This window comes from Salmo trutta, chromosome 3 (assembly GCF_901001165.1).
Source record: "Salmo trutta chromosome 3, fSalTru1.1, whole genome shotgun sequence".
NCBI lineage: Eukaryota > Metazoa > Chordata > Actinopteri > Salmoniformes > Salmonidae > Salmo > Salmo trutta.
In genome coordinates, this window is record NC_042959.1 from 49435947 (window position 1) to 49508035 (window position 72089).

The 72089-nt window shown below is 43.5% G+C and overlaps 3 protein-coding genes across 5 annotated transcripts; 1 reads left to right on the top strand and 2 right to left on the bottom strand.

The window, feature by feature from the left end:
* Positions 1 to 16110: 16110 nt before the first annotated feature.
* LOC115176992 (akirin-1) lies at positions 16111 to 34266 on the bottom strand. Of its 2 annotated transcripts, XM_029737422.1 has the most exons (6): positions 33903 to 34266; positions 19155 to 19298; positions 18145 to 18189; positions 17374 to 17502; positions 16717 to 16788; positions 16111 to 16534 (listed from the first exon to the last, which is right to left on the bottom strand). In XM_029737422.1, exons 1-6 carry the CDS (start codon positions 34105 to 34107, stop codon positions 16524 to 16526), a joined length of 606 nt encoding a protein of 201 aa, XP_029593282.1. In that variant the 5' UTR covers positions 34108 to 34266; the 3' UTR covers positions 16111 to 16523. The 2 variants fall into 2 exon arrangements, with proteins under 2 accessions (XP_029593282.1, XP_029593291.1); XM_029737431.1 differs by lacking the exon at positions 18145 to 18189.
* Positions 34267 to 42644: 8378 nt separating this feature from the next.
* LOC115177004 (cannabinoid receptor 2-like) lies at positions 42645 to 52518 on the bottom strand. Of its 2 annotated transcripts, none has more exons than XM_029737443.1 (3): positions 52248 to 52518; positions 44843 to 44957; positions 42645 to 44678 (listed from the first exon to the last, which is right to left on the bottom strand). In XM_029737443.1, exons 2-3 carry the CDS (start codon positions 44925 to 44927, stop codon positions 43579 to 43581), a joined length of 1185 nt encoding a protein of 394 aa, XP_029593303.1. In that variant the 5' UTR covers positions 44928 to 44957; positions 52248 to 52518; the 3' UTR covers positions 42645 to 43578. The 2 variants fall into 2 exon arrangements, with proteins under 2 accessions (XP_029593303.1, XP_029593313.1); XM_029737453.1 differs by having other exon boundaries at positions 44843 to 44960.
* A 9041-nt stretch (positions 52519 to 61559) lies between these two features.
* LOC115177017 (proline-rich nuclear receptor coactivator 2) lies at positions 61560 to 65995 on the top strand. Its single transcript, XM_029737463.1, has 3 exons — positions 61560 to 61710; positions 62338 to 62556; positions 62976 to 65995. The coding sequence occupies exon 3, from the start codon at positions 63002 to 63004 to the stop codon at positions 63470 to 63472; it is 471 nt and encodes a 156-aa protein (XP_029593323.1). The 5' UTR covers positions 61560 to 61710; positions 62338 to 62556; positions 62976 to 63001; the 3' UTR covers positions 63473 to 65995.
* Positions 65996 to 72089: the final 6094 nt, after the last annotated feature.

Below are 72089 nucleotides of genomic sequence, written 5' to 3' on the forward strand. Positions count from 1 at the left end.
GGCCATCCAATGCGGCCGTCCAATGCTCTCTTGGTAGATAGTGTGGTCTACAGCTTATCATGAGGTACTATACCTCAGGCGAGCAATACCTCGAGCCTTCTTTAATATTAGACTTTGCGCACCAGCTGTTATTGACAAATAGACACACACCCCCACCCTTTGTCTTATCAGATGTAGTTGTTCTTTCCTGCCGATGCACGGAAAACCCAGCCAGCTCTATATTCTCCATGTCATCGTTCAGCCAGGACTCGGTGAAACATAAGATATTACAGTATTTTAATGTCCCGTTGGTAGGATATTGTCAAACAGAGATCATCCAGTTTATTTTCCAGTGATTGCACGTTGGCCAATATAATGGATGGTAGAGGCGGGTTATCCACTCGTCTATGAATTCTCACAAGGCACACCAATCTCCGCCCCCTGTATATCCGTATTTTAATCAGTTCCATTTGAATGAGCTCTTAATAACATTACTTACTTAGCTAGCTAAGTAATGATGAAGATCTTCACATTGTTTTTGCTTATGCATGTACATCAATGTAGTCAAATCCATCTAACATGATGCTTTTATCTGACCACCATTGCAAGAAAAATAAACACAAAAGTCTTAATTAAGGTCATTAGGCTGGCTAGCTACATGCAAATGCTATTAGCATGTTACACTGTAATTAGCACATTATAGCATTTCAGTGGAGAAATGACGTTAACAAGTTAACTAATGTTCCATTGCTAGCTAGCCAGTCTTACCGATTGTACAGTCTTACCGATCAGCCATCATTTCCACTTGTAGTTCCGCCACCAGTTGCTGTGCTTTTTCTGGGTCCATGTCTGCGTTGTGCCGGCTCCAGACTGAGCTCGCTCCAAAATCGAACCGTCCAAACTATCACTCTCAGCGGCCAACAAACACACCTCGCCACCAGCTTATTTAACCTTCAGATTTGGAGGCATACACGTGTGTTGTTCCTGAAGGTACAAAAAATAACCAGTATGGACACCAGGGCCCAGTATTCACAAAACGTCTCAGAGTAGGCGTGCCCCTGTTATTCATTATGATTTAAAAGGCAAAACTGATCATAGATATGCACTTGTACTCTGAGACGCTGTCAATATGGGCCCTGAAATGTAACAAAAGAGTAGCTGCGTTTGCAGAGTCTCTAGTCTAGGGCTCATAAGGCTCTCTGCTGAAGAACAGTACAACAAAAACAACTAAATATCACAATCAACAAAGGTTTTTTCATAGCAAGACTCGCCCTCATTTTGTGAGTTAGTCTCATCATGCATAGAAATGGTAGCCTTTCTTCTCAAGAACACACTTAAGAATCTGTTGCAAATCATTTGTTTCCAATGAAGGACACACACATAGAAAGCTAGCCTTTATGTTGAAGAATTCACATATGCATTCTCCAATGACAACGTTGTATTCTTTTTTTTATGGACTCAAAATTAACACGTCCCTAAGAGTACACCATCCCACTTACCAGTCCGTTTCCTCTCCCATCACGTCTATCTCGTCTTCCTTGGTCAGTTCTGTGACTCCTTGCTCAAGCCCCGCCCCCCACACTCCTGGTTGCATGTCCGGTGACCACTCAAGAACGTCCACCTCCACTTCCTCTTGCTCCTCTGGCTCCCAGCTTCCTGTTACTCCTGTGGTGAACCCTTCGTGATGATGTGATCGTGGAAGGCTCTGCCTCCAGAGGGGTTGGGAGACTCATGTCGGCCATCTTGGTGGCAGCGGTCGCCATTTTGATTTTCTGAGGGATGTGGATGTGGTCGTGGGTGAGGCCTCTGAAGCTGGCCACGGCGGAACTCGCTTGGTCCACTTCTCTGGTGCCGGGAACCTCCTGCCAAGCTACAAAGAAAGAGGGCACACCCATAAACATTTAAAAGAGGTAAAATACTGAACACTATTTAAGCTCAAACTAGATTAAAATATGAAAAGAAACTGCAAGCAGCTATCTACTGCTACACTAAGTGTACAAAACATTAGGAACACCTGCTCTTTCCATGACAGACTGACCAGGTGAAAGCTATGATCCCTTATTGATGTCAATCTGTTAAATCCACTTCAATCAGTGTAGATGAAGGGGAGGATTTTTAAGCCTTGAGACATGGATTGTGTGTGTGTGCCATTCAGAGGGTGAATGGGCAAGACAAAATATTTAAGTGCCTTTGAACGGGGTATGGTAGTAGGTGTCAGGTGCACCGGTTCGAGTGTGTCAAGAACTGCAGCGTTGCTGAGTTTTTTATGCTCAACAGTTTCCCGTGTGTAATAAGAATGGGCAACCACCCAAAGGACATCCAGCCAAATTGACAACTGTGGGAAGCATTGGAGTCAATGCTTTGAGGTTATTCTGAGGGCAAAAGCGGGTGCAACTCAATATTAGGAAGGTGCTCCTAATGTTTTGTACACTGTACGTTTTGCTCAAAAGTGAATATTAAGGAAGGTTCAAACTGATTCAGGTTCAAATTTATTTACGTGCATCAGGATACATCTTTGGATGCATCTCCTCTAGATCCATCTCCTCCTCTTCCTCAGTCACGGCGTAGCCAAACGTCTGGTGGACCTCATCAACCACATCAAACTCTTGCTGGAGATCTCCATCTCCAAATACCCATCCTCCATTTTCTCCTTCACCTCTCAAACGAATAAACTTCTCCTATATGTCTTCACCATGTATCCTTTTCCTTCTTCGGTCTTCTTGTTTGTCTCTGTAGACAAGTCTGTTTCCCTCTCTCTGTTGTCCTTGGTAACCAGATATCTTCCTTTCTTGTTGCCTTTGTCGGTCCGTTGAGGATCCACCATTTTCTTTGTCCTTGTCATGGATAACATTGCTAAGGTAGCCAGCTCCTCACGGAGTTCGAAAAAGTCTCCTGACACATTCACGTTTTCTCCATCTTCAACGTTTTCTGTGTTCTCAAAATGTTCTCTGTCCTCAACGTTTTCTCTTTCAGTCTCTTGATGCTCCGTCTCCTGTCCACAAGTGCTTCTGTTGTGTCCTCCGTCTTTTTCCTCTGGATGGTTGCTCTCTGTTTGGTTTGTCTGATCATAAGTTTCAATGGTTGGTCTAATGGCTGACTTTCTTTCTAGAGACTGGGAAGAACTTTTGTTTTTATTCCAGTCTTGGTTCATTTTGACCGCTGTCACTTTCATTGGGTTTCAAAAACTTTCCTTCACTTTGTTTCTCTCCTTTAGTTTCACTTTCGGTTTCTTCCGACTCCTTGCTCTTGGCAGACTTTCTCGTCTTTTGGTGCCTGTGCTTCAGGAGCTCTTGGAACTTTTTGAGAGACGCAGTGGGTGCTAGAATGTTGGAGGGGGTCAGCTTGACAGCATGGGGGCTCACTTGGTCTCTGTCTGATTCAGTCTCTGCAGATCTTTCTGGACTGGAGTTCTGTGGCTGACCAGACAGCTGGGGTTCCAGAATGGTTCCGGTTCCAATCCCTGAACAGTGGGAAGGAACTTGCTGGGGGAAATTGTTAGCGAGCTAGGCTTCTGAGTAAATGTTTTAGATTTATACAGGATGAGTAGTCTCTGGAACAATTCTGCTCTCTCTCCTTCGCCATGTCCCTCCCTGAGCCTGACCCTTTTCCTGTACTTCTTTCACTTGTCATCCTTTCCCAGAGGTTCTCCTCCTTTTTCCTTTCCCTGTGGTTCTCCTCTTCCTTTTCACTTTCCCTGCGGTTCTCCTCCTCCTTTTTCCTTTCCCTGCGGTTATCCTCCTTTTTCCTTTCCCAGAGGTTCTCCTCCTTTTCCCTTTCTCAGAGGTTCTCCTCCTTTTTCCTTTCCCAGAGGTTCTCCTCCTTTTCCCTTTCTGAGGTTCTCCTCCTTTTTCCTTTCCCAGAGGTTCTCCTCCTTTTCCCTTTCTCAGAGGTTCTCCTCCTTTTTCCTTTCCCAGAGGTTCTCCTCCTTTCTCCTTTCCCAGAGGTTTTCCTCCTCCTTTTTCCTTTCCCTGCAGTTCTCCTCTTCCTTTTTCCTTTCCCTGCAGTTCTCCTCTTCCTTTTTCCTTTCCCTGCAGTTCTCCTCTTTCTTTTTCCTTTCCCTCTCGTTCTCATCTTCCTTTTTCCTTTCCCTGCAGTTCTCATATTCCTTTTTCCTTTCCCTGCAGTTCTCATATTCCTTTTTCCTTTCCCTGCAGTTCTCCTCTTCCTTTTTCCTTTCCCTGCAGTTCTCCTCTTCCTTTTTCCTTTCCCTCTCGTTCTCATCTTCCTTTTTCCTTTCCCTGCGGTTCTCATATTCCTTTTTCCTTTCCCTGTGGTTCTCCTCCATTTTCCTTTCCCTGCGGTTCTCCTCCTCCTTTTTACTTTCCATACATTTCTCCTCCTTTTTCTTTTTTGAGCTCAACAGATTCCCTGTCATGGATGCCCGGTGTCATGGCACTGGAGGGAACTGTGCCACCAGCCTGGGAAACCTAGGTGTATCTTTCGGGGTCTACCACGAAATCTGTTTCGGGCGTGGTGTTGGTGGGATTTAGAGCAGTCCAACTGCACTGGCCAGAGCTTGAAACCTGGAGAAGGAAGGACTGGGAGTTTCAGAAGACATGTTCGACTGCTTGTCTTCTTGGTGAAATTTTACTGTTGAGCAGCTCTTGGTTGCAGTCCAAATGTTAGGGGGAGAGAGCGAGAGAGAGAGCGAGAGAGAGAGAGCGAGAGAGAGAGTCGGGGGTGAGGCTGGTGCTATGTGTGGGTGCTAATATTGATTTATTGTAATGTGAGAAATATAATATAAATAATAATATATAAGAAACACTGTGAGAAATATAAGTGCAAGTAGTGCCGTGAGTAGCTGAGGAAGGGCAGGCATTTAAAATGTACATGACTTATCATACATTCATAGACTACGTCGGTGTTTCCCAACTCCGGTCCCCCACCAATATTTTTTGGTTGTGGCCCTAGACAAGCAGACCTGAATCTACTTGTCAACAATCATCAAGCCCTTGACAAGTTAAATCAGGTGTTTTTGTCCAGGGCTACAACACAAATGTGTGCTGTTGGGGTTACTGGAGGACCGGTGTTGGGCTGTTGGGGGTACTGGAGGACCGGTGTTGTGCTGTTGGGGGTACTGGAGCACCAGAGTTGGGAAACATTGACCTAAGTAGCTAGAAAGCCTTACAACACAGTTAACAAGGAGCCTGCCTCAAATTCAAGGCAGCAAGCGGCCTAGCGGTTAAGAGCATTGGGCCAGTAACCGAAAGGTCATTGGTTTGAATCCCCAAGCCGACTAGGTGAAAAATCTGTCGATGTGCCCTTGAGCAAGGCACTTCAGCCTAATTGCTCCTGTAAGTCTCTCTGGATAAGAACGTCTGCTAAATGACTCAAACGTAAATTTAAAGATGAAGCCTTATCTGATTTAGACACAACAGTAGAGAAAGATGGTCGAAACACGTAACAAAACATACCTGTTTCAGTCGACGACGCATTGTCACTTCCTGTCACGTAGCCATTGGAACACACGCAACGTGAAGCCGAGCCAACGGCACTGTTCATCCCACAATGCCTTGCGGCGGCGTGGATGGGGTGATGCAAGCAGGAGCAGGCCGACGGACTGTCGTGGCTTTGGAGATGGTGTTGCTGGTGCCGGTCGCAGTCCCTCTCCAGAACCCTAAGGGGCAATATGTTCAACCCATCAACCCATTCATGATGTTTCCAGCATCTTCTCGATCTGCTCGTTCGATTCCTCTACTTGCCGGCCAAAACAAGAGGAGCAGGGCGAGCTGGGGTTCATGTACTGGGTGTGGGGTCGGATGGTGGCTGGAGCTGCAGTGGTTGAGGGAGGTTGACTGGGCTTTGGTGGGAGTGGGATCGGGATCGGGGTGGGGAGATGGGGAGGTTTGGTGGAGGGGTGAGGAAAGCTGGGTTGAGGGGGAGAGCTGGGCACTGGGGTTGGTGAAAAGGCTGGTGTGGTAGTTGTCTTGTCCTCAGCATTCTGTTTTAAAACACACTTAAAATAGAAAAGCTGCACATGTGTTTCGACAGCTGTGCTGCCTTCATCAGGGTTTCATCTGAACAGGGTTTTGACTGTTGTGCTGCTGTTTTGCCAGCTCAGATTAACTTGAATAATGGACAGGGTATTCAAAAACCAATCAATGCAGCCCTCAAATTCATCTCTTACTTTGCTAAAAATAATCAGAGTTAGAATGGTGTTATTGTGCCACACCTTCTTCAGAGCAGCAAGGAACGACTGCCTCTGACCAGGTGAGATGGTTCTGTCCCTCTCCTGCCTCTGACCAGGTGAGATGGTTCTGTCCCTCTCCTGCCTCTGACCAGGTGAGATGGTTCCATCCCTCTCCTGCCTCTGACCAGGTGAGTAGGTTCCGTCCCTCTCCTGCCTCTGACCAGGTGAGATGGTTCCGTCCCTCTCCTGCCTCTGACCAGGTGAGTGGGTTCCGTCCCTCTCCTGCCTCTGACCAGGTGAGATGGTTCCGTCCCTCTCCTGCCTCTGACCAGGTGAGTAGGTTCCGTCCCTCTCCTGCCTCTGACCAGGTGAGATGGTTCCGTCCCTCTCCTGCCTCTGACCAGGTGAGATGGTTCCGTCCCTCTCCTGCCTCTGACCAGGTGAGATGGTTCCGTCCCTCTCCTGCCTCTGACCAGGTGAGATGGTTCCATTCCTCTCCTGCCTCTGACCATCTTCCACACCTGTCAAACAATCAATGAAATGTATTGATAAGCCCATTTAACATCAGCAGTTTTTAGATCAATAGAGTGAATAAGTGATTTTACAGTAACCCGGACTCCAGACAACAAGCAGAAACAGAGGCACACATTAGCAAGGAAAAACTCAACATCCAAAATGGCACCCTGTTCCCTACATAATTGACTACTTTTGACCAGGGCCCAGGTCAAAAGTAGTGCACTATTTAGGGAATCGGGTACCATTTTGAACGCACACCTACCTGCTTGACCTTGATGGAGATCTGAGTGTTCTCCAGCCTCTGTTCTGTCAGGCACTTCCTCCCAACCACACCTCAAAATCACATCACATCTTATTTACATTGCATTTAGAATTTGCAGAGACATGAAACAGATAAAAATAAACAAAATACGAAATATAAGAGATTTATAAAATAACTGTAAAAACAGAATGATGTCTAAAATAACAGTCAAATTGTAGATTCAAGGCCCCAGGGTTTGAAACATGATTTAAAAACCTAAATTGTGTCTTCCCTTCGTACCTCTCCTCGCCAAACACTCCCTTCTTCCTCCTCTTCTTCCTTCCTCTGCTCTCCAAATGTGTGGTTTCAGCTGCCGATGCTCCATCCTCCTCTTCGTCACGCTGTTCTCCGTCAACGGAGCATTCTGGGACGGCACTCTTCTCCCGGGGTGTCGTGGGGTGGTCCGAATCGTCACTCGTGAAAACCTGTCAGTTGTCATGCATAGGTAACCTGTTTGGGCTAGGGGGCAGTATTGAGAATTTTGGAAAAAAATATGTGCCCATTTTTAACTGCCTCCTACACCAACTCAGAAGCTAGAATATGCATATTATTGTTCAGGTTTGGATAGAAAACACTCTGAATTTTCTAAAACAGTTTGAATGGTGTCTGTAAGTATAACAAAACTCATATTGCAGGCAAAAACCTGTGAAAAATAGATTAAAAAAAATGTGAATTTTGTGACTGTACTATTTAGTGTCATTGTTTTATAGATACCATAGTGAGAAAGGATTCAGTTCGCATCTCCTACGGATTCCACTAGATGTCAACGATCTTTATAAAGTTGTTTGAAGCATCTGTGATGAATACAGACCGAATTAGAATGCTTGGAAGTTGACACGTCATCACTTCATTTTTTGCGCCTGCGCATAAATCTGAGAAGAGTGTCTTTGTCATAATCGTTTATTCTAGACACTTGATAGGTTGTGTGAAAATATTACTGATGTTTACTGATGTTTCACGTTAAAAATGGACCAAAAGATTAATGCTAAACAACGTTTGACATGTTTGAACAAACGTAAATAGATTATTTACTAGGTTTTTTTTAGCTTTTCGGCGTGACTTTACACCTACCAACTCATTTTGTGGGAGCCTACTGAACGCTAACTATTTGGTGTTATTTGGACATAAATTATGAACTTTGTCAAAAGAAACCACATTTGTTCTGGACCTGGGATCCCTGGCACTGCCTTCTGATGGAGATAATCAAAGGTAAGGGGATATTTACAATGTTATTTATCGATATTAGATGATGCTAACTGTATAGCTTAGCTTATAGCTTAGCTTATTGTTCTTAGCATAGTACCCAGTTTATTGCAAAATGTGATTTCCCAGTAAAGTTATTTTGAGATCTGGCCATTCGGTAGCAATTACGAGATGATAATATATTATTCTTTGAATGACAATATTATAATTTACCAATGTTTTCGAATAGTAATTCCGTGATTTGTAATGCTGGATTCACTGGGAGCATTCGAGCCGGAAAAAATTCTGAATTTCACCGCGACTGTAAATGCTGTTTTTGGATATAAATATGAACTTGATGGAACTAAAAATGCATGTATTGTATAACATAATGTCTTATGAGTGTCATCTGATGCAGATTGTCAAAGGTAAGTGCATAATTCTAGCTAGTTTTCTGTCTGTTGATGCCCTTCTTTGAATTGGCTAAACATTACACACAGCTATTGTCAATGTACTCTCCTAACATAACCTAACTTTATGCATTCTCCGTAAAGCCTCTGAAAATCGGACAGCGTGGTTAGATTTAGGAGATATATCTTTCAAATGGAGGAAAATAGTTGATTATTTGATTATTTGAAATGATTATTCTTGCAGTTTTGAATTCCCCGCCATGGTCACATGACAATGAATCCCAATACCGGGATAAGATCCTGCCCCCTGGCCTCATTCGTTTCATGACTAGAAGAAAAATTCTAAAGGCACACTCGCACATCTGACTACGCCGTATATGCCACTCCACAGAGGACTATCTAGAAAAACCAGCCGAGATGCGCAATAGGTTTCTAAGCAGAGGCTACTCTTCACAATGTGTGGATGAAGCTCTTGATTTGGCATTGGGGAAAACACGAGATGAATTGCTTCAACAAAGACCCACTAGAGCTACAGAACACTCTAATGTTCACCACCACATATACTTTGAACTCCCACAAAGTGGGAGATGCTGTCAAAGAACACTGGAATGTTTCATCATCGGACCAAGCTCTGCCAGCTGAATTTAAGAGCCCACCACTTATTGTATATAGGAGATGTCGCAATTTACGTGACAAATTGGTCCATGCCAACTGCCAGCCACAAAGGAAAATGAGCCATGACATTTTACGGCCTCTTCAGAATGATCGCTATAAATTCAGAGGTTGCGCATAGTGCAACAATATGATGTGTAAATATCTGCCACCCACATACAGGAAAACGGTTACAAATAAATGACATTATTACGCGCTCCACCACCCATGTTATCTATATTATTAAATGTCCATGTGGGCTGTGCTATGTAGGTAAAACCTCTAGTTCTCTCAAACAGAGAATTAGTGAGCATAAAAATTCAATCAGGAGGAATGACAGGGATTATCCAGTCGCAGTACATTTTAATGACCAAAAACACGACATTTCTACCTTTAGATGTTGTGGCATAGAGAAAGTCAAGATATCAAATGAAACTGTATTTGTCACATGCGCCGAATACAACAGGTGCAGAACTTACAGTGAAATGCTTACTTGCAATCCCTTAACCAACAATTAAGTTTTAAGTAAAATAAGTGTGAGGTAAAAAATAGATAAGTAAAAAATGGAAAAGAATTAAAGAGCAGCAGTAAAATAACAGTAGCTAGGCTATGTACAGGGGGTACCGGTACAGAGTCAGCATGGGGGGGCACCGGTTAGTCGAGGTAATATGTACATGTAGGTAGAGTAAAAGGGACTATGCATAGATAATAAACAGAGAGTAGCAGCAGCATGATGGGGGGGGGGGGGGGCAATGCAAATAGTCTGGGTAGCCATTTGATTAGCTGTTCAGGAGTCTTATGGACCTAGATTTGGCGCTCCAATACCGCTTGCTGTGCGATAGCAGAGAGAACAGTCAATGACTAGGGTGGCTGGAGTCTTTGACAATTTTTAGGGCCTTCCTCTGACACGGACTGGTATAGAGGTCCTGGATGGCAGGAGGTTTGGCCCCAGTGATGTACTGGGCTGTACGCAATACCCTCTGTAGTGCCTTGCGGTTGGAGGCCGAACAGTTGTCATTACCAGGCAGTGATGCAACCAGTCAGGATGCTCTCGATGGTGCAGCTGTAGAACTTTTTGAGGATCTGAGGACCCATGCCAAATCTTTTCAGTCTCCTGAGGGGGAATAGGCTTTGTTGTGCCCTCTTCACGACTGTCTTGGTGTGTTTGGACCATGACAGTTTGTTGGGGATGTGGACACCAAGGAACTTGAAGCTCTCAACCTGCTCCACTATAGCCCCGTCGATGAGAATAGGGGTGTGCTCAGTCCTCCTCTTCCTGTAGTCCACAATCATCTCCTTTGTCTTGATCACGTTGAGAGAGAGGTTGTTATCCTGGCACCACACGGCCAGGTCTCTGACCTCATCCCTATATCAGACATGGGATGTGATATAAATAATACTCTGATCAAAAGAGAATGTTTTAAAACCTCTTAAGGATACATTTTCTCCTAAAATGACATACCCAAATCAAACTGCCTGTAGCTCAGGACCTGAAGCAAGGATATGCATATTCTCGATACCATTTGAAAGGAAACACTTAAGTTTGTGGAAATGTTAAATTAATGTTGGTAGAATATAACACATTAGATCTGGTAAAAGATAATACAAAGAACATTTTTTGTTGTTGTTGTTGTATCATCTTTAAAATGCAAGAGAAAGGCCATAATGTTTTATTCCAGCATAGGCGCAATTGAGATATTGGCCACTAGATGGCAGCAGTGTATGTGCAAAGTTTTAGACTGATCCAATGAACCATTGCATTTCTATTCAAAATGTTATATCAAGACTGCCCAAATACGCCTAATTAGTTCATTAATACATTTTCAAGTTCATAACTGTGCACTCTCCTCAAACCATAGCATGGTATTCTTTCACTGTAATAGCTACTGTAAATTGGACAGTGCAGTTAGATTAACAAGAATTGAAGCTTTCTGCCCATATCAGATATGTCTATGTCCTGGGAAATTTCTTGTTACTTACAACCTCATGCTAAACACATTAGCGCACATTAGCTCAACTGTCCCTGAGTTATCAGGCTCCAAAACATCCACATTGTATTGTTTTCCTCTGGAATAGTGTTCAATACACAGAGTAGGTTGATATGTACAATAAATGTGGGTCAATTCACAGTGGTTTCAGAGTCCCGCAATAAGAGCTACGATGCTAATGTTCTCTGGGTGTCACTGAGTAGACTGATACCCCATGTCATTGATCCACAATCCATAGGTAAGGCTGTACAGTGAAATAAGTCCCCAATGCAAATCTGAAGTCTAATACATCCAGTATGATTTCAGAATTTTGTCAAATCAACAAATTATTGTATTTTATAGAATTTCTAAGAACATTCCATGGTTTAGCATGATATATTCCATTATGGCATAATTCCACTATTTGTATACATTTGTATCACTTTCATTGCGACTTATTTTGAAGGCGAACCACAAATTCCACTATTGTGGTATTCCTTATTGTGGCTAGCTTCACATGGGGGGGTCCGACCACCATTAATTAAATAACTGTTTTATAAATTAGGGGTATTTTAGATGACACCTAGCTAGCCAACTATTGCTAATGAAACAGATTGTTGTTTTGCTATGTGTTTGGGGAAGAACATTGTTTGCATCCATCAGATAGCTAACTTTTTTATGAATTGTGTCTGCGCTCGTGCGGCAAGTGAGCGAGACAACTTCACCAGTATCATAGCATATGTATTGGTGAATCGTTGTGACATATCAAAAACGAGTGATAAAACATTTTACGTAGTTATTGCACTATGAACATGTTAAATGATTATATGACGTGCAGTCACATTCAGGTCCTGATTGGGAAACAAGCTTATTTGACGGGTCAGTGTTTGACGTGCATCTTTGACACAAAAGACCCAAACAGCATTCAGACCCTTCACTTTTTCCAGTTACCTTACAGTCTTATTGTAAAATTGATTAAATTGGATGGGGAACGTTGCTGCACAGCTATTTTCAGGTCTCTCCAGAGATGTTTGATCAGGTTCAAGCCTGGGCGGCTCAAGAACATTCAGAGACTTGTCCCGAAGCCACTCCTGCGTTGTCTTGGCTGTGTGCTTTAGGGTCCTTGTCCTGTTGGAAGGTGAACCGTCACCCCAGTATGAGGTCCTGAGTGCAGTGGAGCAGGTTTTCATCAAGGATCTCTGTACAGTCGTGGCCAAAAGTTTTGAGAATGACACAAATACACTGCTCAAAAAAATAAAGGGAACACTTAAACAACACAATGTAACTCCAAGTCAATCACACTTCTGTGAAATCAAACTGTCCACTTAGGAAGCAACACTGATTGACAATAAATTTCACATGCTGTTGTGCAAATGGAATAGACAACAGGTGGAAATTATAGCCAATTAGCAAGACACCCCCAATAAATGAGTGGTTCTGCAGGTGGGGACCACAGACCACTTCTCAGTTCCTATGCTTCCTGGCTGATGTTTTGGTCACTTTTGAATGCTGGCGGTGCTTTCACTCTAGTGGTAGCATGAGACGGAGTCTACAACCCACACAAGTGGCTCAGGAAGTGCAGCTCATCCAGGATGGCACATCAATGCGAGCTGTGGCAAGAAGGTTTGCTGTGTCTGTCAGTGTAGTGTCCAGAGCATGGAGGCGCTACCAGGGGACAGGCCAGTACATCAGGAAACGTGGAGGAGGTCGTAGGAGGGCAATAACCCAGCAGCAGGACCGCTACCTCCGCCTTTGTGCAAGGAGGAGCACTGCCAGAGCCCTGCAAAATGACCTCCAGCAGGCCACAAATGTGCATGTGTCTGCTCAAACGGTCAGAAACAGACTCCATGAGGGTGGTATGAGGGCCCGACGTCCACAGGTGTGGGTTGTGCTTACAGCTCAACACCGTGCAGGACGTTTGGCATTTGCCAGAGAACACCAAGATTGGCAAATTCGCCACTGGCGCCTTGTGCTCTTCACAGATGAAAGCAGGTTCACACTGAGCACGTGACAGACGTGACAGAGTCTGGAGACGCCGTGGAGAACGTTCTGCTGCCTGCAACATCCTCCAGCATGACCGGTTTGGCGGTGGGTCAGTCATGGTGTGGGGTGGCATTTCTTTGGGGGGCCGCACAGCCCTCCATGTGCTCGCCAGAGGTAGCCTGACTACCATTAGGTACCGAGATGAGATCCTCAGACGCCTTGTGACACCATATGCTGGTGCGGTTGGCCCTGGGTTCCTCCTAATGCAAGACAATGCTAGACCTCATGTGGCTGGAGTGTGTCAGCAGTTCCTGCAAGAGGAAGGCATTGATGCTATGGACTGGCCCGCCCGTTCCCCAGACCTGAATCCAATTGAGCACATCTGGGACATCATGTCTCGCTCCATCCACCAACGCCACGTTGCACCACAGACTGTCCAGGAGTTGGCGGATGCTTTAGTCCAGGTCTGGGAAGAGATCCCTCAGGAGACCATCTGCCACCTCATCAGGAGCATGCCCAGGCGTTGTAGGGAAGTCATACAGGCACGTGGAGGCCACACACTACTGAGCCTCATTTTGACTTGTTTTAAGGACATTACATCAAAGTTGGATCAGCCTGTAGTGTGGTTTTCCACTTTAATTTTGAGTGTGACTCCAAATCCAGACCTCCATGGGTTGATAAATTGGATTTCCATTGATTATTTTTGTGTGATTTTGTTGTCAGCACATTCAACTATGTAAAGAAAAAAGTATTTAATAACATTATTTCTTTGATTCAGATCTAGAATGTGTTGTTTAAGTGTTCCCCTTTTTTTTGAGCAGTATATACATTTTCACAAAGTCTGCTGCCTCAGTTTGTATGATGGCAATTTGAATATACTCCAGAATGTTATGAAGAGTGATCAGATGAATTGCAATTAATTGCAAAGTCCCTCTTTGCCATGCAAATGAACTGAATCCTCCCCCAAAAAATTTTCACTGCATTTCAGCCACAAAAGGACCAGCTGACATCATGTCAGTGATTCTCTCGTTAACATAGGTTTGAGTGTTGACGAGGACCAGGCTGGAGATCACTCTGTCATGCTGATTGAGTTCGAATAACAGACTGGAAGCTTCAAAAGAAGGGTGGTGCTTGGAATCATTGTTCTTCCTCTGTCAACCATGGTTACCTACAAGGAAACACGTGCCGTCATCATTGCTTTGCACAAAAAGGGCTTCACAGGCAAGGATATTGCTGCCAGTAAGATTGTACCTAAATCAACCATTTATCGGATCATCAAGAACTTCAAGGAGACTGGTTCAATTGTTGTGAAGATATATTCTGCAAAAGGTACAGGGATTGGACTGCTGAGGACTGGGGTAGTCATTTTCTCTAATGAATCCCCTTTCCGATTGTTTGGGGCATCCGGAAAAAAGCTTGTCTGGAGAAGACAAGGTGAGCGCTACCATCAGTCCTGTGTCATGCCGATAGTAAAGCATCCTGAGACCATTCACGTGTGGGGTTGCTTCTCAGCCAAGGGAGTGGGCTCAATTTTGCCTAAGAACACAGCCATGAATAAAGAATGGTACCAACACATCCTCCGAGAGCAACTTCTCCCAACCATCCAGGAACAGTTTGGTGACGAACAATGCCTTTTCCAGCATGATGGAGCACCTTGCCATAAGGCAAAAGTGATAACTAAGTGGCTCGGGGAACAAAATATCGATATTTTGGGTCCATGGCCAGGAAACTCCTCAGTCCTTAATCCCATTGAGAACCTGTGGCCAATCCTCAAGAGGCGGGTGGACAAACAAAAACCCACAAATTCTGACAAACTCCAAGCATTGATTATGCAAGAATTGGCTGCCATCAGTCAGGATGTGGCCCAGAAGTTAATTGACAGCGTGCCAGGGCGGATTGCAGAGATTTTGAAAAAGGGTCAACGCTGCAAATATTGACTCTGCATGAACTTCTTGTAATTGTCAATAAAAGCCTTTGACACTTATGAAATGGTTGTAATTATACTTCAGTAATCCATAGTAACATCTGACAAAAATATCTAAAGACACTGAGGCAGCAGACTTTGTGAATATTCATATTTGTGTCACTCAAAACTTTTGGCCATGTCTGTACTGTACTCTGGTCATCTTTCCCTCGATCCTAATTAGTCTCCCAGTCCCTGCCACTTAAAAACATCCCCACAGCATGCTGCTGCCACCACGCTCCACCATAGAATGGTTTTGGTACTGCCGCACTTCCTCCAGACGTGACGCTTGGCATTCAGGCCAGAGCTGAATTTTGGTTTCATCAGACCAGAGAATCTTGTTTCTCATGGTCTGAGAGTCCTTCAACTGCCTTTTGGCAAACTCCAAGCGGGCTGTCATGTGCCTTAAAGGTTGTTTCCTTCTGGCCACTACCATAAAGGCCTGATTGGTGGAGTGCTGCATATATGGCGATCCTTCTGAAAGATCCGTGCCTCGACACAATCCTGTCTCGAAGCTCTACGGACAATTCCTTCAACCTCGTGGCTTGGTTTTTGCTCTGACATGCACTGTCAACAGTGGGACCTTATATATAGACAGGTGTGTGCGTGCATTTCCAAATCATGTTTGATCAAGTTTATTTACCACATGTGGATTCCAAGTTGTAGAAACATCAATGGAAACAGGATGCATCTGAGCTCAATATCAATTCTCATAGCAAAAGGTCTGAATACTTATATAAATAAGGTCTGTTTATCTTTAATAAATGTGTAAAAAAAAGTGGATGTATTTAACCAATTTTAGAATAAGGCTGTGTTGTAACAAAATGTGGAAAAAGTGAAGGGGTCTGAAATCTTTCCGAATGCACTGTAATGGTCTTCAATTGATTATGCAACCTTAAAATACATGCACTGGACAAATAAACCTTCCTTTGACAAAATACTAACTGTCTTTTTTTAAATTATAAAGTAAATAAATGACAAACAGTTTGTTCAACAATGCATAACAAAAAAGAAATTGGGGGAAACCATTTTAAATCACAGAAATTTTATTTTCAAAAGAATTCCACATCCTCAGGTAAAGAGTTGGAAAAGAAACTGGGTGGATGAGAGGCCAGGGGGCTTTAGTAATACAGCTTCTGCAGTGCTGGCAGGTTATAATACAGAAGGATCAGAAAAGCCACTACAGCACTGGGGAGAACGACAGATCTGCTTTAGTCAAAAATCCAGAGCAATAGCATCTCTCGAATCATTACATTTTCTTCCGATTCATTAGCGTTTTGGCCAGCAGCCAGTTTTGGATAAAAAAAAAAAAAAAAATGGATAAACCATGGCACCCAAAAAGCATGAAAAAAAGAAATAAAAATCACAAATCTAGTGGAGGAAGGGGCAGTAGAAGAGCAGCCATCTTGTGAGAAAAGCTGGTACCTCATCAATGGGGAATTCAAGAGACATCTGAAACAGAGGGATTGAATAATGGATGAAAACAGCATGAAGACAAATGAGATGACAAGATAATGCATTAGAATTCTGAACAGAGAAAAATGTACTTTGTGGCTGTAGGGATTGCTTTGTTTACTCTTCAGAAGCAAAATTGTGTACGGGTAGAATGTGAAGACTGAAACTCTGATACTTACAACTAGCAGGCCTTGTGCCGTATCTTCGCATGATCTGGTCTTGTGTGAATTTCACAAAAGATTCGTATTGTTCTGTAACAGAGGATCAAAATGGCTGTTGGATTAGTACAACATTGTGGAGGTGCAGATTCAAGTACCAGATATGTATCAACACATATTGGTGTCCTTCCTACATGTGATGCAAAAAAATAATACTTGGTGCTTCAGCCTTCACTAAACATCATCTAAATGGTTGATCATTCCAGTCAGAGCAGAATTATATTCTAGAAACATTAGCAGTCTTGGCTAGTAGTGTCTAGTCTATAAATCCATATCTGCCAAGAGCAGCCCTTAATTAAACAAAAACAATCAGCAGGACATTAGATGAAGGCATTAGATGTGTTCTGGGGGAGCAGGAATTAGGCCTCTCCTATTGCACACTGGGTGCCATAACATTTAAGATTTTTCATAAGACAGAAGGAACAAACTAAAGCCATTTTCACACTATCGTGCTGACCCGAACCACTGTGCTAGCTGACATTTTGGCATGGTTCCAGCATCTACAGTTGATGCGTAACCATGCCAGCTCAGCTCGTTTTGGCGCGGTTTGGCTCAGTAATGTGAAAAGCGCTTTTGACTGAGGTTTAAGGATGGTGATATGCAATGTGCCATCTGTACCTGCAAGTTTTGTGTTGAGGATCTGTTCATACTCCTCCCGGATCTTCTCCTCATGGTCTTTGAGCAAGCGCTCGCACAGGTAGCTCACCTGCCTCAGTGTGAACGACGGCTGGTCCTTCCTCGAGGCACCTGGGACACAGTGAGATTTTAAATAAGCTGACATTGTGAACTCTGGCCTGGGCAATGTCCTCTCTAGGAATAGATGTCTGCGCAACAATTTCTTGTTTGCCGTTTGTCGCCTTCGACTCAGCAGCAGCCTAGAGCAGTGGTTCCCAACCGGTGTGCTGCGTGACATGAACTCATGTGTTCAGCCATGGGTGAGCATAGGCCCACCCACTGGGGAGCCAGGACCTGCCAATCAGATTGAGTTTCTACCCACAATAGGGCTTTATTAGACAGAAATACTCCCCAGTTTCATCAGCTTTCCAGGTGGCTGGTCTCAAACATGAAAATGGCACATGGTTGCATCTGTATTTTGTTAAGTCTAGTGCGCTCGGGCTGTTACATTTGTATCACTTGAGGGGCACGCGTCACGAGCAAAGGAATTTGTATCATTTTACTTAGTCTGTGAAAACCATTAGCTCAGGCAAGTCTGATTAGGCTTTTATTTTTATATACATGGCTCTGGGTTAGCTATACCAGAGCCTCTGCTATAGAAACAAACGGAACATGACTTTGAAGGTGCAACCACGGACACAATGTAGAAAACAGCTTGACTGTACCCCCCCAAAAAACATAGTAAAAAATATATATATATTTTTTAAAACATACCAGAGCTTAATTTTCTTATTTCTTGCGCAGATTCTTGGGACGCTCCTAAGGGGTACAAACAACTTAACCATCATGAGTAAGGAACTATCAAAACTATGAAAATATTTCAAATAAAACCTATTTAACATTAAAAACATTTGTCACAGAAAATAGATGGTTTACAGAATGAATCAGATGAGATGGGAGGTCATTACCACTAAATAAATGAATATGGACATTTTAGGTGTGCCGCAGAATTTAATATCCCATCAAGGTGTGCCACGGTTCAAAAAAGGTTGGGAACCAGTGGCCTAGAGGGTCACATGGCACTAACGAGGCCCCGTCGCCAAAGTCTCCTGAGCTTGGAGCTGGATCCAGGGGAAGGCTGAATGATTCATGCCCTAGGCTTTTAAGTGTACTTTGACCCATTCCGAATTTCTGACCAAAGCTTTCAAAAGCTCAATTCCAGGCAATAGTCTCCGAACTAGGAGAGAAAACTATAATTACTAGAACAGTGACAGATATTCACATTCAAGTCAATGGTCTCCCGAGTGACGCAGCGATCTAAGGAGGAGTCACTACAGAGCCTGGTTCGATCCCGGGCTCTATCACAACTGGCCATGATCGGGAGTCCCATAGACCGGCGCACAATTGGCCCAGCGTCTTTCAAGTTAGGGGAGGGTTTGCCCGGGGTAGGCAGTCATCGTAAATAAGAATTTGTTCTTAACCGACTTACCTAGTTAAAGGTTAATAAAAAAACAAAATTAAGTAATTGCCTATGTGTTTGGAGACATCAAAAAGAAGAGGGCACTGACTAGCTATACTTGAGCCAATGGGATCTATAAAAACATATACCGACTCCAAGCATCATTATGTAACGTCTGTGGCTGAAATGTTTGGGGTTTGTATTACCGCTGCGTGCTCACACTGAACACCATGTAAGTGGTGATGGGGTTTGGCAGGGGACTCAGTTGTTGCCGCCCCCCCCGTGTGTACGTACACATGTGTCCCTCTCTCTCGCAGGGTCTCACCTGGCGGGGAGCTGGGGGCGGTGAGGGAGGAACTGGGGGCATCGGTGGAGCTACAGGCAGCCTCACTCTGGTTGAAGGCCCCCTCCAGCTGCCGTCGCCTCTGGTAGCGGCTGTACTCCTGACGGATGTTCTGGAAGATCTGCTCTGTAGAGGGGACAGAACACAGGGGACACGGTCTTAAACAGGGCCGGGAACAACCAGCACTCAGAGGACAAATAATGCCAGGAGCACCAATATGAAAATGGTGCCCGTCTAGTTGACTTTAGAAGACAAGCCAGCCTGCCTTGAAAGTCCAAACATAAAAAGGTGACCGGTTTATTTTTAGATGGTCTTTGATCATAGCAACCCAGCCATGTCAGATAGCTAAGAACATTCAGCTTCTGAGAATGTCAATGTGTTCCAAAATTGCATGTTGTTGATCACTACAAGCTACAATCATGCTATAGGCCTAGTGTTCAATGAGAGCAGAATGTTTTCCCACAAGCCTAAATGAAGGCCCACAGCTATGCACACATCCTGTGTGCTGCAATGTTCAGCTGATGTGGTTTTCAAAACAAAACGCACTAACAGGAAGGAGCGCTTTAAAGCTGGGCGAGACTAACATCCGCGACAAACACACCAGCTGTGTCAAACCCCACAGCACACTTGTGTGCACACGCATACACTTCCTCAAAAATAATCCACCCCTGAGATCCCGTGACTGGCAAGAAGGGGCAAAGGAGTCAGTTTCACTTCTTCCTTCAAATCTTTCAGGAATTGTGACAAATCCATAGCTGACTAGAAAACAGTCAGGCTTAACAGGTCTTCATGTCTGAGGGGCAAAATAAGCCAAGACAAAAATAGTAGACAGCTTGTCTTGTACCAGCATGTCCGGCAATAACACAGAAAGAAAACTACTCTAATATTTGACGCACAGGTCTACTTGACAGTGATGCTAAAGCAATACAGAGGGCGGGAAGGAGCATGAAACAGGGCACCGGCCTGCCATGCTACAGCCTCCTTTCCAGAGAAACTGGGTTGGGCTTCATCCTCCAAGGTCTTTTGGTCACTGCAGAGCTGGGCCTCAGCCAGGCTGCGTCCCTATGGCACCCTATTCTCCATGTAGGGCACTACGCTATGAAGGGATTAGTGCGCCATTTGGGATTAGGTAATCTAACGTAGCAGGCGTAAAGGAAAAACACCACAGCGGAGTTCACACATCCGGTTTTCAGCAGAAAAGATAGCTAGGTTGAATTAGCATTAGCCCTGAAAACCAGATGCATCCGGTTGTTGGCAACGCCGCTAAGCCTAGGGACGAGCCTAGAGATCTGTGGACAGAGCTAGGCCATATATGTACTCAGGCAGTGGTGGTACCCACTCTTTTTAGCCTAAGCAGTGGGACTGCAACTAAAGCCTTTTGACTTAATTTCAGGGCCAATTCCAGTATTCAGCAAGCAATCTTGGAGGAAGTAGGTAGCCCCTAATCGGTGAAGACTTTTCTTGGCAAGAGTCCATATCCCACTGGAAACCTTTTCAAAATCAGATCCACTAAGATGTGGCACATCACTTGCAAGGGTTTTGACTAGGCTATGTTCAATAAGAACATTAGCCAACATACAAAGACAAAACTAAACCCATCAACCTGGTGCTAAACTGAAATTTCAGATTGGGTGTAAAGTTCAAAGATATATTGGGAACGAAAACAAGAAAAAAACATGTTTAGGCTATGCCGTTCCCCTGACCAGTGTTGATAACCAGAGTGACTTAACATCCTTATTCCATCTCAAAGGGCGAAGGGCCTATCTAGGGAGGCCTGTCTCATTTATCTTGGGTTGAGAGAGCAGCAGCCATATCAAGGTAAGAGCAAACATGCATGTCTCTGTGAGCTGTTCTGAGGGGGAAGCAAGCCAATATGGCACTTTCTCAATTCATATTTCCTCACCTCCTCAAAATGCATTGTAAGCAGTGGTCTGAGGGGAGGGACATATTGAATATTTGCGTCCAATGCGCTTTGAGGCAAGGAGAGAGCGGAATCTAGGCAAGACGAACTGTAAACTAGCCTTTCTCAGATGCCATTTTGAGAGGGAGGTAGCTAGCCATGTGACTGACTGGCCGGCCATGTATTATCAAGCTGAAGGATTCAAATTTGCAGAGTACACCACCGCAAGAAGAGCAGGACAGGAGCAGCAAGGGAGTTGACCTGAAGCCTTCCTGTGTTAACAATGCAGCGCTAATCTGACAGGCTGTGTTTATTTAGCCACTGCTAAACGATAACTTAATAAAAGCTGTACTTACCCCAGAGACAGGAGTATATGAAAGGGGCTTCCCCTTTGAACAGTTGAGTTGAGGCGTGACTCAAATGTTTCACGATGCTGCATGAACTGACTAGTTGAAAGGCCACTGTGTGAGATTGTCTGCCAATGCTACCCCAAATAGATTGGTGCAATGATCTATTAGCTTGAGCATCACGTTGGTTTATCTAAATAGCTTACCTACAATGAGGCTTAAGCCCAAGTCATAAATCACTCCTTAAAATAAAGTTCTCAAAAGGTTTGGTTCTTTATGTCGGTGCCATGACAGCAAAAGTCACCAGGATCTCAATTCCTGTAGCTACATTTTGAAACGGGGGTGAAAGTAGATTTCATTTCTTCCCGGTACGGGACCTCCTATGTGTGCATGAAATTAAATCATTGAATTAATAGTGATTCTATGTAATTCTAAATCGGATCTCTGTGGGCCTCGTCGTAAAGATTTCTCATTTAACTTTTGAAATGCATTACCTTTTAATGTAGCATAAACAAGTCATGATATTTGCATCTGATTGTCAAACAAACCACTTTAAAAAAGGGCTCCTTTACTAAGCTATAAGGGTTGCAAAGTGTTGTAAACTTTCCGGTAAATTTCCTGAAATTTTCCATGGGAAGTTAGGCCCGGGAAGTTTGATTAAATTCATCAAAAAAGTTAGCCTATAACAGTGAACCTTTTTTGTGGGATACACAAGGCAATTCTAGCTCTTGTGGCATATTTTGGTTAAACTATCCCCAATTCAATGGAATTGCAACCCTCCACATGCACAGTGCATTCTTTAATCACATGTGCAGCTGATTCTCAAGATCTTGCACACTAATGAGATGTTATTGAGCCCACACTACTATACTGTCTGAGCCAAGGACTACATGCTTTCTGGTAAGTTTTGATTACAATACTGGGTGGATGAATCTATTTTATGTGACATAATTTTTTTGTTAAATAGTAAATCGTAGCCTAGAGCAAAGTGCTTAAATCATTTCTAACTTGTTAACAACTTTTGCTAGTTAGTTTTTGCTACCATGTGGGTTTTAGCCTGTTAACTGAGGAGTGTTAATTCACTTGTTTCCATACATGTTACATTTGAAAACATTTATCTTACAAAGGTGGTGTTTAATCTGTTTATCTATTTGTACATGGAATTGTATTATTAATTTTACGAATCTTTACAGGAAAATGCCACGAGCACTATCTGATGGATGGAGACATTTCACTTTAGCTAATGAAGAAGGAAAAGCTGTGTACATTTGCAAATACTGTGCCAAATCATGTGAAGAATGCAACAATGATGCAGAATCATCTGGCCAAGTGCATAAAGTTCCCTCAGCGCTCACAACAAGCAACCTCTGACAAAAGTTCCTCTACTTCTATGCGAGTAGAAAAGTATTAATCAGACACCTTATCGATAGCAACAGCTCATGTCTTCGTGGAATCAGAAGTTTATTTGACTCAATGGAGGAACGTAGTCAGAGAAAGGCTGATGAATGTCTTGCTCGAGCTGTGTATGAAACTGGTTCACCTCTGATGCTCACAGGCAATGTGTATTGGAAGAGATTTCTGAATGTTCTGCGCTCAGCATACACCCCTCCAACCAGACATGCCTTATCTACTCATTTGCTGGATGCAGAGTTCAGAGTTTAAGTGAAGGTCAAGTAAATCAGAGAAAGCAGACTGTATTGCAATCTGACGGGTGGTCGAATGTTCGTAGGCAACAAATAATTAACTACATCTCCACCCCTCAACCAGTATTCTACAAGAGCACAGACACAAGGGACAACAGACACACCGGTCTCTACATTACAGATGAGCTGAAGGCAGTCAATGACCTTGGACCACAGAAGGTATTTGCACTGGTGACAGACAATGCTGCGAACATGAAGGCTGCTTGGTCTACCCTCACATCACAGCCATTGGCAGTGCAGCTCGTGCATTGAATCTGCTCCTCAAGGACATCATGGCACTAAAAACAATGAATACACTCTACAAGAGAGCCAAGGAAATGGATAGGTATGTGAAGGGTCATCAAGTTATAGCAGAAATCTACCTCACCAAGCAAAGTGAGAAGAATAAGAGCACCACATTGAAGCTGCTCAGCAACACCCATTGGGGTGGTGTTGTCATCATGTTTGACAGTCTCCTGGAGGGGAAGGAGACTCTCCAAGAAATGGCCACATCAGTCTGCTGATATAGACAGCCCCACCAAGAGGATCCTCCTGGATTATGTATTTTGGGAGAGTGGTAAGCAGCGTGAAACCTATAGCAGTAGCCATTGCACGGATTGAGGGAGACAATGCCATCCTTTCTGATGTTCAGACTCTGCTTGCAGATGTAAGAGAATAAATCCATACTGCCTTCGCTGTTGCTCTAAGCAGAGGAAACTGCAGTTCTGAAATACATCAAAAGCGTGACGACTACTACCTGAAGCCCATACACGCCACAGCGTACATGTTGGACACCAAGTATGCTGGCAAGAGCATCCTGTCTGGTGCAGAGATCAACAAAGCCTATGGTGTCATCACTACCGTGTCTCGCCACCTTGACCTGGATAAGGGCAAGGTTCTTGGCAGTCTGGCGAAATACACTTCCAAGCAAGGGCTTTGGGATGAAGATGCAATATGGCAGTCGTGCCAACATATCTCATCAACTTTGTGGATCTGAGGCGCTTTCCCCGGTTGCCATTATCATCCTCCAAATCCCACCAACATCAGCCGCCTCAGAGCGCAACTGGTCCTTGTTTGGGAACACACACACATCAAAGCACTCAACAGGCTGACCAATACAAGGCTTGAAAAATTGGTGGCCATCCGGGCAAATTTGAGGCTTTTTGAGCCTGACAACAAGCCATCCTCAACAAGGTTGGAAAGTGAGGGTGAAGATGAGGCCTCAGAGTCTGATGTTCAAGAGGTGGACATTGAGGTCCAGGGAGAAGACGTGGAAGCCTGAGAGGAAGACAACTAAAGCTTTTGTTTCTAGACTATCATTTCACAGATGTACGTTGAAAAAGGTTTTGGGAGATGCGCTGGATCATTCAATATTCCCTTTCTTTTGTTGTTCAGTGAAATCATCCCATGTGAAGAGTCAACTCATTTAATTGAAAGTTAAATTCGTAACTAAATAGTTAATTTTTTCCCCCCTATTGGAAGGATTTAATAATTTGCAATTATGTCTACTTATGATAAGGTAAAATGTTTGTCCCCATATATGGTAAATGCAAAAATCACATTTAAAATGGTAATAATTTGCATTTATTTTCATTAATTCCCATATATTCCGGTTAATTCCCATGGAAAGTTTCCACCTTTGAATATTCCCCAAAATGTGCAACCCACACACATTCATCTACTTGCAACATATTTCCAGCATCCAAACACTGTTGAATGGAAATAGACATCTGTTACACAATACACCACCAAGTGCAATGACATTTTGCCGATTGTCATTAGGCCAGAATTCATGCATTCAGTGCTGCCGCGCAGGTAGGCCATTAATCTCTGCCTTGGCAAAATGTCAGTGTTCGCATCGAACCATATTGCATTTTGGAGGAAAAGCTATACCACCCATTTTCAAGTCCATTTGCAATTTTTTTATGCCTCTGACATACAGTTGGCTAATGACAAATAAGGGTGTAATAGCCTAGTTTTCATTACATTTTGTTTCAATTATTGTGATATGCTGATGTTTTACCAGTATGGCGTACCGCCACTATTTATTTGGCTGGGACGCCATACTGGACCGTTTTACTTTCACCCCTGATTTGATCAAACGCATTAAGTTGACAAGAGACATCCTTTCCGAATCAGGGTATATCTGCACTTGGGTGGGGTGTGCTGTGCTGAATGATCTCAGAACTCCAGGCTAACCTTTTGAGTGACAAGTGAAATCTCTCCCCTACTGCCAGTCACTGCCAGCCAGGCCAGCACTGCCAACCACCAGAATACCAATCTTGGGGTGTTGCCTAGCAACAATGACCCTGCCACAGCCAGGCCAAAGCAATCAATCACAGAGACTTCCTGCGAGAGGGAAAAGCCTCAGCTAAAAAGCTTAGGGAGAGAACAAACAAAAACAGTGTACAAGGCAAGAGATTGGCCAGATAAATTGTACGTGGGGACGACGGGTGGCGGGGAAGAGAAAAACGGGCCGTCTGACTCATTTCACCCTCCATTGCTGAAGTATAGTGGGGGGACTTACGGACTCCAAAGCCGCCAGGAAGAAGGCTGTATTGTGGGTCAGGCCAAGTTGATGTAGCAAAGACTTGAAGTATAGACATCATTGGTTGCTACTATAGCATGACTATGGGTGGCAACTGGCCACAGGGCTTACTAACTTAAGTTAGTGTATAAGGAATTGAAGGAAAATTCTGGCGAGAAGTACTAGGCTAACGCTGTGTTGAACAGTAACACAAAAGTAGGTCAGGTTGCAGTATTCTTCAAACACAAACCAGATTAATTTATTGCCCATTAAGGTAAGAACCTGGAAGGAAATTCTGCACGTAGATCCAAATCCAACAAATCCCAACTCCGTTACCCACTGAAGACATCTGAGCTGATGCCATCTGTCACGACAATACAGCACATGCATTACAAGTAGGGATGTGAACATGTTCAGTCTGTTTGTAGAATAATCTAGCCTATTCATTGATGATAGGCCCTACTTTACTGAAGTTGCGAGCCAAGAAATGCAAGATATAGCGGTCCAATGCGAGATGCAGCTTTTGAGTGCCAATAGACGGGTCTAGTGCACGGTTCTGACTGGCTGCCTAGTGGCCGACCTGCCTATACAGTGTCCCTCGATAGGAAAGAGTTGAGTGTTTGTGTTCTCCGAAGTACGCCAACTAAAATCAGTCCCTTCCATTCCAAAAACACTGAATCTTTGGAGTCGATTCCAAATCTTGATACTCAGAAATGGGAGTCGACTTACTGGATGGGGAGAATAGTCATCCATCTATGGAGAAACAAAAAAATAAAATTATACGCTTTAGAATTTGAAAATACAAATCTGGTTCTCATAAAATGTTTGATCTTTCCTCTATACAACACAAAAATATTTTGAGTTTGGTGACAAATCATACAAGTTTACTGGCCAGACAACTTTGTCATTCTGTATTTCAATGATTCAAAGTTAAATGTGTAACTAGGGAATTACACTCTTCTCCCAAGGACATCAATGACAGATGCCCACCTAAAGCAGATATTAATAACCCTTTAATCATGCACAACTTTTTGGAAGACTAATCTCCCTGCCCTGAACCAGGAAGATTCTAACTTCCTGAATAAGGAAATCTGAGAAACAATTCAATCTCTAACGAGCGACAAGATCCTGGGCCCAGATGGATTCCCTGGTGAATTCTATAAAACATTCAACAACATTCTTTCCCTACCTGCACAAACTGATTGTTCAGGCCAATGAGGATGGAGCTCTCCCACCTACTTTGAATGAGGCAGCTATTACAGTTATACATGAAGGGTAAAGATCTGGAAGTAGGGTCATACAGTCCAATACAGACCAGAAGATCTTTGCAAAAAAACTCTGGCTAACATGGCTAAGTGGGCAAATTGGTCCAGTCGGACCAGACAGGCATTATCCCCAACAGAAACTCATTCTTCAATCTCAGGCGCCTCTTCAACATGATGTATTTCTCAGGTTACCCAACTTTGACCTTGCTGTTAAATCTCGGCGCTGACAAAGCCTTAGACCAAGTTGAATGGTCCTACGGAAATGTAATGGAGACGGGTTCATAAAATGGATCCAGCATCTATAGACGTACCCCATGTGCAAGAATACTCACTAACCAATCAGTCGCCCCAATTGAACCTTTATAGAAGAACAAGGCAGGGTTGTGCGCTGAAAATATTTCCTATCTAGGAATTGTAGTTACCAAACACACCATTTAAAAGAGAATCCCCCCCCCCCCGATGCAAAAACTCAAGGCAAACATACACATTTTAGAGAACTCTCCCAATTTCCCTGCTCATAAGAATGAATGCCCTCAAGATGGTCTTCCTCCGGAAAATGCTTTACCTAATCCAGAACATCCCAGTATTGATATCTAAGTCATTTCATAAATAACTAGACTCCAACTAATATATATATATATATATATACACACATACATACATTTTTTAAAACAGGATAGGTAAAAAAGAAAAACCTTTGTAAGTCCAAGAAGGGAGGATTGGCTCTCCCAAATTGTATATTTTACTATTGGGCCGCTAACCTCCGTGCTGTTACGTTTTGGCTGCTCGCTTGGTATGGAGCTAGAAGGGGTGGCAATCGTCTTTATTGGCGGTGTGATCATGTCCCATCAATTTGGAGATGTCACTTTATAGTAATAATCATATTATTCATAGCACAGTCCATATCTGGAAGCAAATTAAGGCCGTATGTGGCCCACAACCTGGTTCAATACTGCCCGCAGAATCATGCTCAGAGCAAAGAATTTGTGATAGTACAGTTTTGAAAAATGTATTTGTTATTCAAATTAAAAAGTCCAATGAATACTCACCTTTGTGTAATGATTTAACTCCCACCGCTTGTGGGACATTTATTTTGAAGGCCCGTATAATTTACTGCATGAGGACAGACTGACTGACACGTCACAGATACAAATAGTAGCTAGCTAGAATTTGCACGAAAATGTGTTAAAGATTTCAAAGAAAATTAGATATATAGATATATCTGTCAGTCTTACACATGTATTATCCTGTAATATATATATATATATATATATTTGTGGCCCTCCATGGAAAATAATTGCCCAGGCCTGCCTTAGGAATGATATGGGTCTGCTACCTATAGCGAGGAATCCCTTCTTTGCCCCCTCTAACCTTGATAACAACTTGATGGGGAGAGCTAGGGATCAATACCATAAGGGATCTATATATATATATATAGAAGGGACCTTTGCCTCCTTTCATTTGCTGAGGGAAACCTATAATCTTCCCAGAAGTAATTTATTCACATACCTACAGATTAGAGACCAAGTTCTAGTACATCTTCCTACATCTGGAAAGGCTAAACCTTCCATGTTTGACAGTTGCATCAATTTGTCCCACTTCAGGCAAATTGATATCTCGTCTATATGACGCTTTCAAACTGTTAGCGCACCCTCTACAGATACCATTAAGGCAACATTTGAGGAAGAGCTAGGCACTGACATTTCTGTACCAGATTGGGAAGATATCTTGGGAGCATAATCACACGTAAATTAACCCCAGACATTCAAGATCTTACACAGATTACACTCCTCCAAAAATTAAGGTGCATAGGATGTAGGGGGGTGCATGATAAATGTCATGCTGCGGAAGGTACACTACTCCACTGCTTTGCGCTATGCTCTAACCTGCATGATTATTGGTGTGGAATTTTTGGGGATTCTCTGAAGTTCTGGAGACTAATTGACCAGATCTACTGCTGATCATCCTGGGAGTCTCAGAAATACTACAGAGATTAACCAAGCCCCAACACCAACTAATCTCAGTCTCCTTTTGGCAAAAAAATAAAATAAACATTTGTTGTTTTGGAAAAAGGAGGAAGCTCCCTCTATCAAATTATGGTTCAGTGATTTGGCAAACACGTAGAAAAAAAACATTTTGAGCAATACATAACCCAAATTTGATCAAATCTGGCAACCTCTCCACTCTTATTTGGACCATTCCGTGCTGTGAAATTGTACATTTCAATGCACTCATACCCGTGATCTTTCCATCTACCCTGGGGCAACATGTGCTTGCACCATTATCCTAGCAATAGGGGGGGGGGTCCTTGTTCAGATTTTTTATTTTACCTATAACTCTAGGTCTTTTATGTTTGTGTAAGAATTTCATCATTTGTCTTCTCTACAAAGTACCTATACACCATTGTGTTCAATAAAAAATATTTCAGCTAAGAAATGGGAGTCGACGTGGAAAGACTCCCACTAAGCCACTAAACGTAAACCTTTGGATGCCTTCTACCATAGCACCCTTCACTTTATCACAGGTGACAGTTTTAATACTCACCACTGCATCCTGAATGAAAAAGGTTGACTGGTCCTCATTAAAGTCTCGTAGATCAGTTAATTATTCCAATCAAGTGAGCTGAAGGGGGAGGAAAACCTGTCCATGTGCCCTGGGATCTACAACAAAGGAAACCTGATTGGCTCACGGGGGGGGGACTGAACAGAAACTGCCTTCACTGGAAAACCCACAGCGGAGAAGCTAGCACGCAAAGAGCTACAGTGTGGCCTCTCGCAGGGTAAAGGTGAGCATAATATCAGGTATCTGGGCCCAATGTCTGTAGACACAAACATCTTACATTCCTTTCCCCTCTGCAGCTGCTGTGCAGTATGGAATTCAGCAAGCGAGGCGGATACTGAGTAAAATGCCAGTGTGCATGAAGCCGGAGGATAGCTGGCCTGTACATACAAAAACCATTAAAGTGGTGAAAGAAAGCACAGCTAATCAAGGGAAAGAGGCTAAAATTCAGAAGGCGATTGTGTGATAAGGGTAAACCAGTCGCGTGACAAATCCATTGCACACAGGAAGGCAGACAAGATACCTCGTCCTCCATCTGCCATTACACAAGCTTCTTCAGCTGTTGAAACCTGCATGCGTGTGAACCTGCCAACACCCTTGTGACGTTGCTAGATTTTCTGCTTTTTGGGTCAAAAGTGCCATCAGCCTTAGCTTGTGATGGATAAGTTTTTTCTGGATCAAAAAGTGGCTTAGGTGGGGGATGTGGTGGGTCCGTTGGCACAGCCGAATGTGATATTTTAGAGACCCCTCTTGACATTGTTGCATTTAAGCAAATTTCTTGTAATTCCACAAATATCTCTATTGAGCTGAGAAATTTTTCCAATTTAAAGCAAATTTCCTGTGATTTTACACATTCTGCTATGGAGCTGAGAGAATTGCCTTTTTATAGCTAATTTCCTGCATTTTGCCATGGCTAATGCAGTTTATTTTGCTCAAACACAATACAATGAATAAATGTACTGTTATGGATTTTTTAATTCACTGTCTAGCTTTATTTCAATGATTGTTCAAAAGATGATAGATATCTACATACTTTATATCTGGTTTCAGTTTAATTTTACACAGAAAGCATTATTTCCCCATCCAGAAAATGAATACACCCTGTTTGGACATAGGCTTCCCGAAAAAACACTTAGGCGGCCCGCCCAATGATTTCAATGGCAGATAAACCCTGGATACACAGATGTCCCCTTACAAAAGAGAGAATATTTTTTTCCCCTATGAAACAAGTCCTTGCCCAAACAAAACAGGCTTAGGACTAGTCTACATGTCAGTTGCACAATCTGGTTTGGTACGATGGACTAGACAGGACAAGGTCAACTGTCTTTGTCCAGAACTGGGTCGCCAGTCACACAGTTCCCCTTTCACGTCCACTATCATAGCCTATGTGGGAACCCACAGTTCAGGCCAAGCACAAATATCTCAAGGACAGATGACAAATTCAAAGCTACTCCCTAATATCCGCTCACCTTTTTTGATATATCATTGTCATTTTGGAGTAACATCGTTAGAGAACAAAAGTGTTTGGGGAATGTTAGGTATTCACTCTGTGGGCATTCAATTAGATACAGTCGAGGACAGCGCTAACCCCTTTCAAAGGTCGATGGGCGCCATGAAGAAAACTAAAATCAGACCGAAGGTGGGACGCTGGGAGCTGGTGGCCATGGGAATTCAGTGTCACAGAATATTCTGAAGACAGGAATTTTGGACAAATACAGGGATGTAACCTGGTGAGGTCCCAAAAAGGTGATTTCAGAGTGGGGTTGTCACAATACCAACATTTTACTAATGATGTGATACCGGGCCAAGTATCACGATACCAATAAATATCATGGTACCACAGGGTTTGCGGCCCCCGCCATCACGAAACTAAGTAGTATCATGATACCATTGGGTTTGCGCACCTCTAGGACGCCTGTTCCAGTTCTATACAGTCGGCACGTGTGATGCACAAAAACCTGTCCCTGATATTCACATCTCTTCTCAATCCAACACATTGAATGCTATTTATCCCTTTTTCCTGTGCCTCCCAAATTTCTGTATTGCCATGGTATCATGTTGTTAGCTAGCTAGTCAGGTAACATGACAATACAAGACAGTTTGTCGCAGGATAAGGCATCTTCGGTAATATGGGGCATAACTTGAGCGGTTTTCAGTGACGTAAAAGCACAAGCATGACGGTCACCGTGGTCCGCTTTTCCTCTATGGCAGTGGCACTGAGGCTGCGTGGAAGCGAAGCCTAGTCAGACTGGCCTGCTTGTTAAGGGCAAAATGAAAAGATATGTGATGCGAGCCGTACCAATAATTAAACAAATGTAACAGAAAATAAAGCACTGCCTGCACACCCCAGCTAAATAACAGACGGAGGAAAGCAGCTGAGTAGACTAATGGCTGGTTAGGAGACGCAGCTGGCTGCTCAGAGCTGCCACACGTGATATTGGATGAAAGACTCATTCTGATATGACATATCTGGCGTCATACTCTAAACTCTGATATTCTAGTTGTAGGACACTTAGAGATGCATTCTGTGCGCAGACATTGAGAGATAAGGTAGTGATCACACCAGGGGAAGATCTGTTTATACCTCTTTTATAGCGCAATGGGTAATATACCGAGTCTGCAAACTTGGTCAAACCCAACCTTATATATCTACACGATTCACATAGATGACCTATTTTGAGATCAATCTGGAGGTGAAATAAAAACCCCTGTTTAGGCAAGGTGCTGGCTAGCGGAGTAGAACACTTGAAAAATAAAAAAAAAGGAGAGCTGCACACTAGGAGCTCAGATGCCATGACTTTATAACCAACATTTCAACAGACAAGCTGTCTTCATCAGGCTATAATGACAAAGGGATCAAAACAGTTAATACGTTTACATCCCTGGAAATATGTAAAAAGGTGCGACCACCAACTGCCTTGGTGAAGGAAAAGCAGTCAATTTAAAAAAGAGAGATAGGCCAGACAAAGACAAACCAGGAGGGGGGTTAACCAGTTCAATAGCGGAGGCATTCACATCAAGACGCAGGCCTGGGTAATGATAAGGGTGGGATAGCCTCAAAAACAAAAATGACCTGGAGTGCCCAGTCCATACAAACTCTGGCCCAGGAGGCAGTCCATCCTACACCCTTATTAGATTTTTGAGTCATTGAAATGATTTGTGTGACAGGAGCTGCCCGTCCATTCAACTGCAGCAGGATGCAGGGATTGAATGTTTAAAAGGATTTACTGTGGTGCACTAAACAAAAAATATATATAATCTGCATGAAATGAACAAGGGGTTCAAAATGAATGATCAGCCCCCAGCATTGTAATCCTCCAGTTAAAATATTATACACAAATCTCAACAAAGAAATGAGATCAAATTGTGCCAAGTGGGAGCAGGATTTTAATTAGGGTTTAGACAGCTGTGAAGATTAGATGCTGTCAAATAGCTCGCCTCTACTCCGGTGACGGCACATTCAATGAGCTTTGTTGGATTGCAGTCGAGATACCCAGGTAATTATCTTGCCACCCCTGCAGTCCCCCACACTCGCTCAACTCTCACATGGGATAGATAACATTTTCAAGCGGGTGGGCAGGATGGGTGCGAGCATAAAGCGTTAGAACAATGCCCTCTCAGCCCAGGGAAAACAGAGAAGGTATAAACCATTTTTTAATAACTATTCCCACACTTCTAAACAAGAAGCCTTGGACGTTTCAATGCAGCGTTCTACTATATAAAAATAAGTCTGCTCATGGAATATAGTGGGTTAAATGTACAGCACTAAGTACCTCGCTAGTCAAACTCAACTGGTCATTGCTAATTTCGCATGTTTTAATTTAGTCACGAGACCAATCATGGATTGTGGACCATGCAAAGAAAGCATGTACGTTAGCTAGCTGGGTTAGGGTTGTTATGCAGCTAGCCAAGTTAGCTATCTTCGCAAGCTGACGCCGAAACATGCATTTTTTTTGCTTTGTGTCATAGATAATGGTGCTAGCTAGCTAACATGCCAGGCAATTAAAATAAACTAATATATTAGTCAACGGCTAACTAGTTAGCCAGCTATAGCGGTATGTTAGCTATCTGACTGCGTTTAGTTACCGAGCAAATGTTAGGCTAGTTACTGTAGGAACCTAACCAGCTAAGTTAACGTTAGCTAACATTAGCTTCTTATATTAGCCTTCCCTGTAGCTCAGTTGGTAGAGCATGGTGTTTGCAACACCAGGGTTGTGGGTTCGATTCCCACGGGGGGCCAGCACAGAAAGAAAAAAAATTATGAAATGTATGCATTCACTACTGTAAGTCGCTCTGGATAAGAGCGTCTGCTAAATGACTAAAATGTAAATGTAAATGTTATACACCAACCCCCGTTCTCGCGAAACACCCATTCCACTCCACCCTAAACCCCCTCCCCCATGTCATCCCCTTGAAATACAGCTAAATCTAACTTTCGACCATTTCTTACCTGGAGTTAGCCTGTGCTCTCCTCCCATAGTCGGGGGAGACATCGAGTGCGATGGGCAGTCAACTGGCGGACGGAGGTTGCACCTTTGAGGGGACGGGGTGCTTGGAGCCCCCGGTAGTGCATTGCACCTTCTTCGCTTAGGAGACTGAGGACTGAGTAGGGCCTCAAACTCCATCGAGCGCTTTAACGTAGCTCCACACGCCATGGTGCCTGAGCAAAATAGACAACGAAGATGTACAGTAGATAAATATCTTCTAAAAATGCTGTAGTCGACTTTCTCTTTCCGTTCCCCTCTCTTCACAACAACGGTTTGCCGAAACCGAGCCAGTAAACGAGCCAACTGCTGTGCCTATCCACTGGATTTCCAATACGTCACAATGGACGACCGTACCATTCTACAAAAAGAGGGGGAATTTAGATTTAGGAAAATAAATGATTCACGTATAATGAATGTATCGTATATAGAGCATAATTGTGATATGTCGACTATATTTCATATTTTATCAATTCAACATACATGTGTGGTAAATTTGGTCAATAATGTAGATCTTTACACGTTTATTGTTGTCATCCACCCCTTTTCTGTTATGACGACTGTTTTCAGTTTAACTCAAATTGAGGTTGAAGAGAGTACTCGATTGTTTTCTAATCGGGTGACGAGAGTACCTTCTCTGCTCCTTTTAACAGGTAGGCCACAGTCAGTATCTGTTGTCTATCATGTTCTTTATAAATACTACATCAAAACACTGTATTCCCTCTTTACATACATCATTGAAAACCAAAAGGCATTTCAAATGTCCTTTCACTTCCCATCAATGATGTCTTTATAAATGACGGTTGAGCAACTCAAGCAAGAGTACCAGATCTGTTGGTGCTCTTTTCAGCTACATTGTTTATTTCCAAGCCAAACATGACAATGAGTGACAGTAGGCATGAATCATGATAGCAAAAACAGACTGGCATTCAGGCTAGCTCTAGATGCTCAATTTAATTAGTTCTTGTTACTTTGCAGTCTCACCTCCCCTCTTGCTTTTTGCCTTCATATTATTTCATCCATGTGTTTTCGATATTGCAAAGAATATCACAGGGAAAACCTTTGAACCACAAATTGATAGATTTCGCTAAGGTTTCTTCATAGGTTAATATGTCACTGTCTGCTAGAATACATCCTAAACATTTGCTAATTGTGATGCATTTAATGACATACTGAGTCCATTGTGACACTACAGGTGAAATGATACATTGCATTGTGTACCATGTAGCCTAGAGCCCTCTGTAAAGGGGAGATTGATTTTTACATTATGGACATTAGCATGTCATGTCATTATAGGTCTCTCCCCATGGCTTATATCTCTACCATTGTCTATTAGAAGTTCACGTTGTCTAAGTGACCCTCAATGTTCACTGACACTGAGGCAATATGTTGTAGCTGCAAGCTCATTGTGTGTGGATAGAAGGGCTGATACTGCAGCACACACCAGACACATTTATTCATGTGATGCACAGTTGAGGAGGCTCTCAGCTAAATTAATCAAGTTGACATTTTATCACTTCACCCCCACAAAGTGTTAGTGGGGCCTGGCACAATGTAGATTTACAGGCTTGGTGTTCTTTTTCTGTTGAGCAATTGAATGTGTCCTTTTAGATTCATATATCCTCATATTTTTTATTCAGAGTAACATTTAATGTATGGTTACACATAAACATTGAAGTCAAAGCATTAGTGAGTTATCCATTGGGTTTCTGGTCCCTAGTACCTGGGAGGGACATGCTTTATGTATTGACATGGATTCATTATCTGTGGTCATCTTGTGTGCCACATTCCTTTAAAGGCCCAGTGCAGTCAAAAACTTGATTTCCCGGTGTATTATTTATATATATATATATTTCCACACTGAGGTTAGAATAATACTGTGAAATTGTTAAAATTATGATAATGCCCTTTTAGTGTAAGAGCTGTTTGAAAATACATTTTTGCCGGGAGGGAGTTTTGGCCTGGCTGCATGGTGACATCCCCAGGTGGTAAATGAGTTAATAGGCCAATAGATGGGTTGGTTGTTTAGCAACAAAACTGACACATGTGCAACTATGGGGCAAAACAGATGGGGTTGGCTTACATTGTTGACAACATGTAAACTATATTTCATCACCAAATGTTTATTGAAAACAAATACATTTGCACAATGAGCACTTATTGTCTCTCAAATACATTTTTACAGTTGTTGGTTAGCTAGCTGGTGAATTTGAGCCATATTAACATTGACATGAAATAAGTCAAAACACCGCAAAATAAGACATGGTATCAAGAACAAGATACAACTAGCTGAAATGAGTAATCTACTATTCCACACATGGCAGCTTCTTGTCATTGTTGCTTGCTATCTGACCGTTCAGAATCATAACAATGCACTGCTTCAAATCAAATTTTCTTTGTCACATGCTTTGTAAACAACAGGTGTAGACTAACAGTGAAATTCGTACTTACAGGTCTTTTCCCAACAATGCAGTTAAAGATAAAGAAGTAAAACTAGAAATAGTGAGACAAGGAATAAATACACAGTGAATAACAATAACATGGCTACTTACAGGGAGTACCAGTACAGAGTCGATGTGCAGGGGTACCCGGAAATTGAGGTAGCTATGTACACATAGGTAAGGGTAAAGTGACTAGGCAACAGGATAGATAATAGGCTGAGCTGTAGCAGAAGCGTATGTGAAGCAGTAGCAGCGTATGTGGTGAGTGTGAATGTGTGAGTGTGTGTGGCATCAGTATGCATGTTGTGTGTGGGCATATTTCGTGTGTGAATGTGTATGTGTGTGTTGGGGTGTAAGTATGTGTGTAGGTAGTGTTCTGTGTGTATCAGTGCAAGATAGTTAGTTCAGAAAGGGTCAATTCAGGTAGTCTGGGTAGCCATTTGATTAGCTATTTAGTAGTCTTGTTTAACAGTCTTATGGTGTGGGGATAGAAGCTGTTCAGGGTCCTGTTGGTTCCAGTCTTAGTGCACTGTTAATGCTTGCCGTGCGGTAGCAGAGAACAGTCTGTGGCTTGGATGGCTGGAGTCTTTGACAATTTTTGGGGGTTTTCCTCTGACACCGCCTGGTATAAAGGTCCTGAATGGCAGGGAGCTTGCCCCTAGTGATGTACTGGGCCGTTCTCACCACCCTCTGTAGCGCCTTGTGGTCCGGTGCCTTGCATTTGCGGTGCCAAGCGGTGATGCAGCTAGTCAAGATGCTATCAATGGTGCAGCTGTAGAACTTTTTGAGCCCATGCCAAATCTTTTCCGCCTCCTGAGGGGGGAGAGGAGCTGTCGTTCCCTCTTCACAACGGTGTGGGTGTGTGTAGACCATGTTAATTCCTTACGGATGTAGACACCGAGGAACTTGAACACTCTTGACCCGCTCCACTACAGCCCAATTAATGTGGATGGGGGCGTGCTTGCCCCTCTGTTTCCGGTAGTCTATGATTAGCTCCTTTGTCTTGCTGATGTTGAGGTAGAGGTTGTTGTCTTGGCACCACACTGCCAGGTCTCTGACCTCCTCCCTAAAGGCTGCCTCACCGTCGTTGTTGATCAGTCCTAACACATCGTGTCGTCAGCAAATTTGATGATGGTGTTGGAGTCGTGTGCGAACATGCAGTTGTGGGTGAACAGGGAGTACAGGAGGGGACTAAGCACACACCCTTGAGGGGCCCCCGTGTTGATGTCCAGGATCCAGTTGCAGGGGGAGATGTTCCGTCCCATGGTCCTAAGCTTGGTGATAAGCTTGGAGGGGACTATGGTGTTGAATGCTGAGCTGTAATCAATGAACAGCATTCTTACATAGGTATTTCTTTTGTACAGGTGGGTGAGGGCAGTGTGTAGTGCAATAGAGATTGTGTCATCTGTTGGGGTGGTATGCGAATTTGAGGTATCTGGGATGATGGTGTTGATGTGAGCCAAACCAGCCTTTTAACGTATTTCATGGCTATAGCTGTGAGTGCTACGTGGGCGATAGTCATTTAGGTAGGTTACCTTGGCGTTCTTGGGCAAGAGGACTATGGTGTTCTGCTTGAAACAAGCTGGTATTACAGACTGGGTAAGAGAGAGGTTAAAAATGTCAGTGAAGACAATTGCCAGCTGGTCAGCACATGCACTAAGTACGCATCCTGGTATTCCGTCTGGCCCAGCGGCCTACGGAGAGTGAGATCACCCAGTCGTTTCTGGTACGGAGAGGGAGATCACAAAGTCGTTCCGGCCACATCGATGCCTGCGCATACTGTAATTTGTGACATTGTCAGACAACCCATCTAAACTCAGCAAAAAAAGAAACGTCCTCTCACTGTCAACTGCATTTATTTTCAGCAAACTTAACATGTGTAAATATTTGTATGAACATAAGATTCAACAACTGAGACATAAACTGATCAAGTTCCACAGACATGTGTCTAACAGAAATGGAATAATGTGTCCCTGAACAGGAGGGGGGGGGGGGGTCAAAATCAAAAGTAACCATCAGTATCTGGTGTGGCCACCAGCTGCATTAAGTACTGCAATGCATCTCCTCCTCATGGACTGCACCAGATTTGCCAGTTCTTGATGTGAGATGTTACCCCACTCTTCCACCAAGGCACCTGCAAGTTCCCGGACATTTCTGGGGGGAATGGCCCTAGTCCTCACCCTCCGATCCAACAGGTCCCAGACTTGCTCAATGGGATTAAGAGCCGTCTCTTCGCTGGTCATGGCATAACACTGACATTCTGGTCTTGCAGGAAATCACGCACAGAAATAGCAGTATGGCTGGTGGCATTGTCATGCTGGAGGGTCATGTCAGGATGAGCCTGTAGGAAGGGTACCACATGAGGGAGGAGGATGTCTTCCCTGTAACGCACAGTGTTGAGATTGCCTGCAATGACAACAAGCTCAGTCCGATGATGCTGTGACACACCGCCCCAGACCATGACGGACCCTCTACCTCCAAATTGATCCCACTCCAGAGGACAATCCTCGGTGTAATGCTCATTCCTTCAACGATAAACGCGAATCCGACCATCACCCCCGGTGAGACAAAACCGCAACTCGTCAGTGAAGAACACGTTTTGCCAGTCCTGTCTGGTCCAGCAACGATGTGTTTGTGCCCATAGGCGATGTTGTTGCCGGTGATGTCTGGTGAGGACCTGCCTTACAACAGGCCTACAAGCCCTTAGTCCAGTCTCTCTCAGCCTATTGTGGACAGTCTGAGCACTGATGGAGGGATTGTGCGCTCCTGGTGTAACTTGGGCAGTTGTTGTTGCCATCCTGTACCTGTCCCGCAGGTGTGATGTTCGGATGTACCGATCCTGTGCAGGTGTTGTTACATGTGGTCTGCCACTGCAAGGACGATCAGCTGTCCATCCTGTCTCCCTGTAGCGCTGTCTTAGGCGTCTCACAGTACGGACATTGCAATTTATTGCCCTGGCCACATCTGCAGTCCTCATGCCTCCTTGCAGCATGCCTAAGGCACGTTCACGCAGATGAGCAGGGACCCTGGGCATCTTTCTTTTGGTGTTTTTTCAGAGTCAGTAGAAAGGCCTATTTATAGTGTCCTAAGTTTTCATAACTGTGACCATAGTTGCCTGTTAGTGTCTTAACGACCATTCCACAGGTGCATGTTTCTTAATTGTTTGTTTCATTGAACAAGCATGGGAAACAGTGTTTAAACCCGTTACAATAAAGATCTGTGAAGTTATTTGGATTTTTACGAAATATATTTGAAAGACAGGGTCCTGAAAAGGGACGTTTTTTTTTCTGAGTTTATAAGAAAGAGAGTGACAAACCTCTCTGTCAACAAGAGCTAGTTTTCCCCTCCCCATTCAGACCACTCCCAGACAGTCGTAGCAAAAGTATTGCTTAAGAAATTGCCTTAGCTAAGAAGCTATTTTTGTTTATTTTTGACCATTTTAATTGAAAACAATCACAGTAAGGTACTGAATTGTTACCCAGAAATGACTGTCTCTCTCTATCTAGTCTCTGCCATCTCACCCCCTCACATAAACCATGTTGTCTGTCCTTTATTCCCACTGTTTTCTGACCTGAAATGGCAGACTCCCTGTCTCCAGGCTGTCATCTGTGTTCAGAAGGATTGTCCTCTTGAGGGAGGGGGGGACTATAAACACACAACACTTTGTTTCAAATGCTGCATAGTAAACACCAAATTGTCTTAGCAGCCGTGCAGTTTGTCACTTTAACAGGAGACTGGGAGCTGAAGAGAAGAAATCGATTAACTAAGGAATATGAATATATATATATATATATATATATATATATATATATATACTGCTCAAAAAAATAAAGGGAACACTTAAACAACACATCCTAGATCTGAATGAAAGAAATAATCTTATTAAATACTTTTTTCTTTACATAGTTGAATGTGCTGACAACAAAATCACACAAAAATAATCAATGGAAATCCAATTTATCAACCCATGGAGGTCTGGATTTGGAGTCACACTCAAAATTAAAGTGGAAAACCACACTACAGGCTGATCCAACTTTGATGTAATGTCCTTAAAACAAGTCAAAATGAGGCTCAGTAGTGTGTGTGGCCTCCACGTGTCTGTATGACCTCCCTACAATGCCTGGGCATGCTCCTGATGAGGTGGCGGATGGTCTCCTGAGGGATCTCCTCCCAGACCTGGACTAAAGCATCCGCCAACTCATGGACAGTCTGTGGTGCAACGTGGCGTTGGTAGATGGAGCGAGACATGATGTCCCAGATGTGCTCAATTGGATTCAGGTCTGTGGAACGGGCGGGCCAGTCCATAGCATCAACGCCTTCCTCTTGTAGGAACTGCTGACACACTCCAGCCACATGAGGTCTAGCATTGTCTTGCATTAGGAGGAACCCAGGGCCAACCGAACCAGCATATGGTCTCACAAGGCGTCTGAGGATCTCATCTCGGTACCTAATGGCAGTCAGGCTACCTCTGGCGAGCACATGGAGGGCTGTGCGGCCCCCCAAAGAAATGCCACCCCACACCATGACTGACCCACCGCCAAACCGGTCATGCTGGAGGATGTTGCAGGCAGCAGAACGTTCTCCACGGCGTCTCCAGACTCTGTCACGTCTGTCACGTGCTCAGTGTGAACCTGCTTTCATCTGTGAAGAGCACAGTGCGCCAGTGACGAATTTGCCAAACTTGGTGTTCTCTGGCAAATGCCAAACGTCCTGCACGGTGTTGGGCTGTAAGCACAACCCCCACCTGTGGATGTCGGGCCCTCATACCACCCTCATGGAGTCTGTTTCTGATCGTTTGAGCAGACACATGCACATTTGTGGCATGCTGGAGGTCATTTTGCAGGGCTCTGGCAGTGCTTCTCCTGCTCCTCCTTGCACAAAGGCGGAGGTAGCGGTCCTGCTGCTGGGTTGTTGCCCTCCTACGGCCTCCTCCACGTCTCCTGATGTACTGGCCTGTCTCCTGGTAGCGCCTCCATGCTCTGGACACTACGCTGACAGACACAGCAAACCTTCTTGCCACAGCTCGCATTCATGTGCCATCCTGGATGAGCTGCACTACCTGAGCCACTTGTGTGGGTTGTAGACTCCGTCTCATGCTACCACTAGAGTGAAAGCACCGCCAGCATTCAAAAGTGACCAAAACATCAGCCAGGAAGCATAGGAACTGAGAAGTGGTCTGTGGTCCCCACCTGCAGAACCACTCCTTTATTGGGGGTGTCTTGCTAATTGCCTATAATTTCCACCTGTTGTCTATTCCATTTGCACAACAGCATGTGAAATGTATTGTCAATCAGTGTTGCTTCCTAAGTGGACAGTTTGATTTCACAGAAGTGTGATTGACTTGGAGTTACATTGCGTTGTTTAAGTGTTCCCTTTATTTTTTTGAGCAGTGTGTGTGTGTGTGTATATATATATATATGCATGCATGCCCAGGCAAACTTTAAATGGCTTAGACTAGTACCCCCGCACATTGACTCGTTTTAACTCGTTATTGTTATTCATTATTCACTGTGTATTTATTCCTCTTATCACTATTTCTATTTTTATCTTTAACTCTGCATTGTTGGAAAAGGACCCGTGAGTAAGCATTTCACTGTTAGTCTACACCTGTTGTTTAAGAAGCATGTGACAAATAAAATGTTATTTTGATAACAAGACAAAACATCTACCTTTGTGTTTGATTGTTTTGTGATCGATCTACTAAAATGACTTGTGAACTATATTTGCTATTTATAGTGTTCTATAGAAAATAATTTTCTAGTCTCTGTGTTGTGCGACTCTCTATCTTTCTAAACTGTGCCCCACTTATCTCGACCAGTGGCGTAGCCAGAAATCTGTTGTTGGTTGGGCCTGTAGAAACTTGTCTGGGCCCCCAATTTTATTTTACACATTTTGCCATAGAATAGAGGGGAAAATGTGCAGTTTTTTAGCTCATCTCATGCTATTCTACAGATTTTGCCTTGAGGCTGAGAGAAAATATAGGATTTTTAATGCTAATTAAAGCTAAAATATAGGTGTGTAGAATGTGATAAAGGCAGTGGCGGTTCTAGACCATTTCAACTGGGGGGCCCAAGATAGGGCCAGTTGTACTGTTAGAGGGGCCAGTTACATTAGACGTTATTGTTGTCATATCGTTTTCTTCACTGCATTGCAGGCATTAGCAGGCAAAAGACCATGTTCATAATCATCATCGTTGCCACTGTCTAATAACGGATGTAAAAAAAGAAGATAGCAAAAATGTGTTATGTAAAAATGATTTCATACTCCACATTTAGGGGGGCCACAAGGGGGTCCAAAATTGTTGTCACAGGGGCACTGTCCCCCCCAGAACCGCTAGTGGATAAAAGTGCTGGATTTTGAGCTGTCTTGTTTGCTAAATTAACAAATGAAATAGGTAGTGTCATGGTGCGTATAGCCATAGAAGCACAGTGACATATGCCTCAATGCAGTCAAATTTGTTGCTCATTGGGGGCGTGGCTTTCAGTTAGTTCTTTTTGGCAAGAGATGTCATTCCAGGTCATCTGTTTTGTTATACTTAATCAAATCTGACTTACCCAGTGCACTGCTTGCTATGAATTCTGATAGTGTTTGCATAAAAGACAAATAATATCCCATTTGGAACACTTACAATTAAAGAGCATAAAGAAAATATTAAAATAAATAATAAAAAATCTGAGTGGATCTCTTTTTTTTCTGAGTGGACCCACCCAGGCTCAGCCTTGCCTACACCTCTGATCTCGACACTGCTTGCAGTTACATGTGGAAGACACTGTTTACAATCCACAGGGCCTCTGTTCAGGACAGGTATATATGTGCAGATGGGAACCCGACAGGATCCTCTTCTGGACGCTAAAGGACAAACACTCAAGCTAAAACAAGCACACATAGCTATCTACATTTGCACTGCCAACACCAACAATGCTGTTGTTTTCCCAAAGATGTTAATTTGGGATAATTCCCCTAATTTCTACTGGTTTGTAAAAATCCACTTACCCTGCTGCTATTATCTCGGAGTGACTTGGCTTGTAGGTGGGTCAACACAATTTATGGTAACATGGTCTATATCTTTGCTTTAGTCTCTGTTATCACAGTTAATTTTAGAGACATTACCTCCTTATCGCTATGAACACAACAGAAGAAACACAAGTTCACCACACTCCACTACAATAACCCTGATATACAGTAAGCCTCTCACCCCTTCTCATTTTCCAGTCATGTCCAGCTGCTGCTTGCCAACCATTTCTGAGACTGTGTTCGGTTGGCAGCTAACGAGTCTGGGCGCCTCACTCTCGGAGTGAGCGCTACAGCTGTTGCCCTCGCCTAAGGGAAGGGTAGTGGTCGAGTCTCCCCCTACGTGCCTCTGGCAGCACCCCAGCCCTTCACTCAGGCCCTCCAACAGCCGCATCAGTGCCACCCTCAGCTCCCGGCAGCGCAGGGCATACAGCAGTGGGTTAACGGCTGAGTTAACCAGGCACATGGTGCTGCAGAAAGCAAAGGCTCGCTGCTGGGCGTGTGTGAGCTGCACCGAGACATCTGCCAGCATAAAGGAGAGGGTCGGCAGCCAACAGCCCACCATGATGAGCAGAATCAGGCCCAGGGTACGTGCCAATCGGATGTCCAGCCGCATGCGGGCCTGACCACCGGTAGGTGCCCCCTGGAGGCCCGTCATGGAGGCCTCATGCCGATTGGCCCTCCACAGGATCAGGGCGTAGGCTCCCAGGATGAGTGACAGCAGCACCAGGATGAAGCTGACCCAGCAGGCCAGGTAGCGGTGGTCGATGTATGGGAAGAGCCACGAGCAGGGCGGGCTGAGCCCTGTGGGGCACCTCCAGCCCATCAGAGGGAGGAAGGAGATGAGGATGGTGGCGCTCCACAGGGCAAGGAGAGCCAACAGGGCCCTGCGGCGCGTCAACACCACTTTATAACTCGACGCCTGATGTATACACAGATAGCGGTCCAGAGCAGTCAGCAGAAGACTACCCACCGAGCCGGTGAAAGCCATCGTCACCCCGCCCAGCTTGAAGAGGTAGGCGATGGGGCCGTCAAGACGGTGGAACAGGTGGAAGTCCAGGAAGCTGGTGGTGAAGAAGCAGCTGGCAAAGACGTCGGCCAGGGCCAGGCTGCCGATGAAAAGGTAGGAGGGGCGCTGGCGCAGGGCGGCTGTAGCGGCGATCACACCCAGGACCAAAGCATTCTCCAGGAAAGTGAAGGGTCCGGCCAGGAAACAGATGGAGCCGATGGCTGTCTTCTCCGCCTCGAACAGAACCATATAGCACTTCAGGTCCGCACAGGACCGGTTGACTGTTGACACAGGAACACAATTCAGACATCAGTGATTGGCTTATGTTGTATAGCAGCCAATGTCAACTCACATTACCAATCATTATCATCCTTATATTTCATGCGTCTCTATTACAAAGTTATTCTATTTAAAATATGATGACATAATATTGTAATATACATACCCAGAGGTGATGTGGGGGTGCTGCCATTGTCTTTGGACATCATGGCCCCTACAGAGGACCCTACAGGCTCATCCCATCCATCCATCTCTTACAGGTCAGGGGTTAGCTCTGAGATCTACTTAGAGGTGCAGAGGGGAAATGTATGAACATTGTTCTCATACTGTACATACCCATAGAAATGCAGATGGGTCACAAGTCATCAGACAGTACCAAATGTGACCACTGGATGGAGACATTATCTCTGATTGGTTAAACAGAATTTCCTGAATGGTGCATCTCAAATTGTACTTCCTTGACTTTTCGCATTGCCGTTACTCGCTTCCTTCTCAAAATGCATCGGAGGAGACGGTCCAAGGGGAGGAACCTCTGACCCTTTCCTCCAATGCGTTGTGAGAAGGAGTTGCCTCCTAATTGCCTCCTTCCTGAATCCTTTCAGGGTCTCTTTATGGTGAAAATGTGCTAATAAATGGCTTGTGAATGTGTTTAATTCAAAACCAATTATTGTCCTATTTTTTTTTTTAATCGTTTATTTTTTTCTCTGCTGTAAATAGACAGAGTATTGTTTTGAAGTGATGAAACAGGTCCCTGTTTTCAAATATATTCCTATTAGCAGAAAATGAAATCCACCAAAAACAAGCTTCAGACATTCTGCGGGAAACACAACCATTAAACACGGGGACCTGTTTTATCACCTCAAAGCAATACTCTGTCTATTTACAGCAGAGAAAAATACATCCCTTCTAGGCCACCTCAAGAGGCACGGTAAAAACAAACGCATCATCAATAGACATAAAGCTACCTCTAGATCTCTCTCACTTTGACCTTGAGGCTCTCACTTTTCAAGCTCAACAGTTTCCCGTGTGTATCAAGAATGGTCCCCCAAAGGACATCCAGCCAACTTGACACAATTGTGGGAAGCATTGGGCCAGCATCCCTAGGGAACGCTTTTGACACCTTGTAGAGTCCATGCCCCGACGAATTGAGGCTGTTCTGAGGGCAAAAGGGGGTGCAACTCAATATTAGGACAGTGTTCCTAATGTGTTGTACACTCAGTGTATGTCTCTCTATATATGCGTGGGAATACTTACGAACATATTTCCAAAATTAAAATTACTTTGAGCTGATTTCCTAGTGATTTTACAAGTCAACATCTAAATATTGCTCCCAGCGTTGATCAAAGCTCAGAACGCTTATATTCTTGATCTGACTTGAGTTCTAATCGCGCTTGCCTCTATGGGAACAAGTGGAATCAGGTTTGCCTGCGTCACCCTGGATTTGCCTCCCTGGACGTGAAACAAACTACCCCAGCTCGCAGTCAGCTCAATAGGCAACTAGTCTAGAGATGCTGCTGACGTTGTGCAAACTCACTGCACACCCCTCTACTCCTCAATGCAGAAGTGCAGAATAGATCATTTGTCTCCTGTGTACACACTTTTGTCTCCTGAATACAAACCAAATAAACTTACTTATAAGTCTACATGCTCCCTTGAGAACCTTTTAGGATCTCGAAATGAAGTCAGTCGGTGCTCTTAAGTTGAGCCAGATGAAGTGTGATGAAATGGGCCTACCTGCGGAGACAGGTGTGGTAGACTTCCAACGTTTGCTCTGTGAATCCTGCCGGAGATGATTTTGGACCGGTAAGAGTGAGATTTTTGGAAAGAGTGGATTCCTGCTTTTTGGCCATTGTGTCAAGCTGGGTAAAGGACAAACTGGGAATGGTTAGAACTGTGAAAGTTTTGAGAAGTGGAATTATTTTATTTTTTGTGCATCCTCTGCCTAGTGGAAGCTGGCGCTTTGCGTCACACGACTCAGGGCTCAACCTGTGTAGTGCTTTGCTCTCTGGAGCAGGACTACGCTAAAAGGAGTGATCAGTGGAGTAGCGTTGATTTGTAGGATCAAATGAAAAATAATATTCCTGGTGTTTGACACCTGCCTTTTGGCGAGACTGAGAATACCTTGTCTGTCTTGTTGAGCTTTGACACAGAGGTTAAGTTATATTTGCTATTCTGTGAGGGCCTATGTTACGAACCCGCTACAATGATTTAGGTGCCAATAATTTGGACATGTTGCAGCAGTGTGTAGAAGGGAGTTCCCATGATGTGAGAAATGTTTAGGAGGACATAGTCAGAGGAAGTGTACAATTGGGATAGAGAAAACACTGTGTGACAACTGTGGGGGTGTCCATGCAGCAGGTGATCCAAAGTGCCCTGTGTAAGAGAGAGAGGTTGAGATTGCCAGCGTTACAGTGAGACAGAAAGTTTCCTATGCTGTGGCAGTGAAGAGAGTAGAGGATAGCCTAAGGGTGAGTGACTCGACTGGCAGCCCCCCAGTGAATAGGCCTGAAAAGAGGGATCCAGAGAGGATGACTAAGGTTGGATTTCTTGCGTTTATAGCCAACGTGATCAACTGCACTGAGCTGATGAAGATAGATCTAGTAGTTACAGCAGCAGAGAAATATTTGGGTGAAAGATTTGCGAGTGGAAGATCTACAGGAGGTTTTGAGAGAAGGGGTTCCATCCTCCCAGGCCAATGTCCTGGTGTACGATCGTTTAGAGAGAAAGCAGTGGGATGGGGTGGTGGGTTTTGGGGATAGTGTATAGGTGCAGGGTTAGATGGGGGGTGTAATTGAAGTGTGCAATCCGCACTCCGACCTGCAAAAGGCAGGAATTCGCAACACAGCATCTAGTCTGCCAGAAAGCCACACAAAGAAGAAAACGCTGTTTGCGAGACGCCGGACAAAAGGGTCAATTTGACCCTCCCGCTACTACTGCCGTGTCTACAAAAAGACTCTTGAAGAATGAGTGCACAACTGGTAAATAGGCACTTATAGATACAATATACAGTTCATTCGGAAAGTATTCAGACCCCATGACTTTTTCCACACTTTGCTACGTTACAGCCTTATTCTAAAATTGATTAATTGATTTTCCCTAAATCAATCTACACACAAAATACCCCATAATGACAAAGCAAATACAAAATTTTGCTAATTTATAATACCAAAAAAAGTATCACATTTACATAAGTATTCAGATTAATTGATCAGTACTTTGTTGAAGCACCTTTGGCAGTGATTACAGCCTTCTTAGGTATGACGTTACTAGCTTGGCAAATTTGTCTTTGTGGAGTTTCTCCCATTCTTCTCTGCAGATCCTCTCAAGCTCTGTCAGGTTGAATGGGGAGTGTCGCTGCACAGCTATTTTCAGGTCTCTCCAGAGATGTTCGATCAGGTTCAAGTCCGGGCTCTGCTGGGCCACTCAAAGACATTCAAAGCCACTCCTGCATTGTCTTGGCTGTGTGCTTTGCGTCGTTGTACTTGTTGGAAGGTGAACCTTCACCCCAGTCTGAGGTCCTGAGCACTCTGGAGAAGGTATTCATCAAGGATCTCTCTGCACTTTACTCTTTTCATCTTTCCCTCGATCCTAACTAATCTCCCATTCCCCGCCGCTGAAAAACATCCCCAACGCATGATGCTGTCACCACCATGCTTCACTGTAGAGATGTGGGCCACGTTTCCTCCAGACATGAAGCTTGGCATTCACACCAAAGAGTTCAATCTTGGTTTCATTAGACCAAAGAATCTTGTTTCATTAGCTGCCTTTTGGCAAACTCCAAGTGGGCTGTCATGTGCCTTTTACTAAGGAGTGGTTTCCATCTGGCCACTCTACCATAAAGGCCTGATTGGTGGAGTGCTGCAGAGATGGTTGTCTTTCTGGAAGGTTCTCCCATCTCCACAAAGGAACTCTGGAGCTCTGTCAGAGTGACCATCAGGTTCTTGGTCACCTCCCTGACCATGGCCGTTCTCCCCGAATTGCTCAGTTTGGCCGGGAGGCTAGCTCTAGGAAGAGTCTTGGTGGTTCCAAACTGATGGAGGCCACTGTGTTCTTGGGGACCTTCAATGCTGCAGAAATGTTTTGGTACCCTTCCCCAGATCTGTTCCGACAAAATCCTGTCGCAGAGTTCCACGGACAATTCCTTCGACCTCATGGATTGGTTTATGCTCTGACATGCATTGTCAACTGTGGGACCTTTAAATAGACAGGTGTGTGCCTTTCCAAATCATATCCAATCAATTAAATTTACCACAGGTGGACTCCAATCAAGTTATAGAAACATCTCAGGGATGATCAATGGAATCAGGATGCACCTGAGCTCAATTTCGAATCTCATAGCAAAGGGGCTGAATACCTCTGTAAATATGGTATTTCTGTTTTCATTTTTAATTCATGAGCAAAAAATTCTAAAAACCTGTTTTTGCTTTGTCATTAAAGTGTATTGTGTGTAGATTGATAAGGAATGTTTTTATTTAATCCATTTTAGAATAAGGCTGTAACGTAACAAAATGTGGAAAAAGTCAAGGGGTCTGAATACTTTCCGAACGCACTGTATATACAAAAGTATTTGGATACCCCTTCAAATTAGTGGATTCCGCTATATCAGCCACACCAGTAGCTGACAGGTGTATAAAATCGAGCACTCACCCATGCAATCTCCATAGACAAACATTGGCAGTAGAATGGCCTTACTGAAGAACTCAGTGACTTTCAAAGTGGCACCGTCATAGGATGCCACCTTTCCAACAAGTCAGTTGTATGCTCCATTCATAGGGTCTATGAATGGACAGTTTGGGGAAGGCCCTTTCCTGTTTCAGCATGACAATGCCTCCATGCACAAAGCGAGATCCATACAGAAATGGGTTGTCGAGATCAGTGTGGAAGAATTTGACTGGCCTGCACAGAGCCATGACCTCAACCCCATCAAACACCTTTGGGATGAATTGGAACACCGTCTGCAAGACAAGCCTAATCACCCAAAATCAGTGCCCGACCTCACTAATGCTCTTGTGGCTGAATGGAAGCAAGTCCCAGCAGTAATGTTCCAAATTCTAGTGGAAAGCCTTCCCAGAAAAGTGGAGGCTGTTATAGCAGCAAAGGGGGGACCAACTTCATATTAATGCCCATGATTTTGGAATGAGATGTTCGATGAGCAGGTGTCTACATACTTTTGGTAATGTAATGTATGTCAGTCAGCTGGCTATCTGCCGGCAGAGACTTCTATTGCAGTAACGTTAAATGGCTCTGGTTAGAACTACTTAGCTGGCTATAAGGATGAAGTAAGAAGCTAACGTTAAATGGAGCCTACCTCAACAGGAGCGAAAAATACGCTACTAAGTTCTCATAATCGCCTTGCTTTACAGAGAGTAGGCTACTGAGACAGACAGTAATGTGGCGCTCAGTGGTGAGGTTGAGTCGGGCTGCAATGCATGCAGGACGAAGCAGAGAGAGTGGTTAATACGGTTGTTCCCAAACTTGGGGTCGGGCCCCATGTGGGGTCCCCTGAGAAAATCTGTACTAATCTTCTCAAACAAGTTAGGAACTGAAAAAAACAAGATGTTTCAATATGAACATCTCCACATAATCTATCTTCCCTCATAGGCCTAGGCATACATTACAATGCAATCAAAATGCAAACAATACAGTTTTAAATATGTAATACTTTTTCCTTCGTCGCTGATGCTACGTGTCAGTGTAAATCATTTCTTATATTTCCCCCATTTTAGGGTTATAACGTTACAATTGCATAGGTAATAGGCTGTGTGGGGTTTTTTTATCGTTTTTTTTATGTTAGCGGGTAGATCAGCTTTAATGTTACAGATAGACTGTGACTTCTGTCAATATAATTGTTTGAATCATTTCCAATCCCCCATATACAGTGCATTCAGAAAGTATTCAGGCCCCTTCACTTTTTCCACATTTTGTTACGTCCCAGCCTTATTCTAAAATGTATTTCAAATTTTTTTTTTCCCTCATTAATCTACACACAATACCCCATAATGACAAAGCGAAAGCATATTTGTTTTTTGCTAATTTATAACATTTTAAAACAGAAATACCCCCCTAACCCTACCACCCCTCCCCTAATTGGAGTAAATTAATGGACAACAATACTCAAGCTTCCACTTCCAGCTTATACATACTACAAACATTTCACAGACAGTATATTTTACATCAGTTATCTTTTGTTTGTTTTTAGTCCCAGCCTTCAGCTACCCTCTACCCCTCCCATCTATCTCTGAAGACCATCCAGTTTTGATTTCCAGCTGCCATATATTTTTACACTGTGCTGTGATGTTTCACAAAAGTTATGAACCTTTCTATTCTCATAGTTTCCACAGATTATACATTAAAGATAATCACCTTTGCTAAGAATATTATTATGTTATTGATTGATTGACTATGACTCATCAAATCACCTAGCAGTGCTATTTGCAGAGTTGGCTCTAAGTAAATGTTGGATTTGTGTTTTTTGTATATCGACTTAGGTGAATGAACCTACAGCAGCAAAGGTGATAATGGCTGGGTTCATTTATTTGTTTTTTCTGTTCTCCAAATAGCCTTTTAAAGTTTTTAAATTGTATAGAAATGCAGTCAATGAGCTTCAACTTTCAAAAAGGACCTCACTAAAACTCAAACTGTAGTTACGGCCCTGCTGTCTCTATAGAAATAGGACATTCATAACCAGACAAATAGGTCACTTTTTTTTCAGCATTGCACCAGTGCCCCACTTTTTGCTTACATCTGGTTTTCATTTTATCTGGTTCTGAATGATCATTATTATTTTTTCATCACAAATATCTGCTTTATGAAAGTATATTTTGGAATATGGGGACTGGAGAAATAGGAAGTAAACTACTTTTCACAGAGAACCTTATTGACTTTAGTGACAATATTTCTAAATCTGCTTGAGGGAGATGACGGCTGAGTATATGCACTCTGCTTACTACACCACCCCAGGCTTCCTCTCTCCTCCGTGTGGACCTGAAATATTTTTTGATTGGCAGGTCACAGTAGGCTACTTTTCTGTCCTTTGAAGGTAGTTGGACCACTCATACATATCTTAATTAATGCAAAGTACACAAACCTATTACTGAGTAAGGACTCATGGGTAATATCTTACATTTACAGTATGACCACAGAGACATTTCAACAAATGTTAAAACATACTGTCAACTGAGTTGTGATACTGCAACAAGGCAAGAAGACTTTCACAGACTGGTGCGTTTTTAAACAGTCACTTTAAAACATGCAATGAGGTACCAATTCATAAATGCTATTAAGAAAATAACACATGGGTCACAGACTGATCTGGGTCACAGACTGAAAATCAGACAGCATCATCTAACATCTAAATGCATGCAAAATCCTAAGGAGAGCATGCTTTGTGCTTCAGAACCTAACAATCATGCGCTCACGTTCAGCATTTCCCTCATAACAGGTTTCAAACAGATTGTGCAAATAATTATTTGCTCTATGATGTTCAGAAACCAGAAGGTAATGTTTCTGCCCTGTATGGGGTGGACTGTATCGTAGTATAAAATAATACAAGAATAAAGGCAGGTGCTTACCTTGTGTGGATGCTTTTCTGTCAGTTCTGTTGTGGTGTAGGAAGAAGACAGACCAAACTGATGACCTCAGCTACAGCGCCACTGAGTTCCATCTAACTCCACTCCCCAGAACCAGTCGGTGACTGACTGAGTGAGTGAGTGAGTGAGGGAGAGAGAGAGAGAGAGAGAGAGAGAGCGAGACTGATGTCTGACCATTTGCAGTATCTGAAGTACTAACATGTTCATGCTTTCTGTGTTTTGGGTTCATTGTAATGGCTGGAATGGAATCAATGGAACAGTATCAAATACATCAAACATATGGAAAACACATGTTTGACTCCGTTCTATTTATTCCATACCAGCCCGTCCTCCTATAGCTCCTCCCACCAGCCTCTACTGGCCCACAGAAACATTGGCATAAGTGTCTGCACAAATGTTGAAACATACTGTGCCAACTAAGTTGTGACACTGCAACAAGGCAATACAACTTTCACAGACATATACGTTCTAAACAGTCACTTTAAAACATGCAACGAGGTACCAATTCATAAATGCTATTAAAAAAATAACACATGGGTCACAGACTAAAAATCAGACAGCATCATTCTAACCCCTATATACAGTGCATTCGGAAAGTATTCAGACCCCTTGACTTTTTACACATTTTGTTATGTTACAGCCTTATTCTAAAATGTATTAAATTGTTTTTTTCCCTCACCAATCTATACACAATACCCCATAATGACAAAGAAAAAATAGGTTTTTAGACATTTTTGAAAATGTATTAAAAATAAAAAGTGAAATATGACATTTACATAAGTACTCAGTACTTTGTTGAAGCACATTCGGCAGTGATTAGAGCCTTGAATCTTCTTGGGTATGACGCTAAAAGCGTATTTGGGGCGTATTTGTTTCTCCCATTCTTCTCTGCAGATCCTCTCAAGCTCATTGGATGGGGAGCGTCACTGCACAGCTATTTTCAGGTCTCTCCAGAGATGTTTGGTCGGGTTCAAGTCCGGGTTCTGGCTGGGCCACTCAAGGACATTCAGAGACTTGTCCCGAAGCCACTCCTGTTGTCTTGTTTATCCATGTTTACGTTTACAAATTCTACACGTTCTGAAGTCGTACAGGTCATGGTTAAAGTTCATAAGAGATTATTTATTTCAGGGTGGGCCATCACTCTGTAATGTCCTAAATAATGTCCTCCTAACACATACAATACTCCATATAAATGGAGAGGTTGGCTAACCCCCCCCCCATCTCTCCAACCTCACCTTTCCATTTCTCAAATATATTTATACATTTATTCATTTCCCCAATGTGCAGTAAAAGAGAGACCATTTGCAGTCCCTGAAGTACTAACATGTTCACGCTTTCTGCCTATTGTCAATTCCATTTGCGCATTAAGTGTTAAAATTGTGCCTTGGGAGGAGACAGAGCACTCACTGTGAGAGTGGGCTGTGTTTCAGGATGTGTGAAGAAACAAGGTTAAAGAACAGAAAAGACAGAGAATGTGACCTCAGGCTACCCATAAACCAGCCAATAGTGATGCAGAAATTGCCTGTTAAGTGCAATGAAATATTGTGTTTACTCCACAGGGGTTGATAATGATAACCTTTTCACTGATTCTAAAGTACTGAAGCTTTTATTAAGTATGGTACCATTGTTTTTTTTATACAACTGAGAGCTCGAAACTCAGATTGAATATGATCTGTTCTTTATTCTCTTCCCTTATGGCATGATTGTGTCGAGGTTCCCCTCATTGTGCAAAAGTTGTATTCACTGCATATTGCTCAATACAGAAATTATTTTCAGAGACACCGAGTTTTTGCTATGACAACCTTGTATAAATTATGGCCATGCACGATGAGACAACCAGGATGTAATGTTGTTTTTATGCAAGAGGGGGCGACAATAACAACCAGTGAGTGAAGAAAAACCATGTCTGCAAAAACTACTATACCTATTGGAGTAACTCAAGAATGGTAAAAGTTTGTAGGGGAAGTGGTATGATTGAGGCGAGCAGAAGTTTGTTGCGTAGAAATAATAAATTAGAGAAATCCCACAGGGAAGAAAATTACAATACTTTATTAGCCTATCTAAATTAAGAAACTGTCATTTAGGACATATTAAATTCAAAATATGTTAATATATTCTAATCAGGTTATAAGACCTAATTTACCCATAGGCAATCTGAAATAATTCATGTTTTACTATTTTAGCTTTACAACACACATAGAAGAATGTTATACAATACATTGAACACATTTGGACTGAAAAAGATGGCCTGGTCCGGCATTGACCCACTCACAAGAGTCGACCATGTCTGATGTAAAGGCAGTATACTATCCTCCTCTTCACTGCCCTGTCAGTGACCTGACCGATTTGGCTGGGCAGAGGGAGGAAATCTGATTACAAGCAGGCAGCTAGGCTCCTCCACTTTTTCATTTCTGGCATTGTCTCAACAGGTGCACAAGCTCAGCATTTGGCACCTACTATACCTTTTATGGTTATTCATTGAATGATTTTAAATGTTATACAATAAGTGAAATTAACAGTCTCCCAACCCAGAACCAAATACAAAAAGTATCTTCTCCTTATACATTCAATGAGAAAGAGCTTCAGGCCAGGTTTCATATTTTTATGGCCATAATGTTGAGTGCTGTCTCCTCAAGATCACATTTCCTTCCCATCTCCCACCGCTTCACTTAAAGATAGAAAAAAAGGCACTGATATGACCCCTCACTTAAAGTGTAGTCTGACTGTGTCCTATTCCCTCCTTTCAGATTAATGGAACAAAGTCAAAGTCATTGTATTACAGTTGATAATTTGTTTACAGCAGATGACCTAATCTAAAATGCAATTGCAACAGCCTGTTGGTTTTCCTTTCAGCTCTTTGTATGCATCACTAAACAATACATTTGTAGTCATCATTAATTCTACACAAACACACCCAACCTCTTGCCCAAAATAGGGTGAGTGTGAGAGGGATAGCCTGTGTTCCCATGACAGGAGAGTTTGACAACGTGGGTTATGTGACATCCTGCGTGTACCTCCTCTATACTCCTGTGTGACCAAGAAGAGCCTCCCAATGACCTAAATACCATACATAGCTTCTGGCCTGAGGAGGCCCAACCCTTGCAAGGACTTGTCACAGGGGTGTGTAGTACACCCTGGGTACTCAGTCAAGGTGTACAGCTTGATAGACTGGCAAAATGTTGCAACAACCCTCTTTTACAATGAGAGACACAGGTGAGTGTTAGACGTTGGTGAGCACATTTGGAATTCATCCCTTGTAACCATTATACAATTGTTTTGTCCCGTAGACTTGGACCTGCTATAAATATTTAACACGTAAACCCGGCCTTCAAAATCTAGAACAATATGTTCTATAATAAGTCACAGACTCAGTGTATACTGTCATCACTGTACTATTACCACAGATTATAAACATGCTCTGATGTAAAACATGGAAGCTGAAATCAGACACAGGCGAGACGTATTTATTGTCCTCATAGAGGTCTGGTCTGAGGTGCTTCTCTCGTCTCTGAAAACAGAAGATATCCTCCTATAATTGTATAAAATGAGGGCAGATCTCCTTACGTGTCCTGAAATAAACCGTCACTGTCAGACGGCTTGGAGAGAGCTCCATGGCAATGGTAAATGCAATTACTTCAAACGAACCAGACACTGTGTACAAATGGATAGTCCATTATCAGAGAGGATGCAGCACATTTACACCTAGTGGTATGACAGCAGGAAACGGTTTATAAATTCGGTCTTTGTGGTTTCTAGTGTAGTATGTTAGGACTTGCACTATTGTTGAAACACATAGACACTGAGTGAGAAAGTACTGTTAACAACAGACCTGCATCTTGACAGTGGCTGACTATAGTGCCCCAAAACAAAAAAAATCCTAAACTCAGCAAAAAAAGAAACGTCCTCTCACTGTCAACTGCGTTTATTTTCGGCAAAATTAACATGTATTTGTATGAACATAACAAGATTCAACAACTGAGACATAAACTGAACAAGTTCCACAGACATGTGACTAACAGAAATGGAATGGTCAAAATCAAAAGTAACAGTCAGTATCTGGTGTGGCCACCAGCTGCATTAAGTACTGCAGTGCATCTCCTCCTCATGGACTGCACCAGATTTGCCAGTTCTTTATGTGAGATGTTACCCCACTCTTCCACTAAGGCACATGCAAGTTCCCTGGGGGGAATGGCCCTAGCCCTCACCCTCCGATCCAACAGGTCCCAGACGTGCTCAATGGGATTGAGATCCGGACTCTTCGCTGGCCATGGCAGAACACTAACATTCCCGTCTTGCAGGAAATCACGCACAGAACGAGCAGTATGGCTGGTGGCATTGTCATGCTGGAGGGTCATGTCAGGATGAGCCTGCAGGAAGGGTACCACATGAGGGAGGAGGATGTCTTCCCTGTAACGCACAGCGTTGAGATTGCCTGCAATGACAACAAGCTCAGTCCAATGATGCTGTGACACACCGTCCTAGACCATGACGGACCCTCCACCTCTAAATCGATCCCGCTCCAGAGTACAGGCCTCGGTGTAACGCTCATTCCTTCAACGATAAACGCGAATCCGACCAGCACCCCCGGTGAGACAAAACCGCAACTCGTCAGTGAAGAGCACTTTTTGCCAGTCCTGTCTGGTCCAGCGACGGTGGGTTTGTGTCCATAGGCGACGTTGTTGCCGGTGATGTCTGGTGAGGACCTGCCTTACAACGGGCCTACAAGCCCTCAGTCCAGCATTCTCTCAGCTTATTGCGGACAGTCTGAGCACTGATGGAGGGATTGTGCGTTCCTGGTGTAACTTGGGCAGTTGTTGTTGCCATCCTGTACCTGTCCTGCAGGTGTGATGTTCGGATGTACCGATCCTGTGCAGGTGTTGTTACACATGGTCTGCCACTGCGAGGACGATCAGCTGTCCGTCCTGTCTCCCTGTAGCGCTGTCTTAGGGGTCTCATAGTACGGACATTGCAATTTATTGCCCTGGCCACATCTGCAGTCCTCATGCCTCCTTGTAGCATGCCTAAGGCACGTTCACACAGATGAGCAGGGACCTTGAGCATCTTTCTTTTGGTGTTTTTCAGAGTCAGTAGAAAGGCCTCTTTAGTGTCCTAAGTTTTCAGAACTGTGACCTTAATTGCCTACCTTCTGTAAGCTGTTAGTGTCTTAACGACAGTTCCACTGGTGCATGTTCATTAATTCTTATGGTTAATTCATTAATTATTATGGTTCATTGAACAAGCATGGGAAACAGTGTTTAAACCCTTTACAATGAAGATCTGTGAAGTTATTTGGATTTTTACGAATTATCTTTGAAAGACAGGGTCCTGAAAAAGGGATGTTTCTTTTTTTGCTAAGTTTATCTACATATGGGCCACCACAGTGACCCAGTTAGGGGTGGGATTTATTGAGAGCGCAAAGTTATGTAACGCAATCAAGTAAAAGGTCTTTCACTTTATGATCTATGGTCAATAATCCTGAACCCTAAATACACCACAACAAACATATAAAGGGAATAAGCTATAGGGACCTTTTTACCATCTTGAGCAAATATCGGAGAAATAACTACAGCACACAATTTATTCATATAACGACACTGGATGGAGAGGCCTGCTATACACACAATAAATAAAATGCTCTCTAATGAACCCAGTAAGTAGGATGAAACTTTATTTTTCACCCCAAAAAAGTACATTTAAAAAAAAATGTAATCTTTATTCAACTAGGCAAGTCAGTTAAGAACAAATTCTTTTTTTGCAATGACGGCCTACCCTGGCCAACACTGGGCCAATTGTGCGCTGCCTTATGGGACTCCCAATCACAGCCGGATGTGATACAGTCTGGATACGAACCTGGGACTTTAGTGATGCCTCTTGCACTGAGATGCAGTGCCTTAGACCGCTGTGCCACTTGGGAGAATTTACAGCCCTGGGTTAGGAATAGAGGCCCTCTCAGCCATGCACTGTAACTGTGTGAGTTGTTGATTTTAACACGTAACAGCTGTCCAAACTACAGCCTTCCCTTTCTCCCCCAACCACCTGTGGAGTGAATTACCCCGCAGGCAGAAGGAACCAAGACAGCAATCAAGAAGCCCAGACTGGCGACTCTTTGACCAGGGAGAGAAACGAATGGCCAAAACAACAACGTGTATGTGGTGATGGCCAATCAGGCTCCGTCCCCAATCATAGTTTCATGGGTGGGTAAGGAATGGACACCCTTCCTGCTGTTCTCAAGATTGACCCCAATTTCAACAACTCGGCCTGCAGGTTTTGATCTATGTATTGTCACACAGCGTGAAACCTGAGGATTTGGGAGGGGAGAGGGGGATGGTGATACGTGGGCCCTTTGTTAGCAAGTAACCGCTGATAGTCATTTGCCCAGACTTGAGAAAGCCTGTTGCAGCTGCTCTCTTCCTTTCACATGAATCACCACCCACCCACTACTACAGGAAATTCGGTTAAATGTTGTTTCTTTTTTTCAAATACGAGATAAACCATATTAAATCCATAATAAAAAATAAATACAAGCCACTATAAATATCTTAAGATTTGCTGTTATATTCAGGAATAGACAATGTACAAATCATTACTGCTACTGAGTTGGTTTTGTGATGACATCTGAGATTACATAATACTTTTTCAAATCAAATCAAATTGTATTAGTCACATGCGCCAAATAGAACAGGCGCAGACCTTAGAGTGAAATGCTTACTTACGAGCCCCTAACCAACAATGCAGTTAAAAAAAATATGGATAAGAATAAGAAATAAAAGTAATTAAAGAGCAGCAGTAAAATAACAATAGCGAGACTATACACAGGGGGGTACCGGTACAGAGTCAATGTGTGGGGGCACAGGTTAGTTGAGGTAATATGTACATGAAGGTAGAGTTATTAAAGTGAATATGCATAGATGATAACAACAGAGTAGCAGCGGTGTAAAAGAAGGGGGGCAATGAAAATAGTCTGGGTAGCCATTTGATTAGGTGTTCAGGAGTCTTATAGCTTGGGGGTAGAAGCTCTTTAGAAGCCTCTTGTACCTATACTTGGCGCTCCGGTACTGCTTGCTGTGCGGTAGCAGAAAGAACAGTCTATGATTAGGGCCTCCCTCTGACACCGCCTGGTTCAGAGGTCCTGGATGGCATGAAGCTTCGCCCCAGTGATGTACTGGGCCGTTCGCACTACCCTCTGTAGTGCCTTGCGGTCGGAGGCCGAGCAGTTGCCATACCAGGCAGTGATGCAACCAGTCAGGATGCTCTCGATGGTGCAGCTGTAGAACCTTTTGAGGATCTGAGGACCCATGCCAAATCTTTTCAGTCTCCTGAGGGGGAATAGGTTTTGTCATGCCCTCTTCACGACTGTCTTGGTGTGCTTGGACTATGTTAGTTTGTTGGTGATGTGGACACCAAGGAACCTGAAGCTCTCAACCTGCTCCACTGCAGCCCTGTTGATGAGAATGGGGGCGTGCTCTGTCCTCTTTTTCCTGTAGTCCACAATCATCTCCTTTGTCTTGATCACGTTGAGGGAGAGGCTGTTGTCCTGGTACCACACGGCCAGGTCTCTGACCTGGCACCACACGCCGTGCAGTCATGAGTGAATAGGGAGTACAGGAGGGGACTGAGCACGCACCCCTGAGTTGAGGATCAGCATGGCGAATGTGTTGCTATCGACCCTTAACACCTGGGGGGCGGCCCATCAGGAAGTCCAGGATCCAGTTGCAGAGGGAGGCGTTTAGTACCAGGGTCCTTAGCTTAATGATGAGCTTTGAGGGCACTATGGTGTTGAATGCTGAGCTGTTGTCAATGAATAACATTCTCACGTAGGTGTTCCTTTTGTCCAGGTGGGAAAGGGCAGTGTGGAGTGCAATAGAGACTGCATCATCTGTGGATCTGTTGGGACGGTATGCAAATTGGAGTGAGTCTACGGTTTCTGGGATAATGGTGTTGATGTGAGTGCTACGGGTAGTTAGTCATTTAGGCAGGTAACCTTAGTGTACTTGGGAACAGGCACTATGGAGATCTGCTTAAAACATGTTGGAATTACAGACTCGGACAGGGAGAGGTTGAAAATATCAGTGAAGACACTTGCCAGTTGGTCAGCGCATGCTCGCAGTACACGTCCTGGTAATCCGTCTGGCCTTGTGAATGTTGACCTGTTTGATTTAAAGTCTTACATCGGCTGCAGAGAGCGTGATCACACAGTCTTCCGGAACAGTTGGCGCTCTCATGCATGTTTCAGTGTTATTTGCCTCGAAGCGAGCATAGAAGTAGTTTAGCTCGTCTGGTAGGCTCGTGTCACTGGGCAGCTCTCGGCTGTGCTTCCCTTTGTAGTCTGTAATGGTTTGCAAGCCCTACCACATCCGACGAGTGTCAGAGCCGGTGTCGTAAAATTCGATTTTAGTCCTGTATTGGCCCTTTGCCTGTTTGATGGTTCGTCAGAGGGCATAGCGGGATTTCTTATAAGCTTCCGTGTTAAGAGTCCCGCTCCCTGAAAGCGCAGCTCTACCCTTTAGCTCAGTTAAATTAAACTACTGAACTATTGAGTCGCCAATCATATCATAATCTCAGTAGGAATTGATCTCTGACAGATTTTCTTTCACAAACTAGGTTTCCATGCAATTGGCAACAGATTGTCATACGAATATTCTAAAAAAAACAACAACAAAAAACATATAAACAACATGAGGATTTTCCCACGAGTTCTGTTTCCATCAGACTGACTTGTTGTTGTTGATAAAAGGCTGTGCGTGATGACGTAGTGCACATAAAAATTACTTTTGCTGTTAAATTCCCATGTACCGAATAAAACATACTATTTCAATGGGTTTCCATACAATTTCCAACTCAACTGATGGTTTTGTCACAACACATTTCCGTTATATAGCGAATGTGCCCACTCTGTTCCTGGCACATGCACTCTAGCCAACAGCTAGCATAAAAAGGTTGGATGGAAACCTGGTTAGTGTAGGCTACTCATATCATGAAATATTTGGTCAATTGTTTATTCGGAACACCAGCATTAGCTTTTGCCGACACAGCAGCTATTGAATGTCAAGTTTGAAGGACAAATGTCGATTTGTTTTATTTGATTTGAATCTAAAGGGTGGTTTTCTTTATGTTTTTACCAGTTCTTCGTGGAAATACCCTCAACAAAGGAAGCTTAGGGCGGGGGGTTTCTTTTGACGTCAACAGTCTGGCAACAGACATGAATGCGTCTGTGTATCGCCTCTCCGATTGGTCCTTCCGTCACATAGCTGTTGTGATTGGTGAGAGCTCAGCTAGCGCAGTTACATATACCTGCGCGAGCTTCCATTTTGTTGCAAATCAGACAGTCGAGAGGGAAAAGAAGTATACACATCTTTTACACCGTGTAAGGTCCACCCAGAGATTTCAGACTTCAATTAAAAAATCTCTGACAAACGGCTTTTACCAACCAAGCCTGAGGAAGTCGGTAAGAGCCGGTGTTGTGTTTAGCTAAATTGGCTAAATTCATTTAGCTAGAATTTGTGACGCCATACATATGAGTAGTGTTCTTTGTTTTGTTGCCAGATAAGTGACCTAGATAGACCGTATTTACTTACAATGATGATAATAACCCTGAATACATAACTTTAGTATAGTAATGTTAACAAGCACACATTACGGTTAATCTAGGCGTATTTTAAAACTGTATGCAGTTAACGTTCACCAAGCTAGCTGACGAAGACGTTCGCATTCTTCGAAGCCAGTGAAAGGATTATTAGTTGTTTACGTGGTGGCTTTACATAGCTAAACATGGACGCTAGTTAACTACCTGCTTTATTTTCCATTAAACGAATATCCATTATTTTACTACAGTACCAGTTTATATGAATTTTACCTGACAGTTGCTACTTGTAGAATGTAGTTAGCTCGCTGGCTAACATTATTAGTTGGCTTTGTGACGATGCATGTTTGGCACACGAAAGCTGGCCCCATTCTCTGTTTGTAACATCAACAGTTTACATTCTTGGCTTGTTATCGAACACTGCGCGAGCAGTATCGTGCTATTTTACCCGAAGTATTTCTAAAAATAAAATAAAAACATTGTATTGTTTAGATCGCCGCCTTGGAGCATTTTCGTGCGCTGAAGTGAATTGATGTTCTACTCGACTTCACGGGAAAACGACGCTCATTGGCACATGACAACTCCAGATCTTGCTGGACCTAAAAGTGCAGCGAGAAGGAGATCGAAGACTACGTCGAGGACCTGGAGCCCAATTGGAAAGGAGAAATTAAGGATACATCTCTGCACATTCAACTTTCTAACAACAAAGAGGTAGGCAATGGATGCGACACTGTTTTCCAGTCGGGTGGGGGAAGGGCTGAGTTTTTGCACGTAGCCAATTGAGCTCTTTGAAGTAGATTCGGGTATGCACATTTGTTCCAGAAGTTCTGTTAATTCTATTTTGCCCGTCTTAAATATAAATCAAGCATTATATATATTTATTATAGACAACTGGGGGCAATTGTCATTTTATTTTTGGGCAGCAGGTAACATTAGCCTAGCATTAAGCGCGTTGGGCTAGTAACTGAAGGTTCGCTGTTTCGAATCCCCGAGCTGACAATGTGGAACATCTGTATGCCCTTGGGCAAGGCACTTGTAAGTTCTGGATAAGCGTTTCTGCAAAATGACTAAATTGTAAATGTTAGAAATGAATTGCTTCAAAGTTTTTTTAACTTTGTCTTCCTCCTTAGGTGACACACTGTGTGAAAAGTACAGTATGGGAGGTGGAGAGAGGTACAACATTCCAGTGTCCCACCCAGAGCGCCCATTGCCCAAGAAGAACCATCAGCTGGGCCGGGCCAAGCAGAGAGTTGTCCGCGATCAGAATGGAATGACAACAGTAGCATCCTCAGGGGCGGCGGGAGGTCCTCACCAACATGGCCACCGCAAGGGCGCAGCCTACCCCTGGTTTCCAGAGGCGCGGCTGGCCGCGTCGGCTGAAAAGAAAAATGCTTCTGTCCGTTTTGCCAACGCCTACGATCAGAATTGGGAGGGCGCTGTGTCCCACCTGAACACACTTCTGGCTGCCCAGTGTGGCGGCCCGAGCTATGCAGGGGCCAAGTTCAGCGAGCCACCCTCCCCCAGCGTGCTACCCAAGCCCCCCAGCCACTGGGTCCCCATGGGTACCCGTGACGGCAGGGAGATGATGGCCTTCCAGCTGAAGAGCCTCCTCAAGGTGCATGCCTAGAGATGGACTCCCATAACCTGGTCTTTCAAAGCCAACGTGTGAACGAATGCCCCTCTGAAGACTCCTGCCTGCCTAGAATGCCCCAGCGTTGTAATACACTTTTAGTTATTTTAGATTGAGGTCTTCGCAGGGTGGGAGGCATTTTGCTGGGAAATCTCTGCAAATGTTTGGCACCCTTTTTTGTTGAGAAACCACAGATATTACAGCGCTGCAGCCTTGTCGGTGGGGGAGAATGTTCTCATTGGAGTCTGTTTCTGTCACTAACGATGAACTGGATATCCTTCGTATTCGTGCTCTGTTCTTTTATTTTTTGTTTTGTTGTTTTTTTGTTGGCCGTTATAGCAAGTCTGTGGGCTTCTCTTCCCAAACAGTAGGGTTGGATATTGTTAGTATTCACATGTTCATGCGGTCTCATTTACAGTCCATTTCTGTGGACAGGTAATTCTTACTTTGGCACGTTAAGTTCTGTTAATAATTAAGGATTTCACCTCTGACAACCTGGTGCTGCCTGAAGCACAATCTACAATAGTAGCATTTATTTTTAGTTTGACTTATTATTTTCCATCTTGTTTTTGGGGGATGTAAAAGCCACTGTTCTGCAGGGAAACCAGAGCTATCTTTCAGGCGAGAATCAGCTGTAGTAGTGAGTACAGGTCACAAGTATAACCTCAAACTGAAGTGTAGAGGCCATGGCACACAGGCCTTGGACGTTCAACTCCTGTACTTTTTTATTGCGCTGTGCGCACTGCACTATGGCAGTTGTGCTGGTCCAAGGCCTGCAGCTCTATCATACAATTATTTTGTCTATTTGTGATGTAGTTAATCAATGAGTCAGTTTTGTCTTAACCAAAGCAATGTCTTTTGCTGGGATTTTTTTTTTTTTTCTCTCTCTCTCGCCATCTCTCCCTTGTATGTCTGACGTGGTTACCAGTGCCATATCAACCACGTTGGCTTGAGTGGCGCAGGGAATTTGTCCTCTGGGTCACTTTTTCAATGCAATCAGTACTGCTATTAGCCACTTTCAAACTATCTCCTTCCCTACTGAAACCCCGCCCAGTAAACAATGCGGAAGAGGGCCAGATTCAACAGGGATGTGGGACTGTATGTTTCGCAACCTCGATCTCCTGTGTCATGGCCCTGTTTGCTGTGTGGCAGTTTCTTACGAGGAAGTGCAAAGTTGAGAGAAGTGCGTAACGTGGCACAGAGGATGTTCGGCGCAAGGCCAGTGTGGATCTGTTTACATTTAAAGTCTCCAGCAGCAATCTCCAGATACTCACTGCCTCCTGCACCCTACTCTTGCACTGCAATCAAAATTGTTTTCAGAAGTTACAGGCTGAGAGGCCCTTTATATTGGTGGGTGGTTAATTGACTATCTCCCTCTAGGTTCTAATTTGAGGGGAGGCAGTCTTTTATTTTCTTTGCAGAATGGGAACTGTAATGGCCATCTTAGAGACGACAAAACGGAGCTCACGAGCTTGAAATAAGTTAAAGAGCCATGTAAATAATGAAATGTATAAAAAATACTTGTAGCATATGTACATTTAGCAGGGTGTTTTTAAACCTGCTTGATAAAGTATTTTTTAGTAATAACACTGAATGTATAAGTCATGCTAAGGACATGTCTTGACTTCAAATACTGAATATTTTTGTAAAAAAGAAATCTGCCTATAGCATTTGTCAATACCCCTGCACTGTGCAATTATTGCCAGTAATCTTGCACATAATGTTTTTTATTTTGTATTATGCACAGTGTAGGGTAAACAAATGCAGTGTGCAAAAAAACGTAACTTACATTTGACCTTTTGAGTTGACTTCGATATGTATGAATTGTTAAATTATTTTAGTTTCCAGGTGTGCTTCAGCCTGAAGACAGCCACTGTGGGCTAGTTTCACAGACAGATTAACCCCAAACCTGGATTAAAACAACTATTTCAATGGATAGTCTCCATTGAAATTATTTTTTTTATCCGGGACTACTTATGATCTGTCTGGAAAATGTGCCCTGAATTGAGTTTGTCAACTTGATTGTGCCTACATTTTAACCCAGCATTGCAAACTTCTGTTGTTGAATCAACATGGACTTGTATTTTTTGATTAGGAAATGTTATTCATTGACCAAAAATGTATATCTTAAAACCACCTTCAATTATCTGCTGTTCTTCTGCTAGAAGATAATTGAATTTGGCCCTATGTTATTGTGAAACTGTTTTTCATCTGCTTTTGTTTTGATATCTGTGTTTTTTAATGCATTGCTGTTTATTTTTAAAACAAAGATGTCCTGTTGGTTTCTGCTAATGATTCATACATGTATAAGGCTCTTCATCCTAAATTTGAAACTGAAGGGTTTCTCAACAAATTGGCTTTTAATTTGTCCCATTTGTTTACTGTCACCAATGAATATAAAAATATGCCACATGTCCAGACTTGATTTGAATTCGACAAAAAAAAGAAACTCGAGCACTACTTTAATTGGTCTAATCAAAGTAACCCCCAAAAATAAAATCCCTTCCCTTTTCCCCCCTACTTTGTGTCTGTGTCTTTTCCTGAATGTACTCATTATTCCAAACCATTTCCCACATTTAGTACTGCCTACTGTATTTATTTGAAACGGTTACACATGGTTATATTGATGATTACACATTGTCATAGAATATTCATATCCTCAGCAAGTAAGTGAAGTTAACTGTAGCTCTCCTGTCATTAAGTGCTTTCAGGCTAGTTAAGGATCACGTCACCCTACAGCCGTGGCCAGAGGTTTTGAGAATGACACAAATTTTAATTTTCACAAAGTTTGCTGCTTCAGTGTGTAGATATTTGTCAGATGTTACTATGGAATACTGAAGTATAATTACAAGCATTTCATAAGTGTCAAAGGCTTTTATTGACAATTACATGAAGTTGATGCAAAGAGTCAATATTTGCAGTGTTGACCCTTCTTTTTCAAGACCTCTGCAATCCACCCTGGCATGCTGTCAATTAACTTCTGTGCCATATCCTGACTGATGGCAGCACATTTTTGCATAATCAATGCTTGGAGTTTGTGTTTATCCACCTGCCTCTTGAGGATTGACCACAAGTTCTCAATGGGATTAAGGTCTGGGGAGTTTCCTGCCCATGGACCCAAAATATCGATGTTTTGTTCCCCAAGCCACTTATCACTTTTGCCTTATGGTAAGGTGCTCCATCATGCTGGAAAAGGCATTGTTCGTCACCAAACTGTTCCTGGATGGTTGGGAGAAGTTGCTCCTGGAGGATGTGTTGGTACCATTCTTTATTCATGGCTGTGTTCTTGGGTACAAAAGCAACCCCACACGTGAATGGCCTCAGGATGCTTTACTGTTGGCATGACACAGGACTGATGGTAGCACTCACCTTGTCTTCTCCGGACAAGCTTTTTTCCAGATGCCCCAAGCAATCGGAAAGGGGATTCATCAGAGAAAATGACAACCCCAGTCCTCAGCAGTCCAATCCCTGTACCTTTTGCAGAATATCAGTCTGTCCCTGATGTTTTTCCTGGAGAGAAGTGGCTTTACTGCCCTTCTTGACACCAAGCCATCCTCCAAAAGTCTTCGCCTCACTGTGCGTGCAGATGCACTCACACCTGCCTGCTGCCATTCCTGAGCAAGTTCTGTACTGGTGGTGCCCCGATCCCGCAGCTGATTCAACTTTAGGAGACGGTCCTGGCACTTGCTGGACTTTCTTGGGTGCCCTGAAGCCTTCTTCACAACAATTGAACCGCTCTTGAGGTTCTTGATGATCTGATAAATGGTTGATTTAGGTGCAATCTTACTGGCAGCAATATCCTTGCCTGTGAAGCCCTTTTTGTGCAAAGCAATGATGGCATTTGTTTCCTTGCAGGTAACCATGGTTGACAGAGGAAGAACAATGATTCAAGCACCACCCTCCTTTTGAAGCTTCCAGTCTGTTATTCGAACTCAATCAGCATGACAGTGTGATCTCCAGCCTTGTCCTCGTCAACACTCACACCTGTGTTAACGAGAGAATCACTGACATGATGTCAGCTGGTCCTTTTGTGGCAGGGCTGAAATGCAGTGGAAATGTTTTTGGGGGGGATTCAGTTCATTTGCATGGCAAAGAGGGACTTTGCAATTCATCTGATCGCTCTTCATAACATTCTGGATGGAGTATATTCAAATTGTATAATGGCAAACTGAGGCAGCAGACTTTGAAAATTAATATTTGTGTCATTCTCAAAACTTTTGGCCACGACTGTAGACCCACTACAATTTGCATACTGCCCCAATGGATCCATCTGGACAAGAGGAACACCTATGTAAGAATGCATTTATTTTTTTACTACAGCTCAGCCTTCAATGCCATGGTACCCTCCAAGCTCATCATTAAGCCCTGGTTCTGCACCCCACCCTGTTCAACTGGGTCCTGTGCTTCCTGATGGGCTATCCCCAGGTGGTGACGGTAGGCAACAACACCCCCACTACACTGATCCTCAACACAGGCCCCGGAGGGGTGCCTGCTCAGCCCCCTCCCATACTTCCTGTTGACCAATTACTGCGTGGCCATGCAACTCAATCAAGTTTGTAGACAACACTAGTGGTAGGCCTGATTACCAACAATGACGAGACAGCCTACAGGGAGGAAGTGAGAGCCCTGGCGGAGTGGTGCCAGGAAAATAACAACGTAAACAAAGGAGCTGATCATGGACAGCAGAGGGAACACGCTCACATCGAGGCCGCAGTGGAGGTGAAAAGCTTCCAAGTTCCTCAGCGTATAGATCACTGACGATCTGAAATGGTCCACACAGACTGAGGTGAAGGTGCAACAGCATCCTGTCGGGCTGTATCACTGCCTGGTACAGCAACTGCACCGTCCGCAACCGCAGGGCTCTCCAGAGGGTGGTGCAGTCTGCTCAACGCCTCACCGGGGCATACTGCCTGCCCTCCAGGACATCTACAGCTTCTCTCTCAAAGCCATCCGACTGTTAAATAGCCATCACTAGCCGGCCTCCACCCAGTACCCTGCCCTGATCTCAGTCACAGGCCGGCTTCCACTCGGTTACTCAACCCTGCACCTTAGAGGCTGCTGCCCTATGTACATAGACATGGGACACTGGTCACTTTGTTTACATACTGTTGTGCCCATTTAATATGTGTATATACTGTATTCTAGTAAAGTCTATCCTATTCATCTATTGCTGCACATATACTATTCTATCCTACGTATTCTTCAGATTTACTACATATTATATCCACACTGTCCATAATATCTACACATCAGATCACATACAGTGCATTCGGAAAGTTCAGACCCTCAGATGTTACAGCCGTATTCTAAAATGGATTAAATCATTTTTCCCTCAGTCTACACACAATACCCCATAATGACAAAACGAAAACAAGTTTTTAGACATTTTAGCAAATTGTCAGTATTTTGTTAATTCACCTTTGTCAGCGATTACAGTCTCGAGTCTTCTTGACTGATGCTACAAGCTTGGCACACCTGTATTTGGGGAGTTTATCTTTCTCTGAAGGTCCTCTCAAGCTCTGTCAGATTGGATGGGGAGCGTCGCTGCACTCTTGAGCACTCTGGAGCAGGTTTTCATCAAGGATCTCTCTGTACTTTACTCCATTTCTTTCCCTCGATCCTGACTAGTCTCCCAGTCCCTGCCGCTGAAAAACATCCCCACAGCATGATGCTGCCACCGCCATGCTTCACCGTAGGGATGGTGACAGGTTTCCTCCAGATGTGATGCTTGGCGTTAGTCAGAGTTCAATCTTGGTTTCATCAGACCAGAGAGTCTTGTTTCTCATGGTCAGAGAGTCCTTTAGGTGCCTTTTGGCAAACTCCAAGCGGGCTGTCATTTGCCTTTTACTGAGGCCTGATTGGTGGAGTGCTGCAGAGATGGTTATCCTTATCCACAAAGGAACTCGAGCTCTGTCAGTGTGACCATTGGGTTGTTGGTCACCTCTAAGACCAAGGCCCTTCTCCCACGATTGCTCAGTTTGGCAGGGCGGCCAGCACTTGGAAGAGTCTTGGTGGTTCCAAACTTCTTCCATTTAGGAATGATGCAGGCCACTGTGTTCTTGGGGACCTTCAATGCTGCAGAAATGTTTTGGTACCCTTCCCCAGATCTGTGCCTCGACACAATGTTGTCTCTGAGCTCTACGGACAATTCCTTCGACCTCATAGCTTGGTTTTTGCTCTGACATGCACTGTCAACTGTAGGACCTTATATAGACAAGTGTGTGGCTTTCCAAATCATGTCCAATCAATTGAATTTACCACAGGCGGACTCCAAGTTGTAGAAACATCTCAAGGATGATCAATGAAAACAGGATGCACCCGAGCTCAATTTCGAGTCTAATAGCAAAGGGTCCGAATACTTACGTAAATAAGGTATTTCTAAAAACCTGTTTTCGCTTTGTCATTATGGGGTATTGTGTGTAGATTGATGAGGATTTGTTATTTATTTAATCAATTTTAGAATAAGGCTGTAACGTGAAAAAAGTCAAGGGGTATGAATACTTTCCGAATGCACTGTACACACACACACACACACACACATACAGTACCAGTCAGAAGTTTGGACACCTACTCATTCAAGGGGTTTTCATTCTCCATTTTTACTATTATCTACATTGTAGAATAATAGTGAAGACATCAACACTATGAAATAACACATGGAATCATGTAGTAACCAAAAAAGTGTAAAACAAATCAAAATACATTTTAAATTTGGGATACTTCAAAGTAGCCACCCTTTGCCTTGATGACGGCTTTGCAGTAACTGGGTGTCCATCCAATTGGCGAAAGATTTTCACACGAATATTCGCATCATTTTCCCACCAGTAGTATGTTTCCACCAAATGGAGTGGTTCCGTATAAAATCAGTGCATGATGACCTAGTGCACACAAAATATACTTTTCACTTCAATTTTCATGCACATCTAAAGTTCAATGTGTTTCCATTGTATTTTCAACTCAACTGATAGTTTTGTCACAACAACTGTTGCGTTAAATAGCAAATGTGCCTACACTGGGCTTGGCATGGTTTGCAGATACAGTGGGAGTTGTCTAGTCTAGTTGAGTTTACAGATGAGAAAGAGAATATTTTTATCTGTCAAACGGCAGTCAAGTACCGATCATGTCACCAGAATAAGACCCTCGATATTTATTGGAAAGCAGCAACAACCTCATCACCGTGCACTTTCACCATCCTGTGAAGTATATAATTTATTTAATCTGTGGCCTAATAAACTGCATGGTTTCCCAAGTCATAATGGGAGGACCACACACCATATCATCACGTGACTCCAAATTTACTTCAATAGGAGTTATTTAAAAATGTTATGCCGCCGTTTCCAGCATAATTAATTTTACCCACACAAAAAGATCCCATCATGTTGAAACAAATGAGCTGAACGGCATTTAGAAAATTACAATGAAACTCTACTCGCATAAAAACTGGATGGTAACGTGGTTGACAGTGACAGTCATTTTCCATCAATATACAAATAGCCTTTGCACTTGCCTGTCTGTACAGCAGTGGTAGTCAGGGCATTATTACTGACCAGGAGGCCCACGACCCATATTATTATTTCCGGTGGCAGGTGGGAAAGACCCCAAAAGCATAAGTCATTGCAAAAGGTGTAGAAAAGCAGGTGATTTGCTTTAAAAATACATTTTCTCTGTCTCATGGAAAAATGTGTAGAATAGCACTGGTAGTCATTCCGTAGCCAAAAAGTTCAAATGAGTTGTGCTTTTGACGGGCCGACGGCCAGTTAGAAAATAGGGTATTTTATACATCACACTCCAGGGGTGTTTCGGGGGGAGTTGGGATATGCAAAAAACACATTTCCAATTCACACATGCGTATTAATATAGACTTGTACATTGTGTGAAATAGGACTAATTTAAGCACCCACCCACGCTCATTGACCAACATCCATTCTAATTTGGTGTCCGTTCTCCACGGATCAGTCTGGCCTCGGCCTAAATAATCAATAACAATTTAACATGGATAGTGTTTTAGACGTTCCAAACCAACAATTAGTGGTGGGCCTGGACCATCATTAATAATTTGGAATGATATTTATATTGTTTATCGACACCAGCAAGGCTTTTTAAATTCGGGTTATTCTTCACAATTATGTAAAAAAAAAAGCACACGACTGTTCCTGCAGGCACAAAACCCTCAGACTTTCTCTTAAAAGCCTGCTGATGGGCTATCGACTGGATGTAATTTCCCATTGTGTTCAAACTGGTTACGTAGGTTTATGCTAGAACATTCACACCTGGCACCAAAAGGCAATCCACAAGCAGTTGTCTGGACTTCACAGAGCCGTGGAAGTGAAAAGAAAAGTTCATGTTCACTCAGCTGCACATTTGCCATGTATTTTAAACAAACCGATATCAAATGGAAAAATGCAACTGATAATGGTGCCCATCACTAGTAACAAAGTTCTCAGTAAATACACTATATATAGAGAAGTATGTGGACACCCCTTCAAATGAGTGGATTTGGCCATTTAAGCCACAGCCGTGGTTGACAGGTGTATAAAAATCGAGCACACATCCATGTAATCTCCATACACACACATTGGCAGTAGAATTGCCTTACTGAAGAGCTCAGTGACTT

What these genes read in the sequence shown, in the direction of transcription:
- LOC115177004 (XM_029737443.1), bottom strand. Translation starts at nt 44,927, where the DNA reads ATGGATGGATGGGATGAGCCTGTAGGGTCCTCTGTAGGGGCCATGATG. An exon ending in CACCCCCACATCACCTCTGG is followed by an intron (nt 44,679 to 44,842) that starts GTATGTATATTA and finishes CTGTGTCAACAG; the next exon opens with TCAACCGGTCCTGTGCGGAC.
- LOC115177017 (XM_029737463.1), top strand. Translation starts at nt 63,002, where the DNA reads ATGGGAGGTGGAGAGAGGTACAACATTCCAGTGTCCCACCCAGAGCGC.
- LOC115176992 (XM_029737422.1), bottom strand. Translation starts at nt 34,107, where the DNA reads ATGGCGTGTGGAGCTACGTTAAAGCGCTCGATGGAGTTTGAGGCCCTA. An exon ending in AGAGCACAGGCTAACTCCAG is followed by an intron (nt 19,299 to 33,902) that starts GTAAGAAATGGT and finishes TCCCCTCTACAG; the next exon opens with AGCAGATCTTCCAGAACATC. An exon ending in CCTCAACACAAAACTTGCAG is followed by an intron (nt 16,789 to 17,373) that starts GTACAGATGGCA and finishes CCTCTGTTACAG; the next exon opens with AACAATACGAATCTTTTGTG.